General features: G+C 39.9%; 1 protein-coding gene across 4 annotated transcripts; it reads right to left on the bottom strand.

Annotated features, from left to right (window-relative positions):
* Nucleotides 1–2,256: 2,256 nt before the first annotated feature.
* On the bottom strand, nt 2,257–55,270 carry CCDC68 (coiled-coil domain containing 68). Of its 4 annotated transcripts, none has more exons than XM_045790143.2 (13): nt 55,155–55,270; nt 43,057–43,127; nt 42,663–42,758; nt 39,920–40,050; nt 38,711–38,797; nt 35,258–35,398; nt 33,598–33,723; nt 31,744–31,872; nt 24,656–24,738; nt 17,974–18,079; nt 16,579–16,662; nt 7,277–7,353; nt 2,257–4,964 (listed from the first exon to the last, which is right to left on the bottom strand). In XM_045790143.2, exons 3-13 carry the CDS (start codon nt 42,673–42,675, stop codon nt 4,907–4,909), a joined length of 1,035 nt encoding a protein of 344 aa, XP_045646099.2. In that variant the 5' UTR covers nt 42,676–42,758; nt 43,057–43,127; nt 55,155–55,270; the 3' UTR covers nt 2,257–4,906. The 4 variants fall into 4 exon arrangements, with proteins under 4 accessions (XP_045646099.2, XP_087725911.1, XP_087725912.1 ...); XM_087869785.1 differs by lacking the exon at nt 2,257–4,964 and adding an exon at nt 4,975–5,367; XM_087869786.1 differs by lacking the exons at nt 2,257–4,964; nt 7,277–7,353 and having other exon boundaries at nt 17,885–18,079.
* Between the last annotated feature and the right edge of the window lie 5,678 nt (nt 55,271–60,948).

The following is a 60,948-nucleotide window of genomic DNA, read 5'->3' as shown; positions in this document are numbered from 1 at the left end:
TATGTTTCTCTGTACTCCCATGCGCGCGCGCTCTCTCTCTCTCTCTCTCTCTCTCTCTCTCTCTCTCTCTCTCCTTGTGTCCCAAGGGAAATACTGATTTGTTCTATCACTGTGGCATCACACAGCATTCCCTCTCTTTTTCCTCGAGTATAATGATGTGACGTTTATCCATTGTTGTATACATTTGTTTGTGCTTTTTGTTTTTTATTGTTGTTCTATTCCAAAGCATGGATGTACTGCATTTTGTTTACCTGTTCACCTGTTAATGGACATCTGTTTTGTTTTTAGTTTTTGGCTATTACGAACAAAGGTTCCATGAAAATTCAGATACACCTTGTTATGTGGACAGAAGCTGTTGTTTCTCTTGGGTAAAACAAACGAAGAATGGCGGTCATATGGCAGGTGTTGTTCAACGACTTTGTTGTTTTCATATAACGATGTTATATGAAACAGGTGATGTCGTCACCTGTTTAAAAGTTAACTTTTAAGGAAACAACCTGTTTCTTGAAGTGCTTGTACCATTTTTCGCATATAATTTGGTTGCTCCACACGCTCAATAAGGCCAGTCTTTTTATTTCCACTGTTCTAATGGTATGTTCGGTGCTTATTTCTTAGGGGTATTCATTTGCATTCCCCTGGTAACTAATGAATTAAGCATCTTTTCATGTGTGTATTTGTAATTTGTCTATCTTGTTTTATGGAGTGACTCTCCAAACATTTTTGCCAATATTTTTTATTGGTTTGTCTTCTCATTATTATGTTTTAAAATTTCTTTATATATTCTGAATACAAATCCTATACATGTGAATATTTTCACCCATTCTTTTTAAAATTTGCTTAGTAGTGTCTTTCAAAGAGCAAAGTATTTGAATTTTAATCAAGTTCAATTATAAATTTTTTTCTTTTATGGTGTGCTCTTTGTAGACTATGTAAGTATCTTGACTACTTTACCTTCTAGAAATTTTATAGTTTTAACTTTACATTTAGGTATATTGTCCATTTCAGGTTAATTATTATATATTGTGTGAGATAAGAATTAATGCTATTTTTTTTCACATACAAAACTTGCACTATTTTCAGCACCATTTGGAAGAATTTCTTGCCTCCTTTCAATGGCCTTGACACCTCTGTTGAAAATGAATCACATAGATGGGTCTATTTATGGATTCTCCTTTCCATTCACTTATATATTTATCTATGTTTTCACCAAAACCAAACCGTTAATATGTTGGGTTTTGTATTTTAACTTTGTGATCTGTGGCCTTGTTGATTTTACTTACTAGCTCCAGTAGCTGTTTGGTAGATTCACTGAAGTTTTCTAAATCAACAATTATATGAAAAACAACAATAGACAGTTTTCCTTTCCAAGCTGTATGCCTTTTCTTCCTTTTTCTTTTTCTTGACATATTTCAATGGCTAGGACTTACAATACAATCTTTAAGAAAAGTGGTGAGAGCAAACATTTTAGCAATAGTCTTTCATGATTAGTTATATTGACTGAAGGCTTTTTTTGTAAAGCTCTTTATCAGAATGATAAAATTTCTTATTCCCAGATTGCTGAGTTTTTATTATGAATGGTGCTTTTGTCAAATACTTTCCTTTACTTATTAAAACAATTATATGGTTTTTCTTCTTTGTTATGTATATATGGTTAATTACATCGATTTTCAAATGATAAACTAACCTTGCATGTGTAGGATAAATCCCAATTTTCTGTAATTCTAGTTTAATTTTTAACACTTATATGTATCTACTTTAATAATAACAAAGCAACGATTATTTAAATCTTTATTGCATCTTTAATATTTTCCACTAAAAAAGGAAAAGGAGGAAGGAAGTACAGAAGGGAGCAAGTGGGGGGAATGATAATGATGACATTAGTTGAAGGAATTTTCAGTTCTTGATGGATTGGGTCCCTACTTCAGTCTTGATGAAGATTCTATAATTATTCCCAGGTCAGAGGGGAGGTAAAGATTTTCAAAATAAAGAAATATGAAAATGTTGGAGAAGTATGTTTGTTACTTTTATAATAATGCTACTATTTTTTCAAATTCAGAATGAAAACTTAATAACTTTTTCCATTAATTTGGATCCAGGGGAAATTAACAGAAAAATTCAGGGAGCTATCTAAGTATCTGTTTGCTGGCAAAAACAATCCATTTATTATGGGTTATATTGTCATGAACAATCAAATAAAAATGACTTAGTTCACTTATGCATAATAATTTTCATGTAAAAAGAAATAAAAACAAAAAATAAACAAAATATGATATCAATTTATTTATTGTAAAGCATGCCATAAGCAATTATTCAAAGGATATATGTATTATGCCAATCATTTAAACATCTTTTGTTGTTTAAACATCTAATGATAATTTGTAACCATACGTAATCAAAGTGAAACTAAGTTTCTTTTTATTTTTCACCTTTGTGTATTCACTTCAAGGTCCACCTCAGACCTTCTTATTTAATATATTGATTAGTATAATAATAAGTACAATTATTTAGACTACAACTGAACTGGTGTTTCTTTTCCTGTATTTCTCGTGTGGTACTTTTAGGTTAATGCTTTTTATTCTCCACTGTGATCATTTGTTTTATTGCTCAGAAATATTTATTCAAAGAACATTCCAAATGATAAAAGCTGAAACAATAAAGATATAGGACATAATCCACATATGACAAATAAATGATATTGCTGATGCTACTAAAAAGATACTTTTGTATTTGAAGAGTCCAGACCTTTTTAAGCTTCTGAAACTGCTCGTTCTTATTCTCAGGAAATCCAAAGGCCATTCCAGAGTGAATGTGGAGAACATATGAGCAGGTCCTTTCTGTGTCACGTCCAACGTTACTTCCACGTTCAAAAGTGAGCACCATTAAACCTAAATGAAACCCAACAGTGTCTTCCCATTTTTGACTCTAGGATACATTATTCTAATAGGAATCATTCTAGTTGTTAGCTCAGTTAGATGGATCCGTTCCAAACTCATATTTATCACCATCCAGCATGGTGATTGGGGTGTAAAAGGAACCCTGAGTAATCTCCAGGTGAAAGGTGAATTCGCCTACCACACTGCAAATGCTTGACAGAGTTCATGATCCCAATCTCCCTACAAATGTGCCTGAAAATATACTACCGAAAAATCTTCCATGCAGCATAAAGTCATGATCATAAATGTAGAATTAGATTTTTAGCAGGGAAGTTTTTCTGAACTACGTTCTCATGAGGGTAATCCAACAGGTGAAAGGCCAACTTAATTGCAGCAAAATATTTACTTTATGAGTCAGGGTTGTTCCTGACTGTCATTCATGGGATAATGCGCATAGCCAACAAGGAAGCTGTGCTTATTAAAGTAGGAAAAAGAAAGGTATTTCTATAGTGTGGCAATCTCTCAGACCACCAAGTGAACAGATAGAAGGACTACTGATGGCCAGGTCAGAGGTCCAAATCCTTGCTCCATGGTTAGCAGCAGGGTAAATTCCTGGACCTCACAGTATCCACCCCTGGAAGATAGGGTAATAATATGACTTGCTTTTGAGGCCTGATGGGAAGATTAAAGTAATTAATACAGGTAAAGTACTTAGAATTTTTCCTGGTATAGGAACTGTGCCATAAATGGTATTAGATATCTACATTTGAAAAATAAGCAAGCAATAAAAACGTGAAGCATGAAATGCACCCATACAGCTATGCAACCTTTCAAGGATTACAGTACTTGGATGAATTTATAAATACATTATCTCATCTGTATTTTTAAATATTTCATAGATAATACTGATATTTCACATTCCCCCTCGAAAGGCTTCCATCATCTTTCCTGAGAAAATGTTTACAGTCATACACCAGACAGGATGATCAAAAGGCTTTCAAGTAATTCACCCTTCAGTGGGGCTAAGGCTGCCCATTTTTCCTTTAGTCGAAGTGTGTTCTCTTCTGAGTGTCAGCATGTTTGCCTTTCTACAAATTAGAGTCTGGTTTTCCTCACAGCAATCACAAACTCCACCTGTGATGAATGCCCGTATCAAAATATAAATATGGTTTCACAAAAGCACTGGATATTTCATTCCAGTTCATGAATTCAGAGTCTTCCTGACTGCAGACAGCAGCCACTGTTCCTCTAAACCATAATATACACATTTTTATGGAGGTATGGGCTGACAGCATTGTGTTTCTATTCTTCCCTCCAGATATTTTCCTAGCTAATATAAGAATCTTGAAAAGAAAATTAGTCACGAAGCCAGAGTCACAAGCTCCATTTCTTTGTGCTTATTTGTGGGTTGTCTCTAGCAACCAATTTTCAATCCCAACTGGAGAACAATGGCTTCCTAAGGTGTGGTGAGACGCCATGATGCTCAGCTTTGGAGGGTTATGTGGGTTGGGGAATTAGCTAAAAAGAACCTACTCCTTTTCCTGCCCATAATGCAGTAGAGACTAACTCTCCCACAAACCCTGGGTCAGGAGATGAATTCATAAATTCATGTTAAGATATTTTTTATTATCCAAAGTTAACTTTAAAATATATGATTTACTCATACACACACACACACTCTTCCATTTATATACATAAAACCACTCTCAAAAGGTCAACTTTAAACCACTCCCTTCAGCAAAAATCTGCAAAAATGATTCAGATCTTTTTTTAAGCTTAAAGCAAAATTCATCTTCCATTGAAAGTCCCTGGTCTCTTCACCCATTCAGTACATTTTGAAGAAAGACTTCCTTCCCTTGAATATATATTTGTTTGATTTTCTGGAATGTCATCTTCCTGCAAAGCTGTTGATGTACAGTAAGTTCCATCGAATACTGGCACCGAGCCATTTTAACGTGCAAGTTTCGGCTGTGTTTCAAGGAATAAAGAAGACCCACAGCAATCTTTCTTATTCAGATCTTCAGCCAGCCAGCTCATTTCCGGAGCCTAATCAACATCAGATAGGGCGTAGTGTCGACTGTCTTCAATTCACTGTAGAAAAGACCATAATGTCATCGAAATCAAGCACATTAAACTTCAGTGATATAATTGCTGTATCCCCACCATTACCATCTCCACCGCTCTACTACCACGTCTGAACTAATTGCTTTAATCTAAGAGATATCGTGGTTAATTGGTTGATTCTAATTCCCCATGAGACATACTAGAATCACATGCGGAAGCCTCAAACTTATGTCAGTTCAGCTAGTTGTAGTAGGACGAGAGTGAGGAAGAGTGAGGGGAGGGGAGAGAGGATGAGAGCCTGTATCTGCCGTTCCACTCAGTGAAGACTGCACTGCTGTGACTTGGAGACAGGAAGCAAATCAACCCTTCTGCCAGGACGTTTTAGTTCTGTAGGCTTCTCAGTCTGAACTTTTCTCCTCACTGTGTGATTCTAGGATTTAAAAAATACATGTGTATGTATATATATGTACACACACACACACACACACACACACACTTCTGTATGTGTTCTGTTGTTCTTGTCTAAGAACATGACTCTGAATCTCCAGCAAACACTTCCGGTGCTCAAGAAATATCTCTAATGCTCAAGGGAAACCTTGCTTTTAAGTACTTACTGAGAGATATAGAACTACATTTTATGGGTGATTAAAGAGATTTGCCTGGATTAATCTTTAAATTACATGATTTTTTCCCCTTTAACAGCTACTTTTCTACTCCAGTCTCTCCCTTGAGTTATAATTCCATTGCATATAGGCGAACCCAGGCTTCCCGAATCATACTACCGCTTACATTCTCAAAGCAGCCAATTGGCCATATTTCATTTTATAGAGATGAGATCTACCAAGTCATAGGAAGTAAAAAAAAAAATCTTTAAAACTAAAAGACATTTAATAATTAATTTACTACAGCTAAAGAATTAGCGGTAGAAGTCATTCTTTCCAGCACCTTCTCTCTGTACCGGGTAGAGTATCCGCATTCCATATTGGAGTGGTTACAATATTGAGACAACCAGTTTGTCCCTCCTCTCCTCCACTCTGGCTGCACTCCCTACAGGGTCAGAACAGCTGAGGAGGGCCACCATGCTTCACCACCCAAGGGGACTGGTATCTGGTAAGGGAACAAAATAGCAGTCATCTTCCTTTCCCTTGGAGGGTCATGCTTGCCCTTCTATTCTGGACTCTTCATTTCTTCCTCCACTGAAGTGACTACTTTCTCACTGCTTCTGAAACGTGGGTATTTCACTTCCTCCTTTAATCTTTCTGGGGCTTAATTTCTTTTCTTTATTGGAAGTTGCAGGGCCAGAGGCCAAAAAGTTGATAACTTAGCATCCAGGAGCCCAACGATTCCAGAAGACTCGATTGAGAATAGCTCCATCTCATCTCTAATTACATATATCATTAGCAAAGTGAAGCAGGGCTGCAGGGAATTCGGAAGAGGGAGAGGGACCTACCTGCTTTCCTGGACTGGTGCTGATCACAGCAGGCCTGATTTCTACCGCAGGCACTGCGCCCAGGTGAGTTTCAGAAAACAGGCTTTTGCCCTAGAGGGACTAGACTGGGAAATTCAAAAGCTGCTAGAACAGGAAGCTTTTAATCACTTTTTAAATGATTCACGTAATTACAGACTACGTTTTCTTTTAAGTGATAATTTCATAGAGTATTATGGAAATAAGATTTGAGCCCAGAAGGTTTTTTTTTTTTTTTTTTTTTTTTACAACTTGTCATTTCAGATTCTGTCACCATTAGAAAGTGACTTTGATGGTTTCAGCCACCATTTTGATTGCTGTCGTGGGCCATTATCATTGCTTGATTCAGTCATTATTAAGTAGTTACTGAAGACACTTGCCCTTAGCAAGGCAGGAAATGAAATGAAATACAAGGAACTATTCCTGCCTTCTTGACATTGACAATCTACCTGGTCTGAGATACAGACATGGACATTTAAATAAATACAAACCATTTATAATTAATATGCTCATCAATGCTACAGAACCCAGGAGTTAATGGAGAAACAAGGAAAATAGAGAAGAAATGATGTGTGCTGCTTGGAGAAAGTGTTGAAGCCAAGACTAGGCTTGTTTTATGGCACAGAGCAAGGAAAGATACCTGATTTTATTCACTCAGTTATTCAGTAAGTATTTCTATGTTAGGCTTTGAGGATTCAATGATGAACAAGTAACACAGGTCTTATTCTCAAGAACTGGGAAACATGGTAAACCCATGATTACATAAGTATTAATAGACTGGAATATTTCTCAAGTGGGATAAATGTCAACACTCATGAATGAATGTCCAACAGAAGCTGGGAAGGCAGATGGCGGTGGGGAAGAAAAGCCTTACCTTGTAGAGACAGCCTTAGATACAGTTGTCCTAGGCGTTTCAGACCAAAGTGCCACCTTGGTTTTTAGTTCTTTATTCTACAGTTGAAAAAAAAAATGTGCAGAGATCACACAGCTAGCACATTAGCCACATGCTCAATGCCTCTGATCGGCCCACCACCCACAGCGTTCCTTGGCATTAAGCTTGTTGTTTCCATCTATTAGAACACAGAATGTAGCCAGTTGAGAGTCCTTACTATCTCTGAAATTACAAACGCACCTTGAAAAGTGCATAATTTTCCAAGGGATTAAAATGGAGTAGTCTACATTAGCTTCTGAAATTTAACAGCTGAACTATGTTCAGTTTTGCAGTTTCTTTTACATAGGCAGATGCAAAGAACTTCATAAAATAACTTTGTTAAAGAACCTTGTTAAAGACACCCACGATATCGATTACATGTTTGTCGTCCTTGTGCAATCTCTTGATTATAAACTCCTTGAAAATAAGCACCATCTGTTCTTTGCTATATAGTTCATGGCATTTTTTGCCTCAATTTTCTCACTGCAGCCTCAGTTTCCTGATCTCTATGCTAGTGGTAAATGATACACATCTTGCCTATCGTCTATTAGTTGTTGGAAGAAACAAATCTCATGTGATCATAAGATTTTATTTTATTTTATTTTTTTAATTTTAATTATTTTTTTTAAGATTTTATTTATTTATTCAACAGAGATAGAGACAGCCAGCGAGAGAGGGAACACAAGCAGGGGGAGTGGGAAAGGAAGAAGCAGGCTCATAGCGGAGGAGCCTGATGTGGGGCTCGATCCCATCACGCCGGGATCACGCCCTGAGCCGAAGGCAGATGCTTAACCGCTGTGCCACCCAGGCGCCCCTGATCATAAGATTTTAAATCTGGAAGCACTCTCACAATTCTAGGGGATAATGCAATGGCTGATAATAAGGAAGGCAAGAATTTAAGTTCTCAGGTACAAATCCTAGCCACTCAGTAGCTATGTGACCTCCCTTAGTTACCTAACCTCTTTGAGCCCAGTTTCCTCATCTGATAGATGATAGATAGAATGAAAGAATCATAGTCTCTTCTTCATAGGTTCTGAAATGAGATATCAATATATACTCAGCTCAGTGTCTGGCACAGATTTTAAGACTTAAAATCTGTGGTTGGTTATGGTTTTCTAGTCCAAGTACCATTTTTATAGCTAAAAACCGAGATCCAACGAGCGTAAGTGCTCAACATTTTGTTCATGGCAGAACTCAGGTTCAGAGTCGGGTCCTCCCAGCCCAGAGCCAATGCTTCCTCTACAGCACGGCCACACCAAGCACATTCATTTCACAGATCTGCCACATGAGACTTACAGCAAAGCATCATGCCCAAGGTGGAGCTGTCAGTGGGCCGCACTGCCGGTCAGAGGTGTTTAAAGGATACACCAGTATAGCAGGGGCTGGGACTGAAAGGTAGCTGGGTGGGAGGCTGACAGGTGGAGCTGTGGCTTTAAGAGAACAGTAACACTCCAGCTCCGATCCCTCGTAGGAAACTAAGGAGTTAAGGTGTCATATAATGGAAGGTATTTCCTAAAAGTCCACCAGATGGTTTGAAGTAAACCAACACCAAAATGCATGGTTTAGGGAAATAGATGTTGGAATTTTGATAGAAGCAAGAGGGTTCATAATTATGAGTGCCTAGCAAATGTCAAGACCTTTGCCAGGTGCTTTCCATACATCTCTTCTTTGATCACTTTTACTCTTATGCATATTAAAGAAATAAGGCTGGCAAAGCTCAAATTCTTCAGGTAGCTTGTTTCTGATAACCCATTCTGTCTAAATGTGCAGGCTTCATGCAGGCCTGACTTCAAATCCCATGTTCTTTGCCCTGCAAGATGTTATTTTTCTGTAACCAGAGGAATTAGCTCAGCCTCCCTATATTACAAATAAGTAAATAGTGATCCCCAGGAGGACACAGAGATTCAATGATTTCTAAAGAGATTTCAGATCTGATAAATATGAAACAGAGAAAAGTAAACTGTCAGTAAATTAACCAACAATTAATCTACTGCAACCATCCATCCATCCATCCATCCATCCATCCATCCATCCATCCAGTTGGTCAATCTCTGCCGTGTCTCCGGCACTAAGCGGGTAGCACAGTGAATGTGAAGAAGCCCAAGAGAACCTGGATCTTTCCCTCCAGTACACAGGATGCACAGTAGAGTGGAGATGATAAAACAAACATGGGAACATTAAAAAAATAAAAACAAATAAAAGCAGTTCAGGAGATGCCATAGGCAGTAGGTAATTAATTACTACATAAAAGGTATACAGAAATCAGTGCGACTAGAATAATGTGTAACATTTTCATACACAAGATTTCACCTGGACCCTGAAGACAAAGTGAAATGGTCTAGGTGGAAAAGAAGGGGGGGAAAGACTAAGGCAACAGTTCTTAAGGTGTGATCTTGGGATATCAGCAATATCAGCATCATCTAGGAATCCGCTAGAACTACAGATCCTCAGTCTCCAGCAAGACCTACTGAGAAACCCAGGGTGGCCAAGGGATGTGTTTTAAGAAGCTCACCAGTTGATTCTAACATCTGCTCAAGTTTGAAAACTATTGGACTGGTTTTCAGCGTTGGTTGCATATTGGAATTATCTGGGGAGATTTAAAATTTCTTTTTTTAAGATTTTATTTATTTATCAGAGAGAGAAGGAGAGAGAAAGAGAGAGAGAAGGAGAGAGCTCAAGCAGGGGAAGCAACAGAGGGAGACGGAGGAGCAGGCTCTCTGGTGAGCATGGAGCCCAATGCATGACTCGATCCCAGGACCCCGGGATCATGACCTAAGCCGAAGGCAGACACTTAACGGACTGAGCCACCTAGGCATCCCTATCTGGGGGGATTTAAAATCTGCCCATATTAGAGTCTCACCCAGAGATTCTATTTACCTTGGTTGTAGTCTGGGTTCAAAACTTCTCGAGACTCAGGGGGCACCTGGGTGGTTTAGTCGGTTTAAACTCTTGGTTTCAGCTCAGATCATAATCTCAGGGTTGTGGGATTGAGCCCTGCATCTGGCTCCACGCTCAGCTGAGAATCTGCTTGAGACCTCTGCCCCTCCCCCACCCTCCTTCTAAAATAACATAAACAAATAAAATCTTTTAAATGTGCCGCAAAGATGAAGAACTACTGGAGTAAGGAAAGCAGAGACAAGATGTGGGTTCTGACCCTTCTTATTCCTCCACATCTGTACTGCATAATAACTAAAAAATGGAGCAAAAATCTTCAAGCACAATGATCATTTCGCTGTGATGTTTCAAGAGTTAAGCACTTAAGCCTCATGTAGGAAATGTACTTCAGATCTGATAAATTGATAGTAAAGATATTCCTTGTATAATGGAGATAAAGCTAACATGCACTCCAAACAAGTGTAGGCACATATCCCAGGCCAAGTATGTTGCTAAGAAGAACTCCACTCTATACAATACTCCACAAGTTAGGAAGCGATATGAATCACAACATCACGACGACAACGAATATGGGAATAAAAATAATCCAGGCTGGACAATTACGTAAAGGCTATTGGGAGTTTTTCCAAAAGAAACTCCTAGTTTCTCAAGTTGCTGAGCCTCAAACAATACAAAAGCACGAGAGTTAACATGTGAGACTGTCTTTATGCTCATTTATCTCAACTTTCATACTGATTTACTTCAGCTACTAGACTTAGGTATTTATTTTTGATTCATGGACTTCCACAGTTTTTCCTTTAATTAGAACAGCCATGGGGCGCCTGGATGGCTCAGTCGTTGGGCATCTGCCTTCGGCTCAGGGCATGATCCCAGAGTCCTGGGATCGAGCCCCATATCAGGCTCCTCCGCTGGAAGCCTGCTTCTCCCTCTCCCACTCCCCCTGCTTGTGCTCCCTCTCTCGCTGGCTGTCTCTGTCAAATAAATAAAATCTTAAAAAAAAAAAAAAAAGAACAGCCATATCCAGGAGTTTTATTGCATCGTTACTTTACAAAACTACAAATCACTGACCAGAATATGTCTACCATATGATGACTCTATCCAAGGATAGTTTATTGACATCGTTCTCCAAAAGAACCTAATTTTTGCATCCTATCAACACATTCTTGTTAAATTAAATTTTAGGGATCACGGTGAGTATATAAAATAAGATAATCTTCAATGCTTAGAAAATGGAGAAATTTCTGACGATGCATTTCCATATCATCAGGTCATTAGTGAGGAAACTAGAAATGCACGAAATGTGAGAGGAATGTCAGAGATGAAAATGATGGTGACAAAGATATGGCCAAAGTAGAAAGAAAAGTAAATAATTTTGGTAGAGTCAAGCAGAAATTTTCCGGTGATATTTTTTAAAGTTTTAAAAACCTTGAAGTTGTTCTTGTTGTTGTTGTTTTAAAGGATAGAGTTATATGGGTGAATATATCTCCCTTGTGGAGAGGGGGAAAAGCCCTGCTAGGATAGAAAGAGATCCACGAAAAAAAAGTATTTGTTACCATGACTCAAAACACTGGAAAATGGAAAACATTGCAATATAGTAACTGTGACAATGACTAAAATCAATATAAATGGTCAGGCAAATTTAAGAACTCTTCATTTCTGTACATATGCACATGCACATACACACCCCCTCAACACACACTTATTTAATCACTTCAATAAATAGATTTTGTGGTGGCGATGGGGGGAGGGGAGCATATGCTTTTAAGACAATAAGACTCGAGTGATTTTGAACGAGTTTAACTTATCTGGATCTCAATTTAATCACTTACAAAATGTAATAAATAACTTTCTCCCAGAGTAGTTTTGAGGATTAAATAAAATGAAGGTTGTAGCATGCGTAAAAAGAGATGGATATTTTTGGTGTGGAAGATGCGGTCTGTGTGGCTTAGAAACGCAGGTGATGTGTTTCAATGGGTTGTTCAAGCTTAGGTGACCATTTATCATAAATGGAATCAATTCACCCTGTGAGTTAATGGATTCCAAAATAGGCAGTGGTCTTAAATTCGCAGTGCAAGATAGTACACCCCTGCACAAAGCATCTCAGTTTAAGAACTTCATAATAAAGCACTGACCAGGACAGGACCAGAAATAGGCTAACCATGGCCCTAACACTCACTAAATTCAAGTACCTGGTCAAATATCACAGGTTTAGAGATGCCCTTCCTGACTCCCGTCACTCTATAACTACCACATTGTCACATTCTACACTTTTCAGAGCACTTGTCCCTCCCTAATTAAGTTGTTGATTTACTTGTTTATGTGTTCATTGTCTGTATCTTCGATTGAAGTATAAGCGAGATGTGATTGGGGACAGTCTGTTCTGTGCATTACCCATATACTCAGCACTCGAAATATTTCCTGGTGCATCTTAAGTACAGAAAACTATTTGATGAATCAATTAAACGGATGTGGCTTGGACTTTTTAAAGCTGCAATGGTCATTGTAAAACTCCTTGCTGTGAAGGAAAAGATTTATCTACTGAAGACAAGAAATTCTGGGACTATAAAGATATTCATCAGATACTGCTATAGTCTGAAGACTCTTTTATAAAAGAAAGCATTAAAAAAAAAGAGGCTTGAATCGAGCTATGTACAGAGAATCTGAGACAGTACTGAGAGGTGTTTTCACATCACGGCAGAAAGTCTGCAGCCAACCTAGAAGTTCCCATGAAGGGAACAAATCTGTTGCTTTCTCATATATAACAGCAATTATTTGCTGCACTCGGAAATATAGAAACAGAGTACAATGGAAACAAATACATTGTTCTGGTCTAATTATTAGACCAAAAGGCCAATTGGATAACATACTGTACCTGACCAATCAGAGTTAAGTCGCCAGCCTATTTAGGACAGTAACATTTGTTTTGGGGATGATATAAATAAACAGACACAACTAAGGGACATAAAATTGGATTAAAAGCAGCAGCACCGTTGATACCTTGATCCTGTGATGACAGCTGGCACTTCACTATGTCTGGCTAGAACACAATGAAGTGAGCTCAGAAACAGATAACAATCTGTCCAATTAAAATGTGTGACCAATGTGCAATATGCAGAGCAGTAGGGCATTGGAGCCCAAAGAGGCAGATACACCATTGGAAGAGATTTCCAACATAAAAACCCAGTCTAGGATAATAGGCATTTCCAATTCACGAAGAAAGGCCAGACTTCTCAATAAAGTGAGACAACTACAAAGTTAGATCCCTACCTCACACCAAACTTCCTGAATTACATGTTAACTTGGACTTAAATGAGATTCCCAGTCCAAAAAGGGAATCTGACCATGTGCATTTATCATTTCTCCCTTCTTAGACATTATTAAAATAATAACAAAGAATTCCTAAGTATTAAGATCCCTTAGTAATGAAGAGGAAAAAATAAGACTATGAGAAGATCAGAAATATCAGGACTGAAGGACTGAAAGTGAGCAAAAAATTGACTGCAAGAGCCAAGGCACCTGCAGGTGGGGCTGTGGCTGCTGAGGGAGATGATTGATCTATGAGTCAGGGAACACACTATCAAAAATCTGAAAAATGGATATGCTTTGAGTTACCAATTCTACTTCTAAAAATTTATCTTAGGGAAGGAAATACACAAATGATCAGTGATGTTTGTATAAATATGTTGAATTCAGTGCTGTTTACAAAAGCAATACTGAAAAATAATCTAATGTACAACAATGAGGATGAGTTAAATAAGTTATTGTATATCAATACAGTGGCTACTTTGAAAGATAATGTAAATGTAATCTGATTGGTAAGCAAAGACTTCTTGTTATATTGTTATATAGAGAAAAAAACTCTTTGGCATGATCTATGATCTAGCTCCTTCCTACCTTTCCAATGTCATCCCATGCTATTCCATCCAACTCTTAGATTAGAAGCACTCCCAATGGCTCCTTGTCCCTCTTCCTGACAAGCCCTACCACGCAATTTTTCACTAGGCTCAGATTAAAATTCATTTTCTTAGAGAGCTTCTTCCCACCCACCAAGCTAAGTCCTCTCGCCAGGTGTTATCTGTCAGAACATCTTGTTCTTTCCTTGCAGAATGCTTCCATAATATTGCTAGTTATATGTTCATTTATGGGTTCATCTCCCTTTCTAGACAGTCCATTCCAGTGTGTGGAGCTCATGTTTCATTTGTCCAATATTGTTTTCCCAAACTTAGCCACTTCCCCAACTTAGCCAGTTCCAAAACTACATCACAGTAGCCACTCAATAAGTACTTATAGAATTAACGACAAGATTGATGATGTGAACAAACGAATGAAGCTTAAAAATACAATGAAACAGGCATAATATTATGCCATGTATAGTCTGTATCTTTAATACATACACACAGGTATGTAACAGGCACATGGAGTCCCATAGAAATACAGCTGGACCCAACTGTGAGGAGTGATTACCCACAGATGGAAAGCTTGCATGATTTTCTTATTATATGTACTTATCCATATTTCCTAATTTGTATGGAATGAATGAATATATATTAGTTACCCAAAACTAATATTAGAAAAAAATATTTTATTAAGTACCATTTGCCAAAAAAGCCACTAAGTACAAAAAGTGGTGAGGAAATCCCCGTAGGGACATTTCTTGGGAGGAAGAGGCTCTAATGTGGTCTGAATTCCATCACCTGAGCCCCTTGATGTAAACTGACCAGCCATTACTGGGCACTTGAGTGGACAGGAGTTTTGAGCCAATTATTCCCCCATCCCTGCATTTTTCAGCTGCACGGAGCTGCAAGCATTGTCTTCCTCAAACAGCCATTTGTAACCTAAAGAAGGTGAAAATCGAAGGAAAGCCTGAGGCTTAAAGGGCTCACCCTCCAAAGCGAGAGAACAGGGGTCCTCTGGGCAGAGAGAAATGGCACGCCACGGCCATGGTTACAAAATTTAAGATGGAAAACTGTTTACAACCTCTTTATGTTATGATGATTTGTTTCTTCTGTTTGGGGAAAGCCAAGAGAACACGGTGCACGGTGGTGAGAGAAAAGGTGTGGCAGGGTTCTGGCAGCGTGGTCGTGCCCCACCTCTCGTCTGTCCTGGGGACAGGAAAAGCCCCCAAGGATGATGAGGTGTCTGGTGGCAATCAGAGCATCTCTGATTCCACAGAATGGGACAGCGTGGCAGGGGGACAAGCAGGAGGTCAAAATACTACAGAATGAAGTAGAAAAGGCGCCTGGGTCCAGGTGGTCAGAGATGAGCCCCCGACAGAGGCAGAGAAGGTGGCACTGAGCACCAGCTCGAGCCCCGGGGGAGGCAGTGGTGGCCTCTTCAGGGGCTCCAGCCTCAGTGGCCTCACTGCTCTTCCCGGGAGGCAGGGCGCTGCCGCACCTCGGCCGGCAGCTGGAAGCCTATACAGGGCCTCCCTAGCATAGAGGGGAAGGTGTGGGCAGGAAGAAAAGCACATCTTATCACAGTAAGTTACAAAGTGTTACATTATGTTTCCAAACACGGAAAACTAAGAAAGTTACAAGAGGCTTCTTGAGGTGGATGAGCCCGGAGGCAAAGCGTGCAAGCCACGGGGGGTGTGAGTGATAACAGAGGAGGAAAGAGGACATCTCAGGGCGGGAAGGAAACGAAGACCTAAGACAGCAAACCCAGCTGTCTGGCCAGAGCTGAATTCACCCAAGATGGTCTTGGCTGAGCTTCTAATTCAAGTCCACATGGAGAGATGTTATTATCTTCCCCCCAGTAGAGCAAGCATTCTGGAAAATCTGGACGAACTTTTAACAGTTATTTAATAATATTTAAAGTATTAAAAAGTAGGGGCGCCTGGGTGGCACAGCGGTTGGCATCTGCCTTCAGCTCAGGGCGTGATCCCGGCGTTATGGGATTGAGCCCCACATCAGGTTCCTCCGCTATGAGCCTGCTTCTTCCTCTCCCACTCCCCCTGCTAGTGTTCCCTCTCTCGCTGGCTGTCTCTATCTCTGTCGAATAAATAATAAAAAATAAAATCTTAAAAAAAAAGTATTAAAAAGTAATGTTTAATACTTCAATAATTATTAGGAGTACCCCTCCCACAAATCTATAATTTCTTGTGCATAGAAGCAGCCCATGCACACACATTCACAAAAATACATTGATATACACACACAGACACATGCCTGTACACTCACACACAATCACACACAGACACACTCACACACCTGCCCACATACAAACTCACTGTGTCACACTGGCACACCAGCAGACACATTCCCAGGTACACTGAGCACACACACACACACACACACACACTCACATACACTCACATTCGCACTGCAATATACAACAGATTCCCTCCTTACCTGGGCTTCGAGTATGTTAACTTTTTCCTTCAGATTTTCAATTCTTTTATCTTGTTCTTTTAAATTATTTTTTAATCCTTCCATCTAAGAATTAGGAAACACAATTGGAAAAATCTAGTCAGACAACAGGGAAGTTACTTAAATCAGAAACCGCACAGGTTTCTGTGGTCCACCGACATTCATCAAATACAAAAGTTAAATCCCAAAGCATTAGCGGATTCAGCAGGTTACAGAGAATAGCAGGGCAAATTGGCACCTGGGGATGAGAGCATACGGGCAGTCCTATTAAACATTGTCATCTTTGGAAAACCTGTTTAAACCAAATCCAGCGGGCATGCCTCCTGTGGAAAGCAGCTCTGGCCATCCTTCTGCGTTTCCGGCACACAGTGCTTTCATACTGCAGCTGCAGGGGCTGGTGGCCATTGCGCAAGGCCACTGCCTGGAATGGGGAAGCTCCCCAAGGCGGAGATCTGGTCAACCTGCAGCATAATGAGGTGAGCCCGCTTTGCTTGGGAAGAAAATCATCTGTGGAAAAGCAGCGTGGAACTGGGGGGGTGAGGTGATGACCAGAACAAAGTGGGAAGAGAAAACCCACGGATTCTAAGGCTGGTTCTGCCACTACCAGCTCTGTCACTTAACCACTTAGAGCCTCTGTTTTCTCATCTGTCAAATGAGAATGTGGGATGCCCCCTAAATCCTCCTGGCTCCCAAGTGCCATGACTCAATTCTCTGGCCTTTTGGTGAGGTCCTAGCCAAATTACATTTGTACCAGGGAGGCATGGGAATTATTTGAAAGAATTCTTTGGGAAACAAGTATTAGGCAGTAAAAAATGAGGGAAGGTCTGATTTCAGGCCTAAAGCACAGACCCCAAACCAGATCAACAGATTTCTTGAAGTAAATCACATGAGTTCACAACCCACCATCCATCTGGCCGCCACCACAATGCCCTCCTCTCTTTCACCTGCCAGGATGTTCCCAGAGAAGAATGGCCAGGTGACACCCCTGTCCCCGCACACCTACTAAGTAAATTTACTGTGTGTGAGGTTATAAAAACAGATCATTGCTTCCGCAGAAAGGGTTGAATCTTCAAATCTCCCAAATCTTCTAAAGAACAGTGTATGTTACCTGGCTCAGAACACTTTTTTAAAAAATCACTGAAATAACTAAAGACAGTTAAACACAATTTCCCATATATCTTCATTGAGAGCACTACAGGTGTGGGCATACAGACCGAAGAAGGCATTGAAAACAGAGTCATGTTGCACGGGAATAAAAAGGAAATGTCAGCGGGGAGAAAAATCTCACTGCTTATGAAGTCCAGACAAGCTGCCTGTATTCAGTGTTCTCACTGTAAACATACCGTCTACCAGAGAAACACACTCGATTAATCTGACCTCCTGGATGACACTGCGTAGGTTCTGATGCTGGGAATGAATCACAAACTGCAGATGAGAGATCTGCTCCTGGAGAACGGAAATCTCCATTCGAAGATTGTGGCAACTGGAAATGCAAAAGGAAAAAGAGACATAAAATGTGCCGAAGCATCGTGCAGCCATTTTTTACAGCTAGGCTGCCAGGTTCTCCTCACACGGGACCCTATTACTGGACATCGTGTGGGAAAGATGCTGGGGGCCCCATAGGCCACACAAGACACGTAAGATCACAGCCACAGAGCAGCCTCTGATGAGCTCAGACAGGAACTCGAGTGAGTATATCCTTTCGTGTCCAAAGCTCCCTCCTGGACATCTGTGACTTCTCTCCCTGCGGGAGGGGGTTGAGTCTAACTGTATTGAGCCCGACGAAGCACTCACATAACTAAACGGTCTTGCCTAGAAGCACCCACACACCCAGCCTCATCAGAATGTAAGGGTAGTGGGGCTAGGACATGGGGGGCCAGGAAGGAGGTTTTACATAAAATGGGAAACCAATTTCCAACGATACAGAGTTAGTGTATGTTGTGGATTGCCTGTGTTTGTCTTTTATTATTATTATTATTACTACGACTACTATTATAATTTTGGATTCCTGCATTGGGTAATTCTACTACCGGTAAATAGGGCATTTAAAAAAAAAAAAGAAATTAAATTCCAGCTAATAGTTTGAGTCCACGTCGACTACTGTGAAAAAAAGATAGATGAAAGTTTGAATTTAGATTATTCATACTTTCCCGAAACTCCATTTAGGTAAACGGAATTGATTCTACAGCTTTTAACTTGCCACAATTTTCTTCTGGCCAATATTATTGGAGTTTTGAGGCAGCATGCATTACGGCCGGGTCACCAAACTTGGGAGCATGGTGAGAGGACTCACACAAGCTTTCTCAGCCTCCATGTAACAGATAGAGTAATTCCTACTTGTATTACTTTACAAGAATATACTGTGGATTTTAGGAGATAAGAGAATATGCTTTTGGAAAATGAGCTTTTTACATAGCAGTGTATTGTTATTTCTTTAGCTATTACGGTTTTAGAATTAGTAGCCAACATCCAATGCAATCGCAGTTCTGATTTTTATAGCCTCTACAAATATTAACAAAGGTCATGGACACTCACATGACATTACAGAACACGTGCTCATTGAAAAAAAAGAGAGTCGCATTGTGTTTCACATCATGTACTGAAACATTGCTTCTCAAACGTAATATGCACTGGAGGATCTTATGAAATCATGAGGGATCTTGTTAAAATGCACCTCGGATCCAGGAGGCTGGGATAGGGCTTGAGAGCCTGCATTTTCAATAGGCTCCAGGTTGTTGCCAGTGAGCACGCTTACCCATGCTTTGAATAGCCCAGCACTGAACCGCTGATGTTGGCTCAATAATGTATGTAATACTCTCTCTCAAAGCCAAGTAATTTGCAGGCAACTTGCAATATGTAAGACAGTCTTTTAATTTTTTCCCTCTTTTGGTTTTGCATGAGAGAGTGTTAAAAACAGTTTGCTTTACTGTAGAAAAAAATGAATTTCTACAAAATCATAGAAAATCTTGCACAAATATTGCATAATGATAGCCATTATTTATCTATCTTGTGGAATTAAATAATTCAGGCTATAAAAATACAGTACAATTACACAAAATATGGGTAAAATGTAGTTCATTATTGTTCATAGCATAAAAATTAGAACGCTCTGAGTGTTCATCAATGGAAGACTAATTAAACTAATTACACTATATCTGTGCCACTTTTATTGTACATATACTTATATATCACAGGTGCAGACCAACAGAGTTGATGTGTATCAAAGATGATTCTGCAGAATGTTATAAAAAGGATGATCCTTTCAACAAATGGTACTGAGACAATTCTACATTCATATAAAAAAAGAAAATGAAAATGAACCCTGAACTCACTCATAAGAAAAATAAACTTCACGTAAATTGTAAATAAAACTGGGGACCCAAAAGACTTTCAGAAGATAAAACAGAGGAACATCTTCGTGAATGTGCAATAGACAAAGATTTTTTTTACAATAGAACTCAAAACAGTTTTAATCACAAAGGGAAACACTGATAATTTTGACTAGACAAAAATAGGGAACCATCAAATAAGAGGGAACAGGATACCTCAGAACATTGGTAACTCAAATGATTAATAAAGACATTGTACCCAGAATATATAAGGATGCATCTACCAATCCATAGGACAGACACCCCAGGAGAAAAATTAGAAAGGAACTAGAGAGACAACACACACACAAAATGAGTTGAGGACATACAGATCAAAACAGCAGAGAAGGCAAACAGAAGCCTCCCCACGGCTGGTGATGCTAAGATTCAACCTGCTGCAGTGAGGAGGGAAACAGGAGAGAAGTAGGGAGGGAGCAGTCAGACTCAGGACTTCCCTGGGAAATAAGGAGAAAGAATTTGGGATGACTTACAGAGGCAGGCTGGTTTTGAATATTCATCAACTGTTCACGAGCCCATAAGAAAACTAAACGTTATTTTAAAAATTCATAAAAATGTTAAAGATGAGTATTCATAATGGTCTTGTTGTGTCCTATGATGACCCAGAACTCAGACCAGAGGGAAAAAAGATGGGGTGGGGTAGATGTTACATTCCTCAAAATACGAAGCTCAGGAAATTTCCCCACGTATTCTGTGATGGTCTTACCATAGAAGTCACTGTAGATAAACAGAAATCTGAAAGAGATCTCAAGCTGGAAGAAAATAATTTCTAGAAGCACTCTTGAAAACACAGGGTTTTCAGACTTACCTGCATTAGTACACTAGAACGGGGACTAAAAGAAGTTGCAGAAATTCTCTTAGGATTGTTCAATAAAGATGAAATTAATCACCCGTTTAAGGTCTTTTAAATGTGAGACTATAGTGAAATAAACTGCCACCTGAGCTCCCTTTAATCTCTGCTCTTTATCTTTCTGTTAAAGCGACTCAGTCTTAATAAAGAGGTACTAAAACAAAACCAGCAGGAAGAAAACATTACAAAGGCCAGGTCTAGAAAAGGCCACCAAGGCCTTCTAACAGATGTCTGATTCATGCTCTGCCTCCCAATGCCTCAATATAAATGTGAAGTAAATGCTGAAATTAAAATAGAATTGCAAATCTTATACTTTGGGAAGATGTAGATGTGTTTCTCCTGTCCTTCCGACCGTGTACAACCAAAAACCTAGAGATTATGTATAAGCAAACACAAGAAGGCTCTGAAAGATGGAGAGAAGGCAGACCCGCTCAGGGCCTGGGAACCCAAGGCACAGCACAAGGGTGAGTTCCCTGGGTTTTCTTTTTTGCCTCATATATCCCAGATGTGGAGCTGGAAAAGTCTGTACTGGAAATGCCAAAGAGAGCAAACAAGGAAAGGCCCACCAACGAGAGAGGAAAATCTTGGCCCTCTTCTTTTGGGGAAGGGAACTGAGGGTCGTCTCTCCATTCAGCCTGTGGGAGAGTGAACAGAGCACCATTTCTGATATTCTTCCTCTTAGCTTCCTTCATGTTCAAGAGAGAGAGTCCACCCTGCCTTTAACTTGCAGACATGTGAAAACAAATGGCTTAGACTTTAGTAATATGGGATGATCGTAGCCTAAGTACTCGGCAAGAAGCATACCCTCAATCACTCTGATGACCAATGTCTGCCACACACTTAGTCAGAGGAAATTGAATGAAGGGCGGACTGTCTCTCCACCCGTTCATCAGGATACTTTAAAATCTATCTTTGGGTTAACTTGCACCATCAGAGGACGGCATTATTCAACGACGCCATATTGGCCCTCTGCTCCTCACTGTTATGATGGCTTTGATTTCATTGTTTTCTGGCTTCATGCTATCCTTTTTTAAAAAGTATTTTTCTGAGGGACAGCTCTTGTGTTTCTCCAAAGGATAACTCTAAAAAGGACCTTTGTGTTTGTGATGTCACAGGGCAGAGGGACACGTTGGGAAACTGCCTTCTGCTCCTAGACACACAGGGGAATTAGGAAACCAATCTGAGGGAAAGCCTCGGAGGTCTCCAGAAATGAAAGAAGGTCAAATCTCTTCTATAGCAGAATGAGCGCAGACTGCTGTGAGAATTCTAGAGCCCAAACTCCCAGCTCTTACAACTTCTGAGAGGCTGTATAATCACTTCACCAATTAGAAGCTCAGTTTCTTCCCTGAAAAGTCGATGAAAGGACTAAATTAAATAAGGTAGCTGGGGTTATGCTACAAACAGCAAATCATAATACATGTGTTGGTTAGTAGTGATGGTGGTGGAGATACGGAGTCAACCCTGTTTTTCATGAGATGCTTCTGCCAAATCTCTTAACTCTCGTTAAAAGTAATTGTGGGGATTAGCATAATATAATTATATATTCATAGCCATATGCAAAAAAACTGTCATTTTCTCCTGAATTATAAATACTTAAAAGTCATCATCTTTAGAGATGCTTTTTAATAGTAGAAATGCCAGGTTAGAACATACTGAATCTTTTCATCAAAATGGCAAGGAGTCATGGCACCTGTCAAACCCACCCTCCTGCGCAAGGGAAATTTGATCACCCAGAGCCCCCTACTCAGAAAAGCAGCTCTAGGCTATTTTGGGGGTAAGGGAAGGCCACCTGTAGGAGCGGGAGTTGGTGCCTGCCAAAAGGCCATTGGTTAGATGACAATGTAGGGGTTTGGTAAACATGAGCATTCTACACAATACAGGAAGTAGTATTAGGCCCGTAGACTCCTCTGCAATTTGAAAGGAAAGTAAAGAATATGAGCCAGCTGGAGAAGACCACTGAAAACAGTTCATAAATCACACAGGAAAAACAAAGAGCAAGAAAGAGTGAAACTGTACAAACACACATGACTGAATAGGAGCCACAAAATAATCTGGTTTTTGAAAACACATTAGATGCTAAAGGGTGGTCCTCCCGTCTTCCCATGAGATGCATCTTCTTTATGGCCATATCTATTCAGTCTTCACCTACCAGAAATCCTCTTGTTTGTGGTAGCTTAACCAAGTCTCTATTGCTTTAACCAGAAGAGCCTGACTCCTACTGATTTCATTTTCTTGTCACTTAGCAGAGTGAATACCTCTACACACAGACAAATAATAAGATAAATATTTGTGATGCCTACAATCTATGAAAATTACATAAGCCTGGATGTTCAAACACCTTTCTAGAAACACAAAACATCCATTTTCCTCAAGACATTTCTAAATCCTCCCTAAGAGCTTTCTGAGAATTCCCTATAACAACTGCTCATATATAATAGAACAGAAAGAATAGTTCAGTTTGGTTTTGAAAATGGTTACATTTTGTGCTCAAAGACGGACAAAAACCCTATTATCAATAAAAATCATTTTTAAAGAAAAAAACCAAACAAACACAGATTGTCTGGACTTTTGATGGAAAGCATATTGTACCAGCCAGCAGTTCTGCAGGGACAGGCTCTCTTTCAGAAGAAACAACAACAACATAATCCAAGATTTACTTAAAGTTATGAGTATGTGCAAGTAATTCTGAAGACCTATGGGCGTCTTCCACAGAACTTCCTTAATTTCCCACAGAGATGTGCAGTGTTATATGGCACTGTCTTAGAAAGCCACCTACTGGGGCTATATGCTTGTTCACAAAGAAGAATATGGGTAAATTAATGTCAGTAGTATTCCAGTGTGTTCTGAATACGTATGTGTAATTGCCACCATCAGCCCAGGTCTAGACTTTGGCGGATGTGGTCCAATACATGAATATGAGCCAGACAGAAGGCAGAAGCTTTTGAGAGATGAGAAGAGAAAACATAATTGGAAAGGAAAGAGAAACAGGAAAAAAAAAAAAAATCAAAGACCAAGAGAGAGAGATGTTTGAGTATATATTATTAAATACATGAGAATACAAATGTATACATTCTGAGGCTCATAACAGGGCTTGATATCCTAAGAAGCAATAGTTCCAGATGGATAAAATAAGACCTCAACATAGGCTTGACTTTGAACATTGTATCAGAACATGTAACAACAGTGGCAGGTTTAGAATTCGTAGAGAAGGGAAGGGAAAGGGGGGAAAAAGTGATGAAATTTTATGTGTTAAGAGTTATTACATGATGTTCCAGAGAATTTTTCTAACAGCAGCGAAGTCATGCAGCAGTTGGGTGATAACCGTAATCCACGCCACCCCCGTACTCAGGACTGTCACAGCTTGTGAATTATGAGTATTCGTAAGTCCGAAGAACTAAGAATGCATTCAGAGTAGTTCCTTCTCTACAAAGTTGGGGAGCACCATAAAAGGATCTTACTGTTCCACTTGTGGGCTAGCCAATTTGATGCAGGTTATAGCGGAGACCCTTTAACAAAATCAGAAGCATCAGGGGGAAGGAAGCATCCTCTTTAGGACCCAGGGTCAACAGGAAGGGACAGGCTCCTTCATTCTCTGGGAGAATTAACCCTGCCCCAGTTTCCCAGTACCGCCAGGGAACTCTGCCCAGTGGGAGGGAGGGGAGGCACCTGGTGGCTGTTAATATTAAGAAATTTCCCTTTGTCCTGCCCTTTCAGCCTTCCTGTCTCCTTGGAGGGTGTTAGCCTTCTGGCCATTGGCCAGTGGATCGACCAGCAGAGAGGAAAGGTATTAGGAACTCTTTAGTAAGGAGGGAGATTTGCAAACCTTTTAGCATATGTAGCATTGGATTTGAGTTGCAGCAGCTTGTTTTCCAAAGACAGTTTCTTTTCTAGCAGAGTTTTCTTTTCCTAGAAGAAAATAAAATACAATTTTATTTATTTCTGTGTGTGTGTGTGTGTGTTTGCTAAGTCACTCTTGCAAACTGTTCACAAAAGATGCTTCTTATGATATTAGAAAATATGTTTTGAGCTAAAGAGCTCATTTCAGATGGCACTGTGACAACCCACCCCAGTGAGACCTGGCCAGGCGTCCTCCTGTGTGGTTTCCAAGTAGCTCAGTGACAGGTCAAGACTAGTTGTCTTCACTCCCCTCACCTGCCTGGAGAGGTTCTGCTCCTTCTCCAGCCAACAACTGAAGTACACCCTGCTCAAACTCCCGCCTCTCTCCGTCCCACCCTGAATACAAGCTCATCTCTCTAGGCATTGGCTCTCCCTCCATTCCACCTGCTTCTCCTACATTAGACTGAGTCACTGGTCTCCAAGGACACTACTGACTTTATACGTCTACCAGCTCACAGGGCATCGGCCAGAAAGTAGAAAAGTCGTAAAAGCCTTTTTAGTGAAGGATCAAGGCCACAGGTAATACAGTCACTTCCTAGTTAGAATATAAGAGAAATTTTGACATGGACAAAGAAAATGTAAAGAAATAACTGAATGTCATTATTAAACCAAATTCTTTGCATTCAAAAGAAAAATAGTAAGTCCATGAAAAAACAAGCTGGGATGATTGTGGGTTTTTTTTTTTTTTTAATATTTGATGGTAAGAGATGTTTTGGCACTGTTTACAATGCTATTTAAAACCATTCCTGCTGCAGTATTTATATGGGTAAAATATAAAATGCTGTGTCGTAGAGCAAAAATGTGGGAATCTCTTTGGACATGGTCCCACCTAGTTTTGAAACTGTGACTGTAACAACTTTTGCCAAGGTTTTTACCTCTCTGGGCCTTATGTTTGTTGAGAAAAAATAGCCCAAACTTGGAAATCAAAACAATGTATGATTTTAATGTCATATTGGGTCATTGTTGAATAACCAATTCATGGAGAATTTCTGTGTGTTTGACTTTATTGTTTATGATTTGATTAGAGCCCTGACTCTGTGAAGTTGTCTGTTCATGTGTAGATTTCTGCCTGGTAGAAAAGATAATCCCACAGGTTATGATTTGATTGCCTTCAAAAATATTAACCAGCTTTGTATCTAACCTAGTAATCTGATCCTATATTCCTTTTTTCAAAATGTCTATAAATATCCAGTTTCTCAAAATCTTCTATTTAAACCAGTTTTACCATCTTACTGGTTCCCTTATTAATGAATGAGTTAAGAAAAACTGACATGAAATCACTCTTGAAAGACATTGAGGAAGACATAAAAAGATGGAAAGATATTCCATGCTCATGGATCGGAAGAATTAACATAGTTAAAATGTCCATGCTACCCAGAGCAATCTACACTTTCAATGCTATCCCGATCAAAATACCAAGGACATTTTTCAAAGAACTGGAACAAACAGTCCTTAAATTTGTATGGAAACAGAAAAGGCCCCGAATCTCCAAGGAACTGTTGAAAAGGAAAAACAAAGCTGGGGGCATCACAATGCCGGATTTCGAGCTGTACTACAAAGCTGTGATCACAAAGACAGCATGGTACTGGCACAAAAACAGACACATAGACCAATGGAACAGAATAGAGAGCCCAGAAATGGACCCTCGGCTCTTTGGGCAACTAATATTTGATAAAGCAGGAAAAAACATCCGGTGGGAAAAAGACAGTCTCTTCAATAAATGGTGCTGGGAAAATTGGACAGCTACATGCAAGAGAATGAAACTTGACCACTCTCTCACACCATACACAAAAATAAACTCCAAATGGATGAAAGACCTCGATGTGAGACAGGAATCCATCAAAATCCTAGAGGAGAACATAGGCAGCAACCTCTACGACATCGGCCAAAGCAACCTTTTTCATGACACATCCCCAAAGGCAAGAGAAACAAAAGATAAAATGAATTTATGGGACTTCATCAAGATTAAAAGTTTCTGCACATCCAAGGAAACAGTCAGAAAAACTAAGAGGCAGCCCACGGAATGGGAGAAGATATTTGCAAATGACACTACAGATAAGGGACTGGTATCCAAGATCTACAAAGAACTTCTCAAACTCAATACACGAGAAACAAATAAACAAATCAAAAAATGGGCAGAAGATATGAACAGACACTTTTCCAATGAAGACATACAAATGGCTAACAGACACATGAAAAAATGTTCAAAATCATTAGCCATCAAGGAAATTCAAATCAAAACCACACTGAGATACCACCTTACGCCAGTTAGAATGGCAAAAATAGACAAGGCAAGAAACAACAATTGTTGGAGAGGATGTGGAGAAAGGGGATCCCTCCTACATTGTTGGTGGGAATGCAAGTTGGTACAGCCACTCTGGAAAACAGTGTGGAGGTCCCTTAAAAAGTTAAAAATTGAGCTACCCTATGATCCAGCCATTGCACTACTGGGTATTTACCCCAAAGATACAGACGTAGTGAAGAGAAGGGCCATATGCACCCCAATGTTCATAGCAGCAATGTCCACAATAGCTAAATTGTGGAAGGAGCCGAAATGCCCTTCAACAGATGACTGGATTAAGAAGTTGTGGTCCATATATACGATAGAATATTACTCAGCTATCAGAAAGAACGAGTTCTCAACATTTGCTACAACATGGACGGCACTGGAGGAGATAATGCTAAGTGAAATAAGTCAAGCAGAGAAAGACATATATCATATGATTTCTCTCATCTATGGAACATAAGAACTAGGATGATCGGTAGGGGAAGAAAGGGATAAAGAAAGGGGGGGTAATCAGAAGGGGGAATGAAACATGAGAGACTATGGACTATGAGAAACAAACTGAGGACTTCAGAGGGGAGGGGGGTGGGGGAATGGGATAGACCGGTGATGGGTAGTAAGGAGGGCACGTATTGCATGGTGCACTGGGTGTTATACACAACTAATGAATCATCGAGCCTTACATCGGAAACCGGGGATGTACTGTATGGTGACTAACATAATAAAAAATCATTAAAAAAAAAAAAAAAGAAAAGAAAAACTGACATGTATTCATTCTATATTTGTTTGAGTCATGGTTTTTTAAGTCATGACTTTTCGAACACCCCTAAAATGGGGATAATACTACCTATATTGAAATGTTCGGATGGTTGGAGTATTATATATGAAGGCCCCCATGTTTCTCTCATACATATTAGGACCTCAATTTATAATAATTTGAAGGTGGCAAACACTTCCTATCTTACGTGCTATTATTTTTTAAGTTTATATTAACTTTTTCAATTTTTTCCTATAGTATTCTTGTCACATATAGGAATTTCCCTTGTGTTTCCTAGCTGTGTTCGACTTATTTTTGAGGCATCACAGGTATGCCTTGGATCATCAAAGAAACACATCACTGATAATATATTTTAACTTTGTAGGGAGGAAAATGGTGTTTAACATTCCTCCTCATGGACTTACTCTCCATTAATGGATCTTCATAACCAGGGTTCAAGCAAACCGAACAACTGGACAAGTAAACATTCTGCCCTGGCCAACGTTCCAGCATGGAGCCTGGGCTCTTGATGCTTCCTCTCTGACAACACGGAAAATCACACCGGAAAATCACATTGTACTGGCTAGCACTTTTTCTCAGGGACAGTGTCTTCTGGAAAAGGAAAGGAGTTCACAGCACCACCCAGTGGGCAATGCACTCTTCCCCAAACTGTACCTCTGGGGAGCTTAAGAACTCCCTTGCCCTACTGATCAAAGTGGAGTAGACACCAATTTAAATAATTGCCATATGTTAACATCTAAATGATTTAGGAACCAAGTAGATCATTTTTATCTGACACCGGAGAAGAATGGGGCATAATGGAAAGCATGTTGAACTGGTAACTGGAGGACAGTGGAATCGTTCCTTGTTCCCACTGTCCTCATTTATAAAATGGTGAGGAGGAACTGGGTGGTCTCAAAGTACCTTTGAGCTCTAACATTCTAATAGAGCTAAATCGATGACACTGGAAAACAAATACGATGCAACAGAATTGCACTGCTAGCAAAAGGAACATATGCCATATTAAAATGCTCTTATTGGGCGTTTTTGCTGGCTTATCACTGTGTTTACGGAATTCATTCTCACTGCATTCCTGATTCAAGTGGGACAGATGGTGAAGGTTTTAAGTAATGTGTTCATTACCAGACCTCATACCACTAATGGCTACTTACTGGAGCAGTGGCTTGTTCAAGTGAGTAGAAAATGAATCCTACTCTAGGGGCCACCCACACCAGGGCAGTATTTATCAACCTCTGTGTGGGTGTTCTTTTTTAATTTTCATTTCCTTTCTGAACTCATGTCTTTCTTCTACTAACACAAAAATCTAGAGTTTCGCCTCTTCTCATTCTGATATACACCCCCCACCTGAGGAACCCTTCATCATAGCCTTAAAAGTATTCTTGGTTTTACCTTAAAGCAAGATGTTGCCAAGCTTTGTTTCTTACAGCTTTATTTATTTGCTTGTTTGTTTTACAGATATAACATCCTTTAAACTAAATATGTTTTTAAAAAACTCCTCCACAGTGCCCTTCCGTCCATCCCCACCTACCTCTACCTCCACCTCCCTGAGATTCCAATAGGCTCCACTCTAGGAAATAACTACTAGAATATTCTGGAAGGTTCCTGATGGCCATGAACCATGGGCATCCTGTCCACTTACTTTGTCACAGATCACCTACAGACAGCCCACCATTATGGCTCAATATCAAGATAAATGCAAAAAAACCAAAACCAACAAAAACAAAAAAGATAAACGCTAGCCTACCACTTCTCAAAAATGTCTGCCAGTATCTAAGCCAGTCAACTTTTTTCTGGGGTACATTCCCCTACCTTCAATATGGGTATTTGCCTCCCTAGGGAACCAAGGAGAATGACTGAAGAGAGATAAGAGAAGTTCCTTGAGTTCCACAGAACCCAGATATCCTACATTGAAATCTCCACAAAGGGACTCTATCTGGTTCATTCACGAACAGATATCTAACCTCTAGCTCTGACTGGCACGAGGTAAGTGCTCAAGTATTTGTTGAACAAACAGTCAAGTGACTGCAACCCAGAATTCCGAGATAACTCACATTCAGGACAGATTTCACAGGATTTCTAGGAAATAGAAATTATATTCCACAGCTGGCTACTAAACCAGACCCAGGGTGACTGGGTTTGGATTGGAGGTGATCACAAGTCAAAATTTAAATGAAAGCTGGTTAATCCACCCCATTTGCATTCCGGAATTGTCTTCCTTTCCTAAATGCAAACATTCTTTGTGCTGAGTTTGCGAAACTATTACAGGATAAATGCTCTAATGCTACAAAGTATTTATCCAAATGTTACAGTTTGTTCAAAATATCATAACTATAAACTGTCACACTGCAGCAAACCAGCCGCTTGAGGACATTCTAGCCCAGTGATTCTGGTGACAGTAACACAGTCAGTGACCCACTGCGCAATACAGATGTAGCTATATATTATTATTATTACTAGATTCAGTTGAATTTGGGCTTATTTAATTTTTGTGATTTCCTCATAGGACCTTCATTGACACTACAAAATTCAACCAAGCTCAGTGTTATAAATTAAATCATTGGGAAATACGTAAAAAGTTAATCAAATTTCCTTTGGCAAGAAACCTGAATATGGAAATGTGCTGCTTTTGAAGTGACATGTCTAAAATGGCATCAACTCAAGGAGACATACAACAGTATAAGGCTGAGAAGGGAAGGGGCAAATCAGGGGATTATTATAATAATATAAAAATTTATTGGGCAATATTTACCAGCCACCAAAGCCTCTATTCTTTTTTTTTTTTTTTGAAGATTTTATTTTTAAGTAATCTCTACACCCAATGTGAGGCTCGAACTTCCAACCCTGAGATCAAGAGTCACAGGCTCTACTGAATGAGCCAGGCATCCAGGCACCCCCAAAGCCTGTATTCTTATCTACCCCAAATTCAGCTTCAGAAAGCCCAATTTTCTATTAGTCTGTTTTGCCAGTAAAAACCCTGTATTCCTTGGTTTGTCTGTATTCTAAATTTTAAGAGATGCATCATTACATTTATGGGCTCACCTTTTTCATATATTTGGAGTATCAGCCACTCAAAGGCACACTGCATAAAATTTTTAAGAATTTTTGTTCCTTCCCAACTCTTCCCTAAATGGTCTCTTATGGAAGTCCCAACTCCTAGAAGATGTCTTTTCTGAATGTGAATTATATCAGTCCTAATGCGGCCATTGGTATTCACAATGCTGAAGTGAACTCGGGTGGCCCCACCCAAAGAATGGATACTTCACTGACTAATACGTGGAAATGTTATGATTACAGGGATCCACAGTGTAATTACTAGTAATAGGTGGACTTTGTGATCATTCCCATTGTTTCCACTCACAGCCTCGTCTGCTTCGCCTTTCTAAGCCATATATACACTAGAGAGAGAAAGTGACAGGGGATGATATGACTGCAATATTTGTAGAAAGGTCAATCAGCGACTGTACAGATCATATTAAGTGTGTAAGGGAAGGAACTAACATTATTGAGTACTTTCAAAAGTCTTAGTTGTTACAAAGAGGACTTACTTGCAATTAATCTTATTTATTTCAGGGGCACCTGGGTGGTTCAGCTGGTTGGGCATCCTACTCGTGATTTTGGCTCAGTCATGGTCTCAGGGTCGTGAAATCGAGCCCCATGTTGGGCTCCACGCTCAGCAGGGAGTCTGCTTGAGATGCTCCCCCTCTCTCTCTCTGCTCCTCCCCTCCCCATGCTCACTTTAGTATGCATGCTCTCTCTCTAAAATATATACATATTATTATGTAAATATATATAATTATATAAATTTATAAATTGTATTTATACACATGTGAATAATACATTTATATAAATATATAAATTTTATGTATCTATATCTTATTTATTTTCTTGTTATTTTCTTTCATTCTTGCCCTAACTGTCCGGAAGTAATCCCTTTAAGTCCCCAGGGGCTCACCTTTTCCATCCTCTGTACAAGGTTCTCCAGCTCTGTGATTTGATTATGTTTTTCTTCAAGCTTTTCAGCAACTTGACTCAGATTTTCAACATGTTGTTTCAATTGCTGTTCTTTTTCAAGTTTGTTAGCCTTTGTCAGAAAAACAACTGTCAAACTCTTGTTTTTATTAAATTATACAGACATGCTCTCCCTCTATAATTCTGAGTAGCCAAAAAAACTTAATAATTCACACTTGATTCAAATTGCTCTTTTGAATTTAGTGTTTCCTTCAAAAGAAACCCGATGGGCTGCAACAGTGCTAAAGCAATGTGGAATTAATAATATATTAGTGTTATCCCTAGAATGTTTACATTTGTTACCATAAAACATGTTAGCCCTACTGGTACAAGAAAGAGAGATGCTAATTGAAGATGAAGAAATTTTTGACTTTTTCTCAACAAAACTTAATTAGAACACAAATAAAATCTTATATGTTCAAGTAAAAAAGTTTCATTTTTTTAATATTTTATTTTTAATCAGAAAGTGTCATAAAAGCACAATAATGATCCCCACGGTGTTGGGGGTTATTTCCCAGGCCTATCGCAGGAGTTGTGCTAAAGACCATAGAAGCAAAGTCTTCATCTGGCAGCCCACAGGCCACACTTGCGAGTGTCTCAACTGACGTCTACCCGACATGCACACACACATCAGCATTTATATTTCATAAAATTTGAGATTTTACCAGTAGAAGAAAGTGTCTAGCTTCCTTCCCTTGGAAAGCCCAGGTGGGCATTCCTGCCAGGCAATTCAAGGCTGGGGCTGAGGCCCCTTTGCAGAACATGTGTGCATTCCCTTCCTGACAGGCCATGTCCATTCACCCACGTAGAGCACTCAGGTCCACACAAGTTGGCTCACGTCATTCACTAAGGTTCTTTATCTGCACCCTGCCTGCATGTGATTTTCCGACCATCACCACCACATCCGGAAGCATGAAGGTGTGTCACCCGCACAATGCATTTCCCGCTGTGCTCCCCTGGGGACCTCTGCAAGGCCTGAGCTGGCAGAAGCCTAGGCACCCCACCCCAGCATCAGGGAGCTTCCCTGTTTTGAGTCCGGGTGAACACACATACATACACACACACATTTTTTTCCTTTTCCAGTCCTAGTACATTCTCCAGATAAAGGTTTATTGGTCCTAAAATGTATACTTCAGATTTAAAAACGAACAAAAAAAGTATGCGTGTATCTGTGTGTGTCTGCGTGTGTATGTCTATGATATATATACACACACAGATATACACATATATGTATTTATGTGTTTAAAATATTTTAATTTATATAGTTATACATTAAATAAGAAATATGTATTTTAGAATATAAAGGTACACATACATTTGTTTGTTTGTTTTTAATTTGAAGAACGTATTCTAGGGTCAAAACCATTTTGAAACCATTGATCTAGCCCAACTCTTTCATTGTAGAGACGAGGAAATCCAACTCCAGAGAGGGAGAATGACTCTGCCTAGGCCATCTCGTTAGCCAAAAGCAGAACCAGAAGAGGAGTCACTGGCCGGTGGCACCGGGACAGCCCTGATTTCTAGGCAGGGGGGCACAGCCCCCTCCCACCTGTGCTCCCCAGGGCTCTGAGCGAGAGTGGCAACGCAGCAGCTGGACAATGTCTGGGTGCCAGGCTAAGCAGGGGTGGGGAGAGATCAGCATAGAAGATGGGCACCCTGCCCTGTCCAAGGCTTGCCCAAGTCATGAGCCATTGCTGATTTTACATCTAACCTTAAAAGGAGAGGTGTGAACCAACACACGTACACACACGCTGGGGTGTCAGTTCTCCAACAGACAGACAAGCCGCTAGCTCAGTACCTCGAGTAAGTGTTTACCATCCTCATGCTTCTTTCTAACTTCTTCAGACTGTGTTTGGTAGATTTCAAATAATCTCTGGGCCACATTTCTCAGAGCCGCCGCTCCTGCCTGTCTGGAGGCTTCCAGCTACGAAAAGAGGTCATGTTTTGACATTTACAGCAGAAAGGGTTAAAGGCAGAACAGTTTGACAGGCGACTGAGAACAGAGAGGCTGTAACTGTACCATTTGCACCACCTCCTAGACAGTAGATGGGAGAAAAGACACTATATCTGGCAAGAGGAAAACGTAAAATGAGAAACACTCTATTTAGGGAAACTGTCACGCAGAAGGATTTTCACCGACCGGGCCAATCCAAAGCTCCCAAATCAGTGCCCTGCATTCATAAACTGCACCCTGCGAAGGGCTCCACGGTGCCTCATCAGCTTATACATTTATTTCCTTTTATCACTGATGTCCACAACAGGACTAGAAGATGCGTTTTCCTAAAACAGCAGTGGGACAAGATATGAGGATTAAGGGCCATTGTCATGAATCTCTCAAGGGATTTAACCCCAAAAAATAATCAAGAATGGCCACAAAGATTTACCTATGGAGATCGTCATCGCAGGACTGCATATATAATAAACCAATAAATAAATAAAGCAGCCAATAACAGATTAAACAAAATAATGAGACATTTGACCTTGAGTGCTCTAATTATTTTCTTTAAAGATTTTATTTTTTTATTTGAGAGAGAGAGAGAAAACGCACAAGCTGGGGGGGAAGAGGCAGAGGGAGAAAGAGAAGCAGACTCTCCGCTGAGCAGGGAGTGCGATGTGGGACTCGGTCCCAGGACCCTGGGATCATGACCTGAGCTGAAGGCAGAGGCCCAACTGACTGAGCCACCCAGGCATCCCACTTTTATTTAATTTAATTTATTTATTTGTCAGAGAGAGAGAGAGAGCGTGCGTGAGCACAAGCAGGGGGAGTGGCAGGCAGAGGGAGAAGCAGGCTCCTTGCTGAGGACCCTGGGATCATGACCTGAGCTGAAGGCAGATGCTCAACTGACTGAGCCACCCACGCGCCCCTGAGTGCTCTAATTAATATGCGTTAAACATGAAGGACTTTTAAAAATTATTTAGCAAGAACACTTAACGTGACACCGACCCTCTTAACACATTTTTAAGTGTAAGACACTGTATTAACTACAGGCACTACACACCAGATCTCTAGAACTGATTCGTCTTGCATAACTGAAACTTCCGTAAAATCTTTTCAATAGTAAAAGTAGTCTCCAAAATAAAACACTGAGATTTAATTTATAAAACGGAAAAGTGTTTCTTCATGCAGGTGAGCATACGTGTGGACCTGTGAATGTATAAGGATGCCTGTCTGCTTTAACACATCCATGAAACTATCTTATTGGCTCAAAAATACAAAATTAGAAATTTCTCCTAATAGGGGCACCTGGGTAGTTCAGTCGGTTAAGCGTCCAACTCCTGGTTTCAGCTCAGGTCGTGATCTCAGGGTTATGAGACTGAGCCACATGTCAGGTTCCGTGCTCAGCACGAAGTCTGCTTGAGATGCTGTCTCTCCCATTCCCTCTGCCCCTCCCCCAACAAATAGATAAATAAACTCTTTAAAAAAAAAAAAGAAAAGAAATTTCTCCTGATAGCCATACCTTGATTTTCAATACTTCATTTTCTTTGTTCATTTCTAAGAGCTGCTGTTCTTTTCCTTTCATCCTTTCCATGAGTAGGTCCAAACTGCAACAGGAGGGGTCCGTTTCAGAATCAGAGCCCTTTTGAATGTTTCGACAGTGCTGAAATGAACAAACACGAAAATCATCAACCTGACTATTCCTTTCTTCTACAAACTTTGACAACAATAATTATCACTCCCTATTACATATACCAAAAAAAGATTCAGGTCAGCACAAATAAAATACATCTTTTGAATTTCAAATATCAATGGGGAATTCTCGATGAAGCAGCTGGTCCCTGGATTTGCTCAAATTTGATTCGATTCTTATGTTAAAAAAAAAAGTAGAGGTACATCTTTTATACTTTTTCTATTTCCTATAGTTTAAAATATACCATTAAGTCCTTTTAAGGAGATAAAGAATATATCTACAAGGCCAATTTTTTTCCTTTTTTTATTTAAGTTGCAGACAGAAATGCATTTTGGTTACACTGTATTACAAACTAATATAATCAGGCCTCAGAGTTACAATACACGATATTCAATGTTCAATGATGCTTCACTGTAATTACCCCATATTAAATTTCCAGAGATATCAGAACTGAATGGTACTGCCAGTGTGACACAGTGTAAACCCTAGCCCACTGAAAATACACTTAGAGCGTAAGATAAATCTCATCCGGAATCAAGGACACGCTGAAGTGGAAAGGAAATTTGAAATTATCTAACTCAACTACATCAATTTTACAGATATGAAAAGTGAGGTACTGAGCCCAGGTTTAGGCAGTAAGTGAGAGAGATCCATCCTGTGCTTTCTGCTCCTCCAGATTATTTCAAGACAGACTAACGAATTACAAAATTCTACATACCCTACAATGAAACAATTTTAAAATAATAACTTTTATTTCATAAGCATTTATCATGTGCCATGCAATATTTTAGATGTTTTATAAACGCCCCTTTGTCTGAATACTTAAACCACTAGAAGGCACTATGCCCATTATACAGAGGAGAAAATTGAGGATGAGAGTGTTTCACTAATAAGCCTGAGGTTATACCTAAAATAACTACCAGAACGTGAATTAGAATCCAAGTTTGTCTGACAAAGCCAATATTCTTTTCAGTACAAAATATGGGTTTTATTCACAGAAATAAAAAACTAAAACAAAAAAGAATATGGTGCATATAAATAATACAGTCACTATAATTCCATCAGGGTTTTATTTATTCTACTCCAGGCCCTACTATATACTCTCACTCTCTGTATACAGAAATTATTTTGTTTTTTAATTTGTTAAATAGTTGATGGAAAGACTCTTGTAGAAGGCAGGTTGCTGGTAGCAGAAGATAGCTACACAGGTCATGGATTAGAGTATCTTAAACTTTAATGAGTCACTTGATGATAGATCTGGTTAAAATGCAGATTCTGATTCAAGAGGTCTGGGGTGGGGCTCTAGATGTTGCATTTCTTTTTTTTTTTTTTTTTTTAAAGCCATAGAAGAATATTTATTGACATGGGAAAATGTGAACAACATAACTTCTACGTGAAATATGCAGGATACAAAACAGTATATACAGTAACACCATTTTACGGAAAGAGAAAGAGCCATACATACAAAATAATACATAGGAAAAAAATGGAAGGATGTACATAGCAAATGTTAATAATGGTTATCTCTAGATAGTAGAATTAGAAGTGATTATACAATTTTTTCCAGCAAATGTCACCTGCCCTCCAAACAGTATCTGCTTCATGCTATTTTTTCCTGGATACTTCATTTCCAAAGAGCTCCCCAATCCTGCTGCTGCTGCCTGGACTGCAGCCCACACTTGGAGAGCAGCAAAGCCCAAGATCATGATGACGAAATTCCTACATGGACATTGTTCAGATATTGTGGGGAAGGGGCAGGTACTTTGAGGTTATCTGTCCGCTGACCATCTGAGGTTTGAGATGACCAAGGCAGACACACTAGCAGCACGATTTATCTCCACTCCTAAGAAGCTAATCCTGCCAAGGTCACCAACAACCTCCCCATTGTACAGCCAGTGGTCAATGTTCACTCCTCAGTTTACTTGGCCCATAGGCGCCATTTGACACAGTAGCCCCTCCCCCCTTTGTGAAACCCCTTTTCACTTGTCTTCAGTGACTCCAGTCTCTCCTGGTTTTCCTTCTAATTCGCTAGCTTCTTTCCCCAGCCTGCAGTGGTGATTCTTCTTCTTCCTAAGTGTTGGATATCTCAGAACTCAATGCTCAAATTTTCTGTCGTTTCTTTGGGTTTTTAAGATTTATTTATTTATTTATTTATTTATTTATGTATTTATTTTTGAGAGAGCGAGAAAGAGAACTCCCACGCTTGTGGGGAGGGGCAGAGGGAGAGAATCCTCAAGTTGACTCCCCTCTGAGCGTGGAGCCGGAGGAGGGGCTCAGTCTTAGGACCCATGAGATCATGACCTGAGCCAAAACCAAGAGTGAGATGCTCAACTGACTGAGCCACCTAGGTGTCCCTGTCATTTCTATCCACTCACATGTTTGGTGATCTAATCCAATTTCAGAACTTTAAATGCTATCCTTATTCCCAAAATCTCTGCCCTGTAGCCTGGACCTTTGAGCCCAGACCTCTACCTTCAACCCCAGAATCAGACATGCATTAGGAACCTCCACTTAGAGGTCTTCAATAAACAACTCAATATAACCAAAGTGGAATTTTTTATCTTTCTCACCATTCACAAACATTAACCTTTTTTTTCTAGTTTCTGAGAAATTAATATAAGAAAATATTTGGAGCTAGTTGTCTTAGTTTGGGAGACTGAGGATGATAAAGGGAACAAAGTTTATGCCTCACATCCTATGTTCTGCATTCTCTGTGGCCATAGTATATAGTGGACAACATGGACACTGATGAGGGGCGCTTGGCTCAGATGAGCTCTAACCTGGTATAATCCAGACAAGGCTAAGTGTAGATTGCTTGCAGTTAAGAATATAAGGCCAGTCAAAGGGGAGAGGGAAATTCAAGTTTTATCAATTGTCTGATCACTTGACCTAAAAGCCTAACGGCTTCAACTCTGTGCCCATTGGTGTGACCCTGGTGAGCCTAAAAGGTTGTACCCCCATCCGTCTTTGGGAGACGTTGCTGCCATATAACCTGGCTGGGCTGATGTCTTCCCATATGCTTTAGATAAGTAAGCCCCATTTAAAATATTCAAGTAAGGTCTAGTCATTCCAATCTGAGCCTACTAATAACATATGTGGTTAAATATTTCATACATATGCCCATTAACATCTTTAGATACTGACAAAATATTTAACATTCATCATTCAAAGCTTCAAAGGATAATTTAATAATTATCTTAAAAAGTTATTTAAATAAGGTTTATACTGTTTTATGTTTATTTACTGAAGGAATAAAGTGGTACATTTTGATCAATTTATTACCTTTGTTTCTAGTTTGTGATTTGTACTGTTACGTCCTACTTCATCTTTAAAAATTTGATTTCGGATCTTTTCCAGAGTAGTTCGGATCTAGAAGAAAAAAATACTTTATTTTTTTTCAAAGGCATTTAATGTCAAATACTTTTTTTCTTTATACCAGCTACAGTAGCCCTGATCTATCTAGAAAGTAATACATAAATACTGATCTCAGATTTAAATAACTGCCACCAACCTGCCTTGCATTTAGGCTAATATTGTTTAGATTACAGAAAATGAACATTACGTCTTTATAATTCTTTCTCAGCCAAACCTAAAATATAACCTAAATGAATATTATACTACAAAATAATTACTGTTTAGTAATTAGTATTTAGTACTATTTAGTTCTATTTTTCCTATGTAGTAATTTAGTACTAATTTACTATTTAGTAATTACTATAAAACAATTACTATTTAGTAATCACTACAAAATAATTACTAGCTAGTAATTACTAGAGAATAATTACTAGCTAGTAATTACTACGGAATAATTACTATTTAGTAATTACTACAGAATAATTACTAAGAGGAGATCATACAAACTTATGCATGAAATATAAGCCCCATGTCTTAGTGACCTATGGAATTGCAAGACACTCAAAGATGAATTAATCGATCCGCATAAGTTAACAACTATCTCTGCCCAAATGTTTCCATCTGCACTAAGAAGCAGTTCCTAAGAATATATACTTTTGTCAGCCATTATCCCTGGATTCTCATAAGATTTCACATTTTTAATGAAGTAACATGCCAAGATGTGTCACTGGGGAGAGCAACCCGGAACTGTGAAAAGGAAGGGGATAAGGAGAGACGGAAACTCAGCGAGACACGTAAACATCTACTCGGGAACACAGTATCAACACTCGTGAAACAACCGAGAAATGATATAAAATGGTAAGAAGTGCAGTGGTGAATAGCGTGGGGCAAATTAAGTGCTGATAGGTGTTCTGAACCCTTCTGGCCCATTATTCAGTTTTACTCCATGTGAGGGAACAGAGGTTCGTGTCCTCAAGAGAGGTGACTAAACGTGTTGAAATGTCAGCTATTGGGATTGTCCTTTGCCATATGTGTCCTCACGGGTTCTATGGAGGGAGAAACAAAGCCCAACAATCCATATTAGGTTGCATTTCAAAAAATCATGTCATGCTAATATGATTCCCAGCACCTGCATACCTTTTTCACATATTCGGTTTCTTCAATAACGTGAGCTGATGTGGACTCATACAAGGCAGAATTATCTTCCCTTTTATCCCTTGGGGGGACCTCCGTGGTCCCTGTGACTGTTGTCATTGTGAATTCTGGCTCTAGGGTAACATAAATTGGTTAGACAAAACTAACGTCTTTAATGATATGGTAATATCGCTCATAAACTAAGTAAAAGAAGTTCTGTATTAGCACGGTAATGAAATACAGTAGAAGATTTTATAAATTATTGTTATGTGTATATATCCATAAATCCGGGAATTAATTTAATATAAAAACAGCACCAGCTGAAGCATTCATTGATTAGAAGCATAAAAATCAAATTATCTGAGAAGGAAAAATGTAGGAAAAATGTAAAATGTTTTTTTTTTTACTTCACCTCATATTGGACTATAAAACCTAAAGACCAGAGACCGACCACATCTTATTCCTGTTTATATTCTAACACATCATAAGTGCTTAATAAATGACTATGGGACAAAAACAATATATTATAACAAAATCATATGTATATATCACTTGTATGCACATATACATATATTCATGTATACTTTATCTCTCAATAGCCTATAAAGGTCATCTACTGGAGAATTATTTGTAATAGGAAAATCTTGGGAAAAGCCAAAATACCCACAAAAAGAGGACTGGTTGAATCATCTACTGCTATGGGGTCTTCTCTAGGATGCATTATTCAATAAAAAAAAATGGTGCAGAAAAGGATATATAAAGCATCTACAGTATCATAATTTCTAAAAGATGGGAGAGGTGAATAGAAAATCTGAGATCTAAGTTTTGACACTGAACAGCGTAATTATTTTACCTAATTATAAAGTAAAACTAACTTAAAAAGAAAAAAATGAAATCCTTCGAAAAGAAATAAATAAAACAAATGCATATCAAGTTGGTGACATATCCACAAGAATTATTTGAAGTGACTTTAAAGCACATGCCAGGGACTATTTATCCCAGGTTTGCGATGCCCTAGGAGCAAAAAGAATTGCAAAACAATTTTAAACTATACTCACTAATAACACTGTTAGTGGAAATATTGGTGTTGCTACTTGGAAACTAGAATATGTGTATGCGCACTCACCCACAGAAACGCTGGATGTAGAATAAAGCCACAAAGTCGTTGTCTTAACCTCATTAAGAACCAAGATTCTGAGCATAAAAGAAAAAGCCCCTACAATTAGAGTAAAAAATGTTCTGTAAAAACCTTACAATCCAAACTGAAATGATGAGTGGAAAATAATGATTTATCTTCCTTTAAAAATGTATATTCTAGGTCTAGCCACTCAAAAATTTAGAAATATAAGCAATTAACACTCCTCGTGTCCAGACTGCAGTCTCAGTATTACCATTTTCTACTAAAAAGAAACCATGACCTTTTGAGTGATTTAAGTCTGGGACAAGAAATGTACAAGGTAAGCTCGAGATACCTTGTTCTACCGGAAGGCAAAAAGTGATCAAATACTACTCAAATAAGACACAAAAGCCAACCTGATAGAGAAATGACTGTGAAGGATTGAGAAATATAAAGGATTCTGAAATTCCTGAAATCATGGTGAAGGAGAAAAACCACCACCAACAGCAACCATCATCACCCAACTCAATGGAGAGAGGCCGCCATTATACTAACATCAGCTCAAAAGAGGGAGTGAAGAGTCACCAACAAGCATTTATCTTGCCTTGCTTGTATGAACTATATTTCATGGTAACCAAATAGTTGATTTTTTTTTCTAAAGAATTCCTGCTAATAAATCCAAGTGGATTGAGAGAATTAGAAGACCTGCATTTTGCAACCTCTTAATGAAGAACGGATCTGAACAACAGACACCAACCAGTGCTAAAATCACTAGGTGAGCGGTTGATGAAGAATGCACTAACCTGGGGAACATCACTAATCAATCTTGACATTAGTGGAAAGAGACACCCAAACATTTCGCCTCTAGATGTGGTACAATCACAAGTAGAAAGCATCACCTACAGAGTATGCTTTAAAAAAAAAAAAGAAGTGAACTTGAATCTCATCAAGCCTCCGTACCTAAGGACAGTAAGTACTGGAACAAGAGGAAACGTGTTCAATGAGTCTACAAGGGTGAAGGATGCAATTGGCCAGACCCAAATTATGGGACATCTTATGGGACAAATAACTAGTTCCTTCCCCAAATTACAGGAAGAAAGACGGGATGAAGAGAAGGAAAAATTGCCATAAAGGAAGAGTCTTAAGAAACATGACCAAATGCAATATATGAATCTTCTTTGGCTCTTGATTCCAGTAAACCAGTTATATAAAGACATTGTTGAGACAGCCGGGGAAACTAAGTCTGCCTGGCTAACAAATGATATGAAAGAGTCATTGTAATTTCGCTAGGTATGATATTAGAATTATGATATTCTTTAGAAAGATCTTTTCCGTTAGTCATACATACTGAAATATTACTTTTGGAATTGCTGTAGAATGCTCTAGCAGAGAGAAAAAAATGGGGTGGGGTAAAAATGAAAGAATTCTGGCAAAATGCAGGGAATCGTTGAAGCGGGTCAAGGGCACATGGGGTTCACTAGGCTCTTCTATTTTGTTTCTGTTTGCAATTTCCCTAATAAATAGTAAAGAACTAAAAAAAATCAAAGAAAATGAAAAGCCCTGTGAGGTAGGATTATTCATCTCATCTTACCGATAAGGAAGCCAAGACTCCCGTGGGTGATAACTTACCCAAGGTCACCATAAAACGAACAGAGCTGAACCTCGAGCCTTTGTCTTTTGGATGACAAGTTCAAGGGTGTTTCTCTCACATTAAGGCTGGCTTCCCTAGTGAGATAAAAACAACAAAAATAATTAAAATTTAGCAATGACCTATGCTGGAAAAACACACAAAGAATTTTCATTATTTGCTAGCATCACTTTAAAACTAGATAGCTACTGGGATAAGTCTAAGCCCTGCATTTATCCTTTAATCTTCAATGAAATTGACAGAGTATGCCAAGAATTTTCCATTTTATTATAAATCCTCTTAGACAGCCACAATGGCTTCTCTTTGTTTCGCCTGCAGTCGATCTGGCAGCTGCAAGTCAGCAAGGCTGCTTTTGCAGAATGTGGGTGCGATCACCTCTGGTACTTGGTCCTCTGAAGTCTCTTCCAGGATGAAGTACCTGGTCCAAAACAGCATTTAAGTGCAGTCTGAAATAAAAGAAACACCCGTAGAGACAATAAGCGATGTGCTTGAAAACCAGAAGGGGATGGTCAAGCTTGAGTGGTGGTCAGCAAACCACGGTTGCCCAATCTGGCTTCCCACCTATTTACACCGCCTACGAACTAACAACGGTTCTAACGTTTTTTAATGGTCCGACATGAATGCGCGCACACGCACACACAAAACAAAAATCAAAACAAGTACTACATGAAAATTATATGAAGTTCAAATTGAGTGTTCACACGTGAAGGTTTACTCTACAATAACCACAGCCATTCATGTACATACTGTCTATGCTGGTTTTGCTTTATAACAGCAGAGTTGTGTGGTGGCGGCAGAGAAAATATGTGGCAAGCAATGTCTCAAATATTTACTATCTGGTCCTTTACAGAAGACGTTTGCTGACCCCTGGGTTAGGGTGTGGCAGAGGGTGGGAGCAAGTCTGTAGGGAAAAAAGGTGAGGAGAACAATCAATTTGGTCTGAGTTCTGTTTTGTTCTCCAGTTCAATCCCCCCAGATCTATGGTCTCATTTGATTGATTTGCATACCTTTTCTTTCTTTTTAGTATGTTACACACCGTGTACATTAACAAATGATAAGAGGCGTTTCAGCCTAGGAATGAATCACTCTTCAGAATGGATCCCAAATGCATTCTCACAGTCTTTCATAATTTGAAAATCACCTTGGGCCCCACGTTATATATCCTAAGCATATTCTCTTCTGTGCCTTTTATTCTTAATATCAGGAATTCTGCTCCTTAATCACCGATATTTCTCAAAACATCGTACCTCTTCTCACTGGTTGGGCCATCTTAAACTAGTCACATAAAAGTTTAGCCTCAACTTACCCATATCTGTAAAATAGGGATAAAACACCTAGAGTTGTAAAATTGAAGGTTTTTTGTTTTTTGTTTTTAGTTCGTTGGTTATAGCAGGCACTTAATGGACAGTAACAGTTAATATTGTCGCTCTTATTATTTAATATTATTAATAACCACAGAAGACACACAGCCTATAACAGAGGGGGTGGTTTATGCCAATCTGGTTGCAAAGTTTATATCCAACTCTATTCAAACAAAATCAAATTCCATTTCTCTTTGATTCAGAAAATTTTTGTGATCACAGTCCTTGATTTGTACAAAGAAACCCAAGGGGAACTTAAGCCAGCAAAGTCCAAATTGCCATATGGCGTTACCTTCCTGGGGAAAATCCATCTTAGCATTTTATTTCTGCCAGAAGTAGATTAGGCAGATAAAATTTTCAAAATAAAACACAATCAGTTAATTAAAGTGAGAAAAGAATTGTATTTGTTTTACGCTAGAGTGGATTGAAGACAGCTTATAAGTGGCATCACGCCAAGAGGTGTTATTTCCTAGATCAGGGCTCTGCACACAGGGCTCCCAAGGGGAAGGGGAGGTGCTAAGTAGACAGGGCTTTGCCATCTTAACTTAAACCAAAGCAGTTCTGCTTTGTTCTGTCACACACTGAATTTTTCCATGCGACTTTCTGTGAAGAAAGAACATTCTACAGTGAAAAGGTTTGGAGGCAGACTGCCTAGTTTCATGGCCTGACTCTGCCACTCAGGAACTGCCACTCAGAAACTTGGGCAAGTTTCTTAACCTCTCTGTGCCTCAGTTCCCTTATCAGTAAAATTTAGATAAGATTAATCATTAATAATGATAGAAATAATAAACAACATGGGGTTGTTTGCAAGTTAACATTTTCCCAGCACCTAAAACAGTGCATAGCATATAATAAGTGATTTGTATGTGTTTGTCAAATGAGTAAATAAAATATGAATCCATTATCCACAATTATTGCTGATAAGCAGTCTGAGTAGTAGAGAAGAACCAGGTAATATTTTAAACAGTCTGCAGACCCAGCTAGGTTATAAAGGAAAATCTGCTTCTGGTATTTTAAGACTAGCAAATTCACGGGATTGGTTCTTTCTCAATAACACATCAATAATTCATCAACATCCTCAATTGATTATGCTAACGTCTAATGAATAGTTTCCAATTTACAAAGCAATTCATACACATTATTTGTAGTCTGTGCAATAACTCAACACATCATTGGGCACCCAGGATAATGTAACTAAACCTACTTCTCTGTTTAATGACATAGGAATGGCTTATCCATTATACAATAAACACATACGAGGCACTGTTACGGAGTTGAATTTTGCTCCCTCCCCATTCATATGCTGAAGTTCTAACCGCCCCAGGATCTCCGAATGTGATCTTCTTAGGAATCAGGACCACTGCAGATGTAATTAGGTAAGATGAAGTCACACTGGAGTAGGCTGGTCCCCTAATCCAATATGATTGGTGTTTTTATAAAAATTCGGACACAGATGCACACAGGAGAATGCCATGTAGAGCCGAAGGTGGAGATCAAGGTGACATGTGTACCTGCCAAGGAACACCCAGAATGGCAAGCAAACCACCAGAAGCTGGAGGAGAAGCATGAAACAGAGCCTTCCTCACAGCCTCAGAAAAACCCAACCCTGCCAACACCTTGACCTTGGACTTCCGGCCTCCAGACTGTGAGACAAGCAATTACTATGTTTAAGCCACTTAGTCGGTGGTACTTCGTTTCAGCAATCCTAGGAAATGAATACAGGCACTGTTTATATTCTAGAGCTTCCAACAAAGGTATTTTCTTCCTTTATTTAACCTTTGGTTGATTCATCCATAGATCAAATATTTACTGAAGACAGCTGTGTGAGGTGCTGTGACCACAGTGGTATGCCAGACACCCAGCCTTCGTGGGACTTTCAGTTCAGAGGGGAGACAGACGTTCCACCAAACAGTGAATATACACAGGGAACGTAATGAGAGGCGGGACAAGCATGAGGAAGAAAAGTAGAAAGGGTAACAGAATACAACGAGGTGCTGTTCTGGATGGGTGATGAGGGAAGGCCAATCTGAAGAGGTGGCATTTAAGCAAAAGACTGGAATGAAAGGAGGTGATGCTGTGTGGCCACCTGGGAGAAGAGGGTTCTAGGCAAAGGGGGCGGCAAGAGAAGAGGCTGGAATTTGCTTAGACTAGTGCTCTAAGAACAATAAGGTACACAGTGTAGCCTACCATTTCTTTTTCTTTCTCTTTTAATGTCCCAGGGATTTTTTTTTTAATAGACCGAAACTTGCTAAGACTTCCGGTGCCTAAGGAGGTGTCTCCTTAGCTACTTAGAACAGGTCTAGCCTTGGCTGCTACGGCCCCCTCAAGGCTGAAGGGAAGGCAGGGTGTGGCAAAGTGGGGGATGCTGTCAGCTGCCACAAAGAATATGCAACTCCAGGTCAGTGCACAGAAGGGACAATAACTTCAGTTGACTGCACAGCAGTATTCTCAACTCACTTCTGGGGGTGTGAACTGGAAAGCACGAAGGTGGATGCATGGCGTGTGGGCTCCTTCCCAGATACGGGGATCCCCACCCGTATGAGTCTTTGCAGGAAAGTCCCCTACTTGTTCTTCCCCATTGCCTGGGGCGAGGGCACAGTTCTCACACCTAGACTCCGCCAACTAGGTGCTCCCGTCTGGAAATGCCAGTAAGGGATTGGCCCTGGGGCTCGCTGAAGCTGGAGGCAGTGAAAACCCAGATAATTCTGGGAAGGGAAGGAGTCTGGCACAGAGCAGTGACTTGTGTCCAGATGGCAGCAACACCAGGGGTGGCATCTAGTGACCAGTGGCAATGCCAGGACTCTCTCCTACTCTTATGACAGCCTGATCTTTGCTGAGGTACCAGCACACTGGATTCTCCCATTTCCAAGCCAGGAAATTCCTTTTCAACTGAAGTTCTCCAGAGTCAATGAACTTAACTGACTGGTTTGCAACCAAGAGCCCTGACTGGTGGTAGCACCGCTTCTGAGTTCTGAGCTAACAATATTGAATCCTGTTTCATCACCATTCTTGGTCACTCCTCTAGAAGGCTTAGATATTGGAAGCTGAAAAAGTAAGTTGCAAGAAGAGTGAAACTTGGTAATTAGGTTATACGAGGGAAAGAACGCTGACATATCTCCCAACTCTTGAAGAGACTGACCGTGTCTTGAATATTAAATAGCACACCTGTTCTGCTGCTACATTACACAGCACAATGGTGACATCCAGTGTCAGCTGGCTAAATCTCAGGTGACTGTGCATTTCACCTGAAAACGACGCCCACTGTATCAGAAGACATGCACGTTAACCCTCAGCTCCAGTAATAATGACATTGTTTTCAAGTAATAATCTAAGCTTTTTTAAGTAGAATTAATTTTATTCATTTTCAATACTCATTTATATACAGATATTTACATCATAGCCAATGCTATAGAAAGCTCTTAGGAAAGAAAAGCTATTTCATTTTGCAAAAAGGATTGAAATATTGGCACACACACAATATACAAATAAATGGGATTGACAAACACTGTGCCATTTATTAAAAAATCATTTTCCATATATTGTCAAAATTAATCATTTTAACATACCGTACCACTACACCTGTTATCTATATATCTACAGGTATATCTAAATCCACCCACGTATGTATGTAAAGTGCAACCAACTCATAAAACAGTGATACCAGTTTTTCAAGGTCATCAACTGACCTCTCCACCTGAACCCAGAGAGACTGACCTTAGATCCAAGGGTCTTTGTAATGAAAGAAACCATCTTCATTGTTCATTGGCATAATTTGAAATTTTGAAAACAGCTGAAGATTTCACCCAGTGCCCAGTATAGCAACTAAACTGCAAAAAGGAACAAATCACATGACTCTATTCCTGTCTAGGGGAACACTGGGGAGAAGGGACCAGAGTCTGCTGAGCGCCTACTGCATACAGGCTAGGGTTTGCTTCCTTTAATAATCCTCACATACACCCTGAGAGGTCGGTGTTATTATTCCCACTTTACAGATGAGGAAATGTGGCTGAGCAAGATGAAGCAAAACCGCTAGCTCGTGACGGCCGTGAATCTCAAGCCTGAGTCGGCTGGCTCTTTCCAGCTCGTTACCTCGCCTTCTGTGGCCCTCTGAGTGGATTTCTCAGCCTACTTTCTTGGGCCTGAGCTAGTTTTGTAGCCAGGTCACTGGGTAACAGTCAAGTGACTCCTGCTGCGAGTGCCCCGTGTGTCCCTCAGGAGCACGAGGAGATGTTTTCGTCCCAATACATTTACTCCACGGACAGAGGCAATATGGCTTCATGGCTTAAAAATGGTGGGGAGGGCACGTATTGCATGGTGCATTGGGTGTTATACGCAACTAATGAATCATCGAACTTGACATCAAAAACCAGGGATGTACTGTATGGTGACTAACATGATATAATACAAAAAATTTAAAAAAAAATGGCGGCTTTGGACTTGGTCGGTACTGCCCACAAGACTGTTCTACTTCCCACTCGCTGGGTGGCTGCGGAACAGTTTCCAAACTTCCTAGGCTTCAGCTTCCCCAACTGAAAATTTCAGATGCAACTGTTGAATTTGTCACAGTTACATGAGGATTAAACAGGACAGTGCATAAGGAGTGCTTCTTGAAGGGTCTGACCCATCATGCACAAAGAATTCTAAATAATCATATTGACATCCACAGCCCATTGAGAACATTTGATTATAGGGCATCATTGGGAAGTGTCAAAGCCTAAGCCCAGCTGTCCCCACACTATCCACCCCCACCCCCACCCCCAGCCACTACCCCATCAGTCAACTATTCCTCCTGTTTTGAACTCAGTTAACAATCAACTCAAAAACCACCTGGGATTTGTCAGTGAAGAGAACACGAAAAGAAGCCTATGTCAATGACATGTATCTTATAGTCTTTTGCAACATTTAAGAGGAAGGTACCCTTTTGGAAAATTTCTCTTATGACTTTATAAAATATTTTAAGAATAAAACGTTCAGGAATCTACAAAATATCTTTAGCTTCCTAAACTCATCCTGGAATATGTTAGCTCCAACATGATTTACTTCATTTAAAAAAATCATCCAGTAAAGGAGGTAAAAGACAGATGATAGCAAGTGTGGATGAGGATTTGGAGAAGCTGGAACTCCGGTCTGTTGCTGATGGGAATGGAAAGTGGGCAGTCACGCTGGACAACTCTAAGTCCGTTCCCTATAAAGTTAAGCACTCACTGTACAACCCAGCAATCCTACTTCTAGGTATTTACCCAAGTGAAATGAAGGTCTATGTTCCACACATCACAAATGTCTCTCATTGCCAAACACTGGAAAAAATCAAAATATTCATCCACAGGTGAATACTACTCAGCAATAAGAAGAATGAAGTACTGACCCACACACTGTGGGTGAATCTCCAAAGCTTTTCCTGACCGAAAACAGCCAAATCCAAAAGGCTACATACTGTAGTTCTACTTGGATGCGATTTAGAAAATTCGAGATTATGGGCACAGAAAACAAATCAGTGGATACCTGGGGACTGGGAGTGGGGGAGGGATTAACCACAAAGGGGACACAGGGGAATTTTTTTAGGGAGGGGATAACATAACTGCTCTATGTCTTTTTTTAAAGAATTTATTTATTTATTTGAGAGAGACAACGAGCCCATGAGCAGGGGCAGGGGAGCGGAGGGAAAAGTGAGAGGGAGAAGCAGACTTCCCATTGAACAGGAAGCCTGACGTGAGGCTTGATCCCAGGACCCTGAGATCATGACCCAAGCTGAAGGCAGATGCTTAACTGACTCAGCCACCCAGGTGCCCCATAACTGTTCTATATCTTGATGGTGATGGTGGTTCCATGACTGTAACCATTTGTCAAAACTTACAGAACTCTGCGCAAAAAAAGGTGAACTTATATACTTTTGTTTTAAAAACAATAATCATGCAACAGTAGCCTAGACAAAGCAAAGTACAACTGAGATTTCAAAAGCCAAGGGCCTTCACTGATTTTATCAGAACTAACTGGAAGTCACAATTAGCTAGATTCGTTTCCCTTTGTTCAAATTATTGACCCCCAAAACAATGTAAATGACAAACAAAAGAAAACAAAACAGTGATGGAATCAGGACTGTTAAAAGGCCAATTAGAACCGTTGTTGCCACAAGAGTAGCCAGGGAAGCCTGACATTCAATATGGTGACAGAGGAGGCCCAGGGAAATCCTAAACATCTTAAGAAAGTTAACCATACTTATTATTCACTAAAGTGGAAAAGTAGGAGGAAATCTATAGAAGTATATAAGAATTAAGAAAATTTGCCACAAGATTTAAATCTAATTCATGAACCTAGAATTCCTCCTCTCATCTACCCATCCCCTCCTTAGTCGTTCTCTAGCTATATAACATGTTTCCGCTCTTCGCCATGGCCCATTTGCACGTAGACTATTGGGTCAGTGACTCCCAAGTCTGTCCAGATGGCCACTCCCAGCAGCAGTGGGGACACGTCCCGCACCAGGATGACGTCAGACTGATGTGCATGTGCACAGGGAAGCATCCTCCCCAATTCCGGGAGCTCACAGAAGGATACCAGGGTGAGAGCAGCTTCTGGCTCTGGGTAAAACCTAATTCCTTATAACAGATCATATCGTCATGAGTGATGAGTGAGTGAGCTTATCAAAATAATTCAAAGACTCTCACAGCTCAGTGCTGATCAAGCCTTCCTCCTGCAGGTGAACAGACACAACTGGGGGGAGCGTGTCCCCGCCAATTTTGGAGCATATGAAAGTGGGAAGGATGGAGACAGATTCCTGTCAATGGTATATGACTCTTAAGAGACATTCGGAATGACACTGGCAGTGGAAGTCTAGAAAAAGGCACCTGTTCTAGAGATTTTTAAACCCTTACCAAATTAAAAAAATTAAAAAAAAAGACATTACCAGTAGAAATGGATTAATTCATCCAATCACAGAGCATCAAAAGCACAGTGCTCCCACCCAGGGATTTCAGCAAGTTGTTCTGACATTTCAAGCAGAAAAAAACTGAGTTCCAAATGAGCACATTCAGCTTTGGACAACCACATTATTTAATCTAGACTATCTTGTTTTCAAATTTTAGCATTTTAAAAATAAAATCCTGTGCATTCTAAGTTATCAATAAAATAGACCTTTAAGTTATATTGATGCTCTTTTTTTCCCCAGTAGGAAAGTGTAATTTCAGCTGTAACTTGCAGGCACGAAGAGACATATTGTCTTCTCTTTAGTTTCACAGAGTTTGCCAACTTTTTCTAGAAGGGATTCTACTCAACTGGAGAAATCCTTCTGAGAGGATCTTTAAGCATAAGTTGCCAAGCGTAACCTCCGAGGAATGCATTTGCTATAGGAGTTGGCACAAAGCAGGGTGAATGGGGGTGTGCAAGGGAACAGCCCTAACCGAACTGCTGGTCAAGGTTCCTGATTCCTAAGAAAGGTGATTCAAAGGTCCATACTTTTGCAGTGTTAGAAAGTTCTGATTTGGTCTGTTCTCTGGATGACACACAGAAAAACACCACTACTTAATAGGAACCTGGAGTTTTTATAAGTCTGCCCTAGCTCCTTGAAAAAGTCCCAGAGAAAAAAGAAGTGGCTTTTTTTTTTTTCTGTTTTAGATTTTCACTGATCTAAGAGCTCAAACTAGTGCCTGATTTTGTAAATAAACAATTGTATCTGGTTCATTTTTTAGCACAGTCTTAGAAATCATAGAATAATAAATCTAAAAGCATATAAATTCACATGTACTCCCTTCAACTTTTTAAGGCTTAAGGCTATAGATGACTCATGCTTTATGTTAAGTAGGCCACTAAATATGCTATTAGGAAGCACTCGGATTTTTGAGAGTACTTCAGTTATCACTGTTAGGTCAAACAAAAATCAAAATTCTAAATGTACCGTTTGTGAAGAAAACGCAGCAAAGGAGATATGACTTCCCTTGGCAAATATGAATGTCAAGAGCGAAACATCTTCCAGTCCAACCTAGAATGCCAAAGGATTGATGCTTTCTGCTACTTGCACAGGGTTCACTATTTACTATTTTCATGGGAGTATCACAGAAAGATCACAGAGAAGAGCAGTAATTATACCAGGATTATATTTTTCATATATATAAATGAGAGGTTGGGTCCTAGCAATTCTTTTCTAATTATGCTACCGGGGAAGCTGGACCAAAGAATCTGTCTTACCACTTCAATGTGAATGCAGAAATATCTACCAGCTGGTGAACAAAATGTGGACCAGTCATAGAATGGAATGAATAGTAGTTAGCAATAAAAAGAAACCAGCTACACCCCGAATGAACCTCAGAATCACTGTTCTAGGGGAAGGAAGCCTGATGTGAAAGACCATCTATTGTATGATTCCATTTGTGTGAAATGTCCAGAAAGTCAAATCTAAAGGGAGAAAAAGTAGATTAGTGGTTGTCTGGGGGTAACAAATAGGAAAGTGGGGTCTTTGAGGGATGCTGAGAAAGTTCTAGAACTGAACTGTGGTGATGGGACAATCCCATAAATTTACTAAAAATCATTGAATCGTACACTTGGATATATTTTATGGTGTGTAACTTATACCTCCAATAAAGCTGCTTTTTAAAAACAGCAACAACGACAACAACAACAACAACAAAAGCAAGAATGCCTTGGACAAAGTCAGTCTTTCCCTCTGGGGCAAAATATAACCATAGTCATATTTTTCTGATTTACAGGAAAAAATCATGTGATGGATAGAATTTTCTCAATTTGAAGTTTTTCATTCATTGATTTATATGCTAAATTCTTGGCATCCACTACTCCAATTTAGTTTTTATTTAATTTGCATGAAATTGATATTTAGCTATTTCAGGCGTCACATCTCCATTTTTGGTAATATTTAAACCTGACCACGTAATTCCCAAATTCTTCTCCAATCTAAGCAAAAGAGAAAAACACTGACCTGAATAATACAGAAGTTCCTTTACAATTGTTAGAGTTGACTATTTAAATTGGTGAAAGAGGATACTGATTTGAAGATAATCTAGTTTCAGTCACTGTCAATTGATCGATGATCATTGATGTGGTTCTTATCTATGATCTCTAGGCGTCCCGGAGGACTCCAGCATTGTGCACGTTCCATGAGGACAGGATTGTGACTTATTTACACAGAGCTGTATCCATCCCTCCCTTCCAATTCGAACTCAGAACCAAGTGCCCTTCCTAACAGATGCTCAACCAGTGTATGAATGGGCCCACAAATTCACACACACACCACGTATTTTCTAAAACTTGATGTGCACACACTCATGCTTTTGCTCTCCAAACCCATGTAGCTAGCTGTTTTCATGCTCAGTAAAATGCAAATTCACTTGAACATGTTATGAAGTTGATAGTAACATTTTGCCATTAAGAATTTATTTTCTATTGATAAATGGCCTATAATTTTGATATAAATATCTCAGTTCAAAAGATTCAAAACGAAGACTTTGAGAGACTTTTAGATTCCCTTCAAAACCTTCAGTTCTTTCCTTTTTCAGTCAAGATCCCCCCCCCAAAAAAACGCCTAATTTTTCAGCTTCAGCCAGAATTTGGACGACAACTCAAGCCCACTGTCCAGCACACTGTAAATCAATCAGCTAACAAATAACTGCCTGTTATTAATTCACAAAATCATGAAGGGGAATGATATAACTGAAATAGTGTCTGTATTTCTTTCAAAAGTCTCTTTTTCATCAGTGCAGGTTTAGTTACCAAATTTATTTAGCAAATCACAAAGATAGGAACCTTAAGAAATTTGCAGGAAGCGTAAGCTGTTTTCATTCTTTCTGTAAGGAGCGAAGGAGCCACGAGGGTATACCCTGCCTTAGGCACAAATTCCTGTGTCAGGGACCTTCACTCTAAAACCCTCGGTGTGGGGGGAGAGGGTGGGGGACAGGCCAGTAACAGGAAACAAAGCACCAATTGTGTCTGCCAGGGTACCTGAGACTCTGGCTCAGATCATATTTCTGAAAAACCAGACTTCTGCAGAACTGAATATTTAATAGCACTAGGTAAAATCAAAAGGGCAGATTATCTTTTCCTTATTGCAAACGCAGAATAATTCCCTTTGATGCTTCATCTAGTCTATATATATAAAGATAGTAAAGAAAGTTTTGATTCCTAAAAAAAAAAAACAACAACTATGGTATAATGGTAAACAGACACAGCACAGTTATGTTTGGGGCTAATTGTTTCTTTTGATCCTTATTTTATATATATATATAATATAACTATATATTTATATATAATATATAAATATATAAGTATACATCTATATATTACGCTTTTCATATATTTCTATGTTATATATTTTATATGATATATCTATTATATATTTCATATATATGATATATTTATATATTTTATATGTAATATATTTATATGTATTTATATATATTACATATATATATATTCCCCCCTTTTGAAGAAGGGTGAAAAATTTACAGCCATGTCTTCACTCAATCTAACTATGCTTGCACTGTCCTGTACTATATTCTTCAGTAAGATAATAACACTCCTTTGCACAACTGCCAAGAGCTCTGTTAACCTCCATCTCTGAAATACCAGGACAGTAGAAAACGGTCAGCCAATGGGCTGTTCTCCTTTTGTGACATGTACCTGCAGCTACAGAAGCCGGCAGGAACAAATGAAGGGTAAGACAAGCACCTTTATTCATTCATTTGTGCTCTTAAAAAATGCGCGCCCAGTGACCTGTCAAAGCTGCCACAAGGTGACAGCAAGTCTCCCAGTCCTCTCCGACTCGGAGACGCCCGGCAAAGGGATTGCAAAACAGTAACCTAAATAAATAACCAGAGCTGGTGCATCGGACGAAAGGAACGTTATTCCTTCTCGGGGAGAGGCAACGCTTTCTCTTCCGAGAGGAGCAGAAACTTCTCGCCCAGGGAATCGGAAACTTCTAGCCCAGAACTCAGGAATACAGGGAGGAATACGCTCCTCACCAGGAGGCTGTTTTTGCCGTGGGTGCGCTGAGCTGCGCGGGGGGAACCCGCTCCAAGGACCCCGGACGTCCACGCACCCTGGGGCGGGGGGTGGGGGGGAGCCGGCGCGCGCCGCAGGCGCTGAGCTCGCGGGTCGCCCGGGCTCGCCTACCTTAGAGCGCGCTGAGCAAGTGCGGGGTCCCGGCCTTGCGCTCCCGCCTCCCGCCACGGTTAGCTCCGCGGGGCGTGGGTGGCTCCGCCGCCGTCAGATCGGGCTCCGCCCCGTAGGGTGCGCCCGGGGCAGAGTCCGGCGCCTGGGAGACTCCGGGGAGGAGCCCGCGCTCCCGCCGCGCCGGACGCACACGCCCTGCTCCACGCACCCCAGTCCCGATCACTGAGCTGTTGGTAGAGTGATATAAACGGGGCAGTTTTTGAAGACGGTCCTGTTCGCACTCTCGGTTCATGAACTTTTGTGTCTGTTGTTTATAATAAAACTTTTTATTTTGGAGTAATTTTAGATTTAAGAAAAAGGTGCAGAGATAGAACAGGGCTCCCTAAACCCTTCAGCCGGCGCCCCCCTAATATTCACATCCTACTTCTGTACGTGCCCACGTACACGTGTGCATGGTACATTTGTCAAAACTAAGAAATTAACATTGGTCCCTTACTATTAACTAAACTCAACTTTATACAGATTTCACTAGTTTTCCGCTGTTATCTTTCCGTACCAGGATCCCATCCAGGGTTCCACACTGCATTTAGCGTCCTGTCTCTTAATTTCTTCTGTTCTGTTAACAGTTTCTTAAGTCTTGTTTTTCTTGATCGCTTTATAGGATTCTGCTAAGCTATCTTGTGGATATCACTCATTTGATTTGGTCTGTTGCTTTCCTCAGGATCACACTGTGGTTATGGGTTTGGTGGAGGAAGACCACAATGCAAACGTGCCTTTCTCATCACAGCATCCTATCAGGGTACATGATAGCAACATGACTCACTGCTGGTGATATTAACCTTTATCGCTTGGTTAAAGTAGTATGTGCCAGCTTTCTCCACTGCACTGTTACTATTTTTCTTTTTCCATTCTCTTTTCTTTGGATGGGAGTCACTAAGTTCAACCCGTATCAAGAGAGGAGAGTGGGGGAATGAAACTCCACCTGGGCGTGGGAGGGGCTATCTACATAGATCTTTGGAATTTTTCTGTAAGGAGGATTTATTCCTCCTCTCCCATTTATTGATCTATTGAATCATTTATCATATCAGCATGGACTCATATATACTCATTTTATACTTTGAGTTATAATTCAATACCACCTTACGTATGATGTTGTTCAAATTGTTCCAGGTTTGACTCTTGGGAGCTCTTTCAGGTTGGCTCCTGTGTCCCTTTGAAAGTTCATAAACATTTAGGGGCTGGATAAAAACCTCACTAATTATTGGCTCCACCCCTCTCACATTTAACAGATACAGAAAACTGAAACCCCAGCCCCCTAATATCTGAGGGCTATTCTGAATCTTCCTGGGAATTCTAGGATTACTGGTTTCCAGCCTGGTTAAAAAAAAAAAAAAAGGCAAAAGAAATGTTTTGTCTATTTGTTTGTTTTCCTAACAGATGAATTTGTAGATTGGGACCCAACTGGAGAAGTGAAAGTTGATGTTTCTTTAGGTAAATTTTGGTTAACTAATCCTTGTGGTTCTATTAATAGATATATGTATATTTATAGACAAATCATGTTCCAAAGTTAGCCATGGGTGTTTATAATTGCATTAAACATTGAAGAAATCCAGCTGTTGAGGATCCTTTGTTATGTTGTTTTGGATTCCTCCCGTTTGCATTTGCAAGCTGGTCCTGTAAACACTACATTTCCTCCTTCTGAGCTGGAGTCTGGGATGCTGCCTTGAGCTCTGTGACCCTCACCTCTCTTTCTGGACTTAACCTTTCTCCGAGAGGGAAATCTACTCCATTAGTCCCAGTTTTGCCAGGTAAACACAGGATGGGTGGCCCAGTGAGTAAATCCAGCACCACGGAGTGAAAAGGTTTTCTACTTTTTAAGCATTTTTTACAAAGTTACTAAAAATAATAATACTTAGGTGTTTTCCCATTTTGGAAAACTAAATATTTTCTGTTTTGTATTTAAGTCCCACCATATCCCGGAGAAACTGACAAGATCAGAGGTGAAGGTGAGAATTCTGTGCACTTTCCTGGAGGGAGACAGAGGACTTTAACTGAAACTAAACATTCTAATCAGTATCAAGTACTGACTGTATTTTATAGTTCTGCAAATGTACTGTTACCTAAATAATTTTAATAACTTTCCGGGGAGGAGTGCAGGGAACTACTCAGGATTAAGGAGAATATGAAACTATAAAATATTAGCAACCTACGTAGGAAAAATCCATAAACCATCCCTAAATTTACAACTCCAGTGGTATGTCTTAGGGGGTGGAAACTGAGGAAAGGGGGATCAATGTTTATGGATTTCTCTTATACTGTAGCATTTGATTGCTATTTTTATGTCAGAATATACATAAATCATTTTAAATAGCCATATTTTCTAAAGCTGCTTTTCTTCACATTTTACCTATAGTTATCCACACTTAAAAAAAAAAAGTATTGGTATTTTAGTATTATGTATTTTTTGGAATGGCTTGGGTTGTAAGGACTAGAGCACCTCAGACCACCTTCAGCCCCTCACTGAATAAATACTCTGACCCAAAAAGAAAGAATTTTGGGGGAAAAACAAAGCAACAGATGGAGTCTTGCCTCTTGGAGCACAGTACACGTTGTTTGGGTTAAAAGTGGATCTGACTGTAAATCAAGCACCCACATTCAGAGCCTCTGTCTTGTGGCATTCAGACTAGGGCTCATATTTGAAATCACTGTTGTTTATTTCTGCTTGGGGGTTATTTGCTAAAGGGAAATTGTATGTAATATATATTTTTAAATGCAAATCCTATCATGTCATTTCAGCTCTCCCCCCCCAATACACACACCCACACACACACACCCACACACACCCCCACCACTACCATTTATTAGAACACTTCACTGCCCCATCATGACCTTGGGTTTAAAGCCTAAGTGCCTCTCCTTCCTCTCCAGCCACATCACCACATTGTTTATTTGCCAGTAAGGTGAAATGTCTTGTACTGTTCCAAACCCTCTCTTGTTTCTCACTTTATATTCCTTTGTGCCCTAGTTTCCCACACAAGCGCACCCTCACCCCATAGACTAGAATGTCCTTTCCCCTCCTCTTTGCCTGGAAATTCCTGCTCACTTTATTCAGTATATGCAGGGAAACCTTCCCTTGAGATCCCACACTGACTTTGAGCAACCCACTTAGGTCTTCCCATGAAATGCTCAATATATTGCATTTGTTATTGCTTTAGTTTCCGATAGCTACTGTAACAAATTACCTTGCACTTGGTTGCTTAAAAACATACATATTTATTATCCTACAGTTCTGTGGGTTAGAAGTCTGATATGGTGCTTAGGGAACTAAAATCAATACATCAGCAGGCTGTGTTCCAGTGAATCTGTTCTCTTGCCTCTTCCATCCTTTCTAGAGGCCGCCTGCATTTCTTGGTTCTTGGCCCCTCTCTCTATCTTCAAAACCAACAACACATCTCTCTCTGACTCTCTGACTCCAAATCTCCCTGTTTCACTTGCATTCGACTGGATAATCCAGGATAATCTCCCCCATTTTAAGATCCTTATCTTAATTCCATCTGCAAAGTCTGTTGTGCCGTGGAAGATTACATGTACACACGTCCCAGAGATCAGGACCTGGACATCTTTGAGGGGCCATTATTCTGCCTGCCACAGTTGTGCTGCTAAATCACTTTATGATCCAAACGTTAAATTTTGTTATTAAATATTTCATCTTTTATGCCTCAAAATCAAGAAGGCTTGGCATCATTATGAAGGAGGCATGCTCTCATTCTTTTTTAGTGATGCTTCTGCCTTCCTTTCTCTTTTCTCTCCCCTTCTCAGGCACCCCCATAGTGCCACCCGAAGGAGTACCTCATGTTGGAAGACTTCTCGAGTTTTTTCTCCTTCCCCATACCTACAGTCTTCCTGGGCTTTCTGGGATTTGATTGGCGAAGAGAATGCAACTGTAGAAGTTAAGGCATTTGATCTTAACAGAATTGAACTCTATAGGCCCTGGAGTCTTGCAGATTGAACTCTGAGCCAGAGAAAATGCACTGCGCCTAAATGTCTCTCACCAGCTGGGGACCACAGTGTCTACTGTATGCCAGCCGCCTTGCTGAGTATTGGGGTCAGTTGTTATAATTTTAAATTTCGATGACTTGCACTTGAAATGGGTAAGTCATCTATGCACGTGGAAAAGAACAATAAATACAATTATGTAGTAAATTAAAATATTCCCAAACAACAAACTATCACTGACTAGTAGGACAGCTAGTCCTACTATCACTGACTAGTAGGACAGCTAACCAGTACTAGATGACTAAGAGAGGGAGTACTGACTTTAGTTAGTACCCCAGGGAAATCCTCAAGAGGAAGTAGGATTGGAACTGGGTTTTAAGTGTAAGTACTGATATAGGAAAGATGTTAGGGTTCGGGGCCAAAAGCCAACAAAGAATTCTTGAGACTCTGGTGCAAAAAGTGATTTTACTGAAGCTTGGGGACAGGCCCCTGGGCAGAAAGAGCTGCACCGGGGTCATGAGGAGTGGCCCATTATATACTTTCAAACTGGGAGGGGATTAGGAATTGCGTGAGTCTCTAAGGAATTTTGGAAGCCAGGTTTCCAGGACCTTGAGGGGACTAGCTATTGTTAGGGAAAGGTCATTTGTTACTGTCTAATAAAACCTCAGTCATGAGACCCTTCAGATGTATATCAGTGGGTCATATGCTTGGGGGATGACTGCCACCATATATCTTGGGGGTTAGAGACAAAGGAAGTTTCCAAAGGAATTCTTATATGTTAAAGTAGACTTACAGGATCCTAGGGGTTGGGCTAAGATTGCCTTTTGCCCTTAGCAAAGTATTAACATCGAGGCAGCCGAGGCAACCGAGTTCCTAGAGGAATGTCACTCTGCCTGTTCTAAGGACTTGTCAGTGAGCTGTAGGTAGTAAGGAAATTTATTTTTTCTTTTGCCTTTGTTTCCCACATCGGCACCATGTCACATGGGAGAGCATGGGAGCTTTTTGAGCTCAGGCATGGGCAAAGGCACAAAGTCCATGTTCAGGCAGGTTTGTAAGCTACCAAGTAGACCAGTCCAGCTGGACCACAAGAGATTCATAGAAGACAAAGCAGAGGTGGGAGCAAATCATGCGTAAAACACAAAAGGTTCGGGTAATAATATATTTTTCTTGTTCATCTCTTCTAAGAAAAGAAGGAGAAATCACTATGGGAAATGAAACCCTGGTTGTTGTTCCGAGTTCATTAGTAAAACACTTCACAAATATTTATGAACAATGAATGAGTGTCTGCTTGTACATACAAGTCTATCTAAACAGGCGGATCTTTTTCTAAGGTTCCTTTCACATAATGGACACAGAAACCACAGCATAACAAAGGGTAATGTTCAAGATACGTGCCTCCTGATTGAGGCGTGGCACCGACCAATCAGAAAAGCTGCCCGCTGGTATGGATGAACCAATGTGACCAACTGAAGGAGATCTTTATTTAAAACTAGTATTGCTGTCTTAGCATAACTAGATGTTCTTTCGTTTTCTTTTAAAAATTCCCATTGGAAGCACACAGTTGAATATATTCCTTTGGACTCGATCAATTTTGATTGTTGTGTCTTTCCTCTCTGTGATGAGCTTGGTTTACTCCGCCTTAGCAGTAGCTAGAGTACTAAGTGGCATTTCCTTCTGTATTGTAAGGAGGAGAAAACCATCCAGGTCTCTAGCAAAGGCCAGCTTACCTTTAGGACATATTTTCCTATGCTGAGATGATAATCTAGGCCCCTTTTTAGAGTTTAATACAAGAAGCGAT

This window comes from Ursus americanus, chromosome 19, assembly GCF_024610735.1.
Source record: "Ursus americanus isolate L20-20 chromosome 19, mUrsAme1.1.p, whole genome shotgun sequence".
NCBI classification, from domain to species: domain Eukaryota; kingdom Metazoa; phylum Chordata; class Mammalia; order Carnivora; family Ursidae; genus Ursus; species Ursus americanus.
The sequence above is the reverse complement of the archived record's forward strand: the minus strand, read 5'-3'. Positions and strand labels throughout refer to the sequence as shown.

Bases quoted from the DNA above. Each gene is read 5' to 3' on its own strand.
- CCDC68 (XM_045790143.2), bottom strand. The intron at 35,399-38,710 runs GTAATAAATTGA...TGTTCATTTCAG, and splicing joins ATCACAAACTAGAAACAAAG to CACTGTCGAAACATTCAAAA. The intron at 31,873-33,597 runs GTACTGAGCTAG...TTTCTGACAAAG, and splicing joins ATGGTAAACACTTACTCGAG to GCTAACAAACTTGAAAAAGA.